The sequence below is a fragment of the Odontesthes bonariensis genome, chromosome 1 (genome assembly GCF_027942865.1).
Source record: "Odontesthes bonariensis isolate fOdoBon6 chromosome 1, fOdoBon6.hap1, whole genome shotgun sequence".
Lineage (NCBI taxonomy): Eukaryota > Metazoa > Chordata > Actinopteri > Atheriniformes > Atherinopsidae > Odontesthes > Odontesthes bonariensis.
Genome location: NC_134506.1, coordinates 28,415,674 through 28,485,987, shown reverse-complemented (window position 1 = coordinate 28,485,987; position 70,314 = coordinate 28,415,674). Strand labels below are relative to the sequence as shown.

The 70,314-nt window shown below is 40.9% G+C and overlaps 1 protein-coding gene across 1 annotated transcript; it reads left to right on the top strand.

Annotated features, from left to right (window-relative positions):
- Positions 1-49,681: 49,681 nt before the first annotated feature.
- greb1 (growth regulating estrogen receptor binding 1) lies at positions 49,682-65,278 on the top strand. The gene is made up of 33 exons (XM_075471591.1): positions 49,682-49,835; positions 49,996-50,103; positions 50,222-50,398; positions 50,492-50,674; positions 51,741-51,854; positions 52,152-52,274; positions 53,546-53,707; positions 53,858-53,980; positions 54,373-54,558; positions 54,784-54,920; positions 55,113-55,389; positions 55,503-55,631; positions 55,726-55,938; positions 56,085-56,282; positions 56,426-56,609; positions 56,738-56,921; positions 57,010-57,146; positions 57,267-57,618; positions 57,808-57,923; positions 58,072-58,277; positions 58,372-58,942; positions 59,145-59,301; positions 59,784-59,886; positions 60,130-60,285; positions 60,419-60,555; positions 60,661-60,822; positions 61,298-61,502; positions 61,604-61,757; positions 61,867-61,985; positions 62,340-62,572; positions 62,864-63,064; positions 63,219-63,357; positions 64,303-65,278. Exons 1-33 carry the CDS (start codon positions 49,682-49,684, stop codon positions 64,464-64,466), a joined length of 5,964 nt encoding a protein of 1,987 aa, XP_075327706.1. The 3' UTR covers positions 64,467-65,278.
- The last annotated feature ends 5,036 nt before the right edge of the window (positions 65,279-70,314 follow it).

Here is a 70,314-nt window from a genome sequence, read left to right as displayed (position 1 = left end):
ATGTGGACACACATACTTAGTGCCAAATAAAGAGTGATCAGAGGCTGTGGAAGGTGCTGCGTTGTAGCCCCCAGGATAGACGCCTTGTGGACACACACACACACACCTAAGCGAGAAGCCCACAGCGCTCCAGGATGGATGTGGCATCATTAGGCAGAGGAGTGTGGCCGTTCTCAGTAGAAATGGCCACGCTGGCGGTACACATCAATCTAGCGCTGCATGCCCCCTCAGATACTGTCTCCATAACACACACACACACAGAGGAAGGAACAGCACAGCAAATGCAGCTTTTTCTTGAAGTACGAACATATACGGCACCCTTGTACACCTTGGGCCTTGTTTCTGCTGCTATCTGCCTCGCTCTGGGTTTCAATCTGCTTCTCTCTGTGTCACACACACACACACACATGCTGAAACACACACACACACTTGCTTTGTCTAATTTATTTACTGTTGGAAAGTGTCACCGAGGAGAAAAGGGCAGAAAAGAAGAAAAATAATGTCTTCCTTTTCATCCTTACAGGCTCTTGTCAATTCCCATCAGCTTCTCTTTTCTTAATGTTGCTTTAAAACAACTTTTTTCCGTGGGCACAGAGTGTAAGCATGTGTGCACGTCATTAAAAAGAACCTTTGGTAAATATTCACTTTAAACTATTAGTGACTAAAACATTTTCACAGAGAGGGAATTCATTTTGCATTAAAGCAGCTTGAAACCTCCAAGAATAATAATGAAAAGGTGCTGAACACAAACTCCGCTTGTTTGAACAGATTTGTGGTCTAGACATTAACTGTTGACACATCCGTGCAGATATAAAGATAAATCATATTATCGGCTCTTAAAAACACATAAAAAAATGTTAAATCCTATTTTATAACAAAGACACTAAATACTTTTGATGGCTCCAACTCCATTCAGAACTCAAGGCTCACAGTAGTTTTTATTTAAGAAGTCTTGTGTTTAACTATAAGTGGATATCATGACACATTTTATATATCTACTTATTTTACTCATATACATTATGCTTTCATTTTCTTGCCAGTTTTGAAAAGTTGTCTCTCGCTGAACATTATGTTTTTCAAGGGAAACATTCGGGGCGTACTTAATCTTTTTGATTTTCTTATTAGACAGATTGATACATTTTTGAGTTTTGAGCAACAGTTTCTTGCTACTCTCTATTTTAGATTTTATATCTGTTGTTGTGTGCTGCAGCCTCAACATTCAGTGATTTAACAACAATATGTTAAAGAGAAAGAATCCCACACTTGGCTGCTTTAATATGGTGATCTCTAAAGTTTTATCTCGTGTGTACGCTTCAGGTGGTTCAACGTGTTTTCCTTGTGCTAATGATCTCCATATCAGAGTTGTTGAGAATAACAAGCTTCTAATGCAGATACCATCTGCCTGTGGGCTACACACAGCCTGATGCGTGTGTGTTTGTGTATGGTGTCTCCTTGGCTCCCATTGATCTGTGGGTATCTTACTGTATCAAATAGCAGAATGCATTGGGACAGGGGCAATATTCAAATGAAAGTGGATGTGTGTTCACATGCATATTTGGAAGAATCCATCTGTGTTTGAGTGCATGTGCATCTGTGTGTGTGTGTGTTGAAATGGTGGGACGGGTGCAGAGCAGAGTTTCTCTCTGTTCCTCCAGCCGACAGATGAATAGACGGCCCTATTGGGAATCAATGGTAAAACTCAAGCCATTGAGCAACTGTCCGCCTTTTCAATTGTGTCCCGTTTGAGAAACAATTTGACAATAACATCAGCTTGAGAAAAAAGACACACAGTCAATATACAGGGAGAGCTGTGTGAAGGACAATTTACAGAGCGTCATCATCTATATGTGAGTGCGTGTGTGTTCTTTGTCCTACAGTGTGCTTTTTGGACACTACTGACAACAGAGCATTGTATACCCTTCACTGATAAACAGCTTCCAGAGTCATTAAAACAGATTTAGTGTGTGCACACACACATGCAGACGTGCTGAGGTGTGGAGAGGTGAAACTGCATGAGACCAAAGACAAATGTTGAAAATACAAAATTAATTATGGCTTAATGTGCAGCCCAGATTGAATTTCCCATGTCAAGTTAGGGATGGATTTATGATGGAGGTATTAAGTGTGTATTACTGAAGGCTTTAGGTTTATGAATGAGTATAAAAATCCTGCACACTTTAAGTTACACAGAATCTTTGTCTTAAGTGAATTGTGCTCATGTTGTAAAATAACATGATGTGCCAGCACTATTTGGATACAAACTGAAAAAATTAACATGCAATTTAAAATCAGTTTTGAAAATAATAAAATCTTCATCTTCTAATGTAAAATATTAAAATAATTAGATAATCTATCAATACAACCAATGAATGAAAAATATGCCACAGTGCAAAATCTGCCACACAACTAACGTTTCTATTCATGAGAAAACATGTCTGCCTATGTGTGTGTGCACAGTCTTTTTTAGTACCAGCATGACTTCATGGGTATACAGTATGTCAACATTGTTCGCATGCATTCTTACTTTAGAATATAAAGAAATACTGTGTGCCCATGATCATTGCCATGGTTTTGGTTCCAAAAAAACAAAGTCATTGACCTGGCATTGTAATATCTTGAGTTGTTAATGCTCAAATCGTTGATGCGTGCGTAGTAAGTGTGTGGTTGATTAAGGCAGGGGCCACGAGAGATCTGCGCCCCTCCCATCCATCAGTTTGATGAGTCCCTGAACAGGTAACATATTGTCTGGGACACAACGAAACGGCCAGGGATATCAATTTTCACCTGTCTCACACAACCCCAAGACTACTGTCAGTTGCATGTTGTGTACAACTAGACAGGGTGCAACTCATACTGTAACAATGTTATTTTATCACACATGCGTGGAGAGCCGGGGTAAAGGAGGAAGCGCAGTTTGAGTGCACACACGGCTAAGCATTTGTTCATTCGTCCAGCTGTTTTCTAACGTATTATCTTTGATGGAACTTCCCTGCGTTACTTTCAGCCAAATGAGACCTAAAATTTGAAAAGAAGATTCATTAAGAACCAGGGTCTTTATTTGATCGGATTTATAATATTTTCTTTGGTTTCATCTTTTCTCCTCTGTCCAAACTTTGCACAACCATTTATCAAGCCTTTCCTTATGTAGGCGTAAATCTTGCACTTTAAAATCAAAATCTCTTTTTTTTTTTCAAGCTGTGACCAAAAATGTTATAGATTCAATCTTGTGGTTCCCTCAGGCATTGTAAGTTTATTTATAGGTCCTCACACTGTAACACATCAAGACCTACACTGCCCACGTCTGTCTCATTAGCTATGAACACAGTGGCCAGGCCTCTGTCTGTGTGTAAGTGCGAGTGCATGTGGATCAATAACCATCCTCGAGGTGTGGATGGAGAGGAACAAGGTGAGGGTCAGGGTTAGCCATGGGGGGTTAGGGAAATAAGTGGATAACTATATGAGAAAAAAAGGAGCAAAGAAGTGATTGAAATAGATATATTATAGAGAAGAAACCGGGAGAAATGCATTGGCATTAGAAGGAAAAGTTCAAGTGTATAGTTGTCTTTAATTTGTTTGTTCATTTTGATAGAAGAAGAGATGAATGATCCTTATTATTTGAAATATTTTAACAAATTTCTCCATTTAATCCTAATCAAAACCAAATGCTTTAAATATTTAAGAAAACAGTTTCTCATAAGAATGCAGGACTATACAAAAATCCCATAATTGTTTGAATAATTTTTCAGTTTGTAAAACGAAAGCAAGTAAAAGTAATATTACCAAAATCAATATCAAACTGACATCTGACAGATAAATATACAGAGATCTTTATGTATCACAGAGCCACAGTGTTAATTTATGAAGGAAAAGGTCATTTGCTCTAAAGTCAGCATTCAGGTTGTGTGTCATCACAGTGGAGAAACTTCACACACGGACACACACACACACTCTACAGCACATACACCGAGTACCAGGCTTTGCTTTCTACATAATTGAATCAAATTCTCCAGCACCCTAAAAAAAAAAAAAAAACTGCGTCAGCATTTTCTCTTCCGTTTTGCATGGCCATTGATTGTCCTTCGTGCTCCTCTCTGTAAACTAACTATAATAGTACAAATTACTCCGCAGCTCAGAGTGAACTGATCAAACCCTCAGTGATCAAACAGACAACATGAAGTTGTCCACCTCTCTCTTTTTTCACACTCCTCTTTTTTATCTTTTCCTAACCTGCGCATAACCAAGTCACAGTCACACGCGCGCACACCTATACGTGTGCACATAGTCTTATTGTCATGATAATGGATTCCATGTTGTTGGCTTTAGGGTCAGGAGGTCAACATAAGCTTCTTAATGGACTGTGAAATAACCCTAACTGCATTAACCTCCCAGATCTCACATCTCTCTCTCACACATGCACACACTCACACATCCACCTAGTCTCATACATATAAGTGTATACATGCAGACCCACACTGTGCTCCCCCACACAAACGCACAGAAGCTGCAATTGGATTGGTCTTTAATTGGCAGGACGATAGCACCTTGAGGATGGAGGGAAGATCCTTCAATCAGATGGAGTGATGCAGCAAGAGATGGACAGGAGAGAGGAAGGAAGTAATGCATGGATGAAGTAAAATGAATAAGTCGAAAAAGACAGAAGGACAACGGCATGTCACATAGGGCTGCAGAGCTTGTCCTGTGCCTGGACCAGGGCACACACACCCCCATCATGAGGCTTACATTAAGATAATATGCTGTGCAAATGCTGCTTTGCCTTTTAGAGTGTATTAGAAAGTGGATGATGTTCAAGTGCACGCTCAGCTGGTAAACAGGGAGCCAGTTAAAGACTGCTGCTGGCTGCATTTGACCTCGGCCCAGTGTCATTCTACTCATGCTTACCTTGAATGCAAGTATTCCGCTCTATCTATCTATTTATCTGTCTATCTATCTATCTATATAAGAGTTTCAAAGCATTCAATATTCTGTTGTGATAAAATGTAATGTACTATCAACAAGCTTTCAAGCCTAAATGAGTTCCCGCTTCTTCTTTTTTTCTTTTCTTTTCCCCCCTCTCTCCTCTCCTGCGCCAAATGGGTGTCTCCCTGAGTGGGGATAACAGCGGATTTTGGGGGGATTTAGCTGCATCTCTTAAATCAGTCTTAATTTTTGCTCTCTGCTATTAAAGCACTGCCATTAAGCTCTTCTCTTCTCGCCTCATTTCCCTCTTCCTCTTGTTTCACTTTTTCAATTTGTGTGAGAGGGGGAGTTCACTCCTCATAAAATTTCACTTTGGCCAGCCTATCATTTGCATCTGAGCCAATAAATAGCAATTAGCATTAACAATTAAACCAGCCAGTGGAACTGCGGGCAGCTCCCTGAGATGGCCTGATGGATGGGAAGGTGGATAGGGAGGAAGAGACAGAGGAAAGGTTTAGTGTGTTCTTGTGTGTGTGGGTGGGTGAGTGTGTATGTAAGTGTGGTTGTGAGTGTGTTTATGTGGCTACTTACTCCATGAACTCTCACAGGGCAATCCAGTATATCTTTCACTTTCATTTTCTTTCCAAAGCTAATTTATCTACTCTCTCCATGGTCCAATCACAACACACACATATGCAGTGTGGGCAGAAATGCCAAGCTGGCTCACCATTTGGTACTTAGATACAGCACAAATTTTACTTGTTAATTACACTCATTAAATTAAAAAATGTTTAGGGTGCTCAATCTTATTTTGTATTTTTTTTACTACATCATAGTTTTGTTTTTGTTTTTTTTCAGATTCATTTATAAAGATATAATACACATATGTTGAGGCCAAAACTAGCATGATGATTTCTGCTCATTTGATCCCTTTGTGTAAAAATGAGGTCTTAGTAACAAATGGGACTCAAGCAGCAGCATAATGGTTTTGCTGCTGATGTCCAAAGCAGAACTTTGTTATGTTAAAATTTATTGGAAATATATAGATTTTAATCAGGTGCATCACCTCATCTTGGAAAATGGTTACCAAATGCAAACAAGTCAGAAGAAGTTTCTGAGTATCAAAACCATCCGTGCAACTCAGAGCCAAAGTTTCACTGGAGACAAGTCATCAGGAAGCCAAGTACAATTCTGAATAAGACTTTAGCATTCAAATATTTCACCAACATATCTTTGAACATTTATGTTAACATCCATATCTTTAGGTACTGTGACTGAACGTCTCATAATTAAAGAATGGATGGGTTTGTCTTTGAAATAAAAAAAGGTTAATAAAAAAATATTCCAAATCAACCAGTTAACTAATCCAAAGTGTTATACTTATAGAAAAACATAAAAGCATATTTTTTTAAAACCCAGAAATTCCTTTTTTCTTTGTTTGAAACATAACGTGTTGAGTCAGATGGCGACGTATTTTTTATCAGCTTTCAAAGGTGCATCAAATAACTTCAGTAGTCCTGGATTTCTTTTTTTGGGCTCTGACTCTGATCAGCCTTGGTGTGAACACACAAGCTAATTTTTTATTTATAGTGCTGCAAGCTGAGCTGCATGAGCAGGCGCAGCTCACTTTTTCTTTACAAAAACACGGTTAAAGACATCTCACATGGAGGCCGCTAAACTGACAGCAACAACTCATAGACAAAGAGAGATGACAATGATCGATTTTAACCGTCTGCAAGGCAGCTGGCAGCTCACTCCCAGTCACACTGTGTGGACTCCCTTCCGTGCTCCAGTCTAAAATAATAAACAAGCCTAATTATCACAAATATATGATTATCATAAGTTGTTGTTGAACACAGTAAGAAGGATGTGTTGTAATGCTATTTTTTTATGACCAAGCATACAGGCCATGCTAACTTGAGAGGCACATCTATGAGTACAGTGCAGCCCTTAGCACACCGAGGGTGAACTCCTTACAGTTGGCAATGGGAAAGGTTGTTTTAGCGAGTGCGCCCACATTTAAGAAACCTGTTTAAGCATGCTACTTTTGGTTTAAAACTTTGTAACATTTGTTTCCAACATGTTTGCCAGCTACCTAAATGTAAAATCAAAATCAAAAAGTAAAGCCATTTTTCAACACAGCAGGCAATCCTCCAGAGTATTTACGATGAGTAGTTTACATCTATTTGCTTCACGATCATTTCTGTTCGCCCAATTGTTGTTTTCCACTCGCTAGTGGATATTATGTCGAAATAATTTTTTAATTGAAATCAACACAAAACCAATCGCCCCTACAGATAATTGGAGACTTTCTTAATGCGCAAAAGAAAAACCATTTGATCTTTACCAGCAAAAGGTAAAGCATCTTGCCTTGCCTTCTGTGCACTCCACTCAGACACTACTCTGTTTCTGTTGATGCTTTGCAAAGCCATCAGAGAAACTGCGGCTGTATAGAATTGTGTGAACAGCACCTACAGAAAAAGTCCAGACCTCATTCTCTGGACAGTTTTCAGTGATTCTCCAGTGATTTTTGAATGCTTACTTGACAAACGAATAATTTGCTATTCATTTTCTTTGCTTTGTCTTTAATACATATTATTCTTAATAATTGCTGTCTGATTGTTTTTCCCCCTGTAATATGATACACATTTACAGTTTTTTTTTTACATTTCGTTTTTGCTTTTTTGCTAGGTATGAAAGTCAAATTTATTTTTCTGAGGCAGGTGAATGCAGTTTGCCTCCATATACATCTGTATGTCCAAATATAATGAGCATTTATGATTTCATCTTACTGACACCTATGTACAAGCCATTTTTAAATCCCCTGCCTCCTGTGTGTACCTCCCAGTGCCGGTGGTGAGATTATTGTTGGTGGCTGGTGACGATCAGTCCATCTCCATACATTAATCACCACCAATAGAAAGCCCTGACACAGCAGCTACAGCGGTGCCACTGCCCTGCCTAACAAAGCAGAGAGCAAGGACACACAGTGCCAACAGCGGAAATACAGAGAAGATGAAAAGAGAGAGTGTGCTGCTGTGTTGGATGGTGAAGGGTACTAGAAAAGATGGAGAGAGAGGGAGCTACAGAAAATGGGGAAAAAGGGAAATATAGAAAGAAAACAATCGTACTTTATGTTTCCCTCTGTCCTAACCTCTGTTTTCTTCTCTTGCTTCCTCTGTCTCTCTTTTTTCTTGTTCTCATGGTTTTTATTGTTATTACCATGGCAGCGCCATTAGAGAGCTCTACGTTCTTCTCCACTGGAGCAATAAATGAAGAGGGCCTCACTCCTTTTTCCTCCTTATCCTTTCCTTTCTCATCTGTTCATCACGTCTCTTTTTTTCTCACCTCCCACCACTTCCTTCCCTCATTCTCTTTTTCCTCACTTGAGTCCTCCTTCCTTACTTCTTCTTACTTTTTCCCATTTTGAAGTTAATATTGTAGAAAAAACTATTATGACCATTCCTGTTTTATAAATGACACAAAAACACATAATATAAGTTCTGTACTACCTATAAGCGACACGTTGCAGCCATGAAAAATCAAACCCTGTAGGCTAATTACCTCCGCCAAGGAGGTTATGTGATCGCCCGAGTTTGTCTGTTGGTTTGTCTGGATGTCTGGATGTTCGTCTGTTCGCTGCAATCTTGCGACCTGCCACAAGGTGGCTTGGCTTGGTTGTTTCGTTGTCGTTGAGGGAGGGGTAGGAGGGGGTGCCCAGGTGGAAAGCTGACTGCGCAGGGGGGAAGGTAAACACAAATGGAAGCCGTCTTTAGGCTGAGTTATACTTCTTTTAACTGCCCTTGCGCTTGGGTCTTGCGCTTGTGTTAATGGCTCGAGACGTTTATGCTTTATTTAGCTTTGCGGGAGGTGTTGTGCCGAGAAGTGTATGCCTGCCGAGAAATGCATCCCCTGCTGGTCCCCTGCTTTAAAGAGAGTCTGGAATGGAATGATATAACTAGGCCTACATTACGCTTGCGTGTGCTGCGTGGCGATTCACCGCCAGGACAGTAGGTGGAGTAGCGGCTTTTTTCAATGACAAGCCTACTATGATGAAAGGAAATTCACCACCAGGACCTCTTCGAGTGGATCCATCATAGACATATATGTCATAATATATTATGTCTATGGGATTCATGCTTCTACTTCTTGTAAATAGCCGGTATTTTGTCAGATTTTCAACACCTTGGGGGTCTAAACGACTACTTTCTCGCCTGAAAATGTTTCAAATGTTGCTAAAGTTATATATTTACAGAGTTTATAGCTTAAGGGAAATCAGCTTTTCAGGCTGGCTGATTTCGGCTCGGACAGGAGTGAAGTGCACTGTGTGTAAACGTTCTGCATACTGTCTGATTGATGAGTATGCCGTTTTCAAGTAGTAGGCTTGCGTCTCTTGCGTGAAGTTTAGAAAATTGAGGTGACATACGCAACCGCGCAAGGGCTTGCGTTTCTTCTTGCGTCTTGCTTTGCGTCTTGCGTTACCGACCATAAACCAGGCTTTTAAGAAGTCGCATCTGAAAGATAGCATCTTAACTTTGTAAACCTTTTCAATCGGAACACGAGCCAGCTGAATCTATGCACAAGTTTAAGCAGACGCTTCGCTTTCTTACGGACGTGGTGGATTACGACGTCGTTTCAGACCATTCACTACAATATATGGGTGGATGAAAAAAAAATGCGCTTATAAAACAAAGCTTCATTGGCGGAGGTCTGCACTCTCTGAGTGCATTTCTAGTTGAATGTTGTTTTGCTCTCAGCAGAAAAGAATAATTAATCGGTTACACAAACACAACAGTCAAGACAGTGTTTTAAACCACCAAAAGTGGATGTGCACAGATTATTGTATGTGTGTGCGTGTTTTTTTTTTTTTTTACCTTTCAGACATAAATCAATGTTGTGTTATTCATAATCTTCAAGAACAAACAAATATATATTTTTCTCTTAATACAGATGGACATGAGGGCAAAGTCATTAAAAAAAACTAAAGCTATAACCTCACAAATGCCCTACTTTCATAATGCTATTATAAATTGACATGTAAAGGTTTTTGTGGACACTGACAGTTTTTTCCATTGTATTTTAGAAAGCCCTCTAGTTTTATGAAGAAGCCTTCCAATAATTCTTATATTCTAGAATGCTCTTTTAAAGGGTGCCACATGTCTGATTGAGACAAAGAGGATTAAGACTGATTTTTCAGATTTACATCGAATCAAAAATGGAGTTGTTTTTACTGCCACGGGTCCACTGGGAAAGCTATTTGTCATATCTTTATCTCACTTTATTATTAATAAGGATCGAATTAGGAACAATAATGAAATTTTCATATTTTTTTTTATGTAAAATATATTTTTTTAGATATCAGGCCACAGTAGGCAAGGCAAGGCAAGGCAATTTTATTTATAGAGCACAATTCATACACAGGGCAATTCAAAGTGCTTTGCAGCTACATAAAATCACAAGAAGGCAATAAAACCATTAAAAAGGAATAAAAAAAATAAAAGAAAGAAATTAAAAAAGAAAGAAATTTAAAACCCATTAAAATAATCATTAATTAATTAAAAAGTGAAGAGTGCAGATAAAATACTTTCAGGTGTCATATGCACAGCTAAATAGAACTGTTTTCAGCCTGGATTTAAACATTGTCAGAGTTGAGGCCTGTCTCACATCTTCTGGAAGACTGTTCCAGATTTTAGGAGCATAAAACTGAAACGCAGCCTCACCTTGTTTAGTCCTGACTCTGGGCACCAGCAGGAGACCCCTCCCTGAGGTTCTCAGAGCCCGAGTTGGTTCATCTGGCTCTAACATGTCAGAGATGTACTTTGGCGCTTGACCGTGAAGAGACTTGTACACAAGCAGAGCTGTTTTAAAGTCTATCCTCTGAGCGACAGGAAGCCAGTGCAGAGACCTGAGCACTGGACTAATATGGTCGTATTTCCTGGTTCTAGTCAGGACTCGAGCAGCAGCGTTCTAGATGTACTGCAGCTGTCTTACAGCCCGTTTAGAGAGCCCAGTGAGCAGGCCGTTACAGTCGTCTAACCTGCTGGAGACAAACGCATGGATCAGTCTCTCTAAGTCTGGTTTAGACACTATTCCTTTGATTCTGGCAATGTTTTTTAGATGGTAAAAAGCTGATGTTACAGATTTAATGTGGCTGTGAAAGTTCAGGTCTGAGTCCAATATTACCCCAAGATTTCTAACTTGACAGTTAGGTTTTAGAGAGAGAGTCTCAAGGTGACTGATAACACTTTCTCTTTGTTTCTGTGGGCCACAGACAATGATTTCAGTTTTGTCTGAGTTTAGCTGGAGGAAATTGTTTTGCATCCACACACTGATCTGTTCGATGGAGCGACACAGTATATCTACAGGCCCGTGTTCTCCTGCCGTCAGTGACACGTAGATCTGAGTGTCATCTGCATAATTGTGGTAGGACACATTATAGCTGCGTATTAGCTGGCCTAATGGAAGCATGTACAGATTGAACAATACGGGTCAATATTATTAATAAGGAAATACCTTCAAAACTACAAGGAGCCCCAGCACTGAAAGTCAACATGGATTGCAAGCAAGACTTAACAAAGTTGAAAAAAGAGGGTTACTGCCAGAGAATGAGCCCATGCTGAGAGAAGACACTGTTACAGGGGTCCTCAACATCAAAAGTCCCTGCCGACGACACAGAGACACTTATAAGGACTGTGGAGTGACCTGCCCTATCAAATACACCACATGGTATGAGACGAGACACAGACGCAGCATGTAGACAGAAAATAAAAAGAGGAGAAGGACACAGATGTAAGCTGAGTAACGGGATATATGGAGTTGTAATGGATGGAACAAGGTAGAAAGACATGAGGGAGGTGGTTCAGGGAGCAGGTGCCAAGACTGTATGACAGTGAGTGTCAAACAAGGAGACAGCAAAGGTGGATGGAGCAGTGGGTGACTGGAAGGAGAGGTGAGAAAGAGAAGACTGTGGGTAATGAAATAAGCTGCATGCTTTAATTGTATTGCATAGTAGGTTCTATTCTGACTATAATGGATCATCAAAACTTTTGATATGCATTGAAAAATTTTTTTGTTTTAAGCACACAAACTCTGGCTTTTGTCCACCTTCATTTTCTTATACTATATGTGTCTCACATCAAAACATATACACATTTCTGAGCTGAAACAGCTTACATTGATACCCATATGACAGAATTTTCAACTAGTGACTTTAAGGCCTGGAACAAAGAAACTATGGAGTTGAATGCATTGCCATGTGACATAAGAGAATGAGATTTTAAACATTATGCAAGTGCAATGTTAGATAGTTGGACCCCTTTTAATAAACAATAGCGCATCATAATATATTCAAGCAGCTCGTTTTGCTTCTGTAACTTGTGATGTAAATCTTTACAATATTAACCAGCTTTAAAATATAAAAGACCTTGAATTGTGGGAGATGCAAGGGAGAAGGTGATGGCAGGCTGAAGAGGTGATGAGGAGAAAAATATGTAGCTAATATTGGAGAGTCCAAAACAAGTTTTAAAAGTCCCTCCAGTAAAAGTAACAGTTTTTAGAGACTGTGGAGGAATGTTCTGTATGTGTTGGCAAATGCCTTATGAAAATACATAGGCCTTCCAGTCAAAATCTAAATAGCAGATAGCAGTAGAGGAGTGGGGGCAGGATTAACAAGTCTGTACCTGCTCGTGAAGACAACGACAATGTGCTAACATTTTACTGACACATCAAGCAGACAGATTCATGGGAAGGAGAGAGGAAAAGTGTGGGGATGCCAAGGTTAAGGTCACTCTATCAGTTAGAAAATCAGGAAAACCCTGTGAACAATAGTACACAAAGATATTTCCAGTCATGCACATGTCTCTGGGGCAACAGTGTTTTTGACTTGTCATTCCCCTATAGATGGCTGAGGATATGCTCACTTATCCACAGAAGACCCTACAGGTACACATGATCTCTGAATGTCTCTCTTTTCGTCTGTCTGTCTGCTCTCTCATCCAAAAACTGCACCACTTGGTTATTTTGAGTTCTTGCTAGGAAGTGCTGCTTCTCACCTGACGTTCCTGAGACATGGATTCATTACTGAGCCCGACGCCTCTGGGATGCTCTGTGTGTGTGTGTGTGTGTGTGTGTCATGTAACTCATATCAAGGCAATCAGTTGTATGGAAAATTGCTGAGAGAAGAGTAATATACTCCCTTGCTAATTATAATTTTCACTCTTTTCCTCTACTTAATCCAACTTTCTTTGTCTTTTTTAAATGTTTCATGTTAGTTTTGTTTCTTTGTCACATCTCATTCTCTTACACAAATAGGAAACAATAAAGTAAATAAATACAAATCTAAAATGCAGCTTTATTCATCCAGCAAAGACTTTTGACTATATGGGTTTTTGTTTTTTTATCGGGGCATTTAGTGAAGCAGATGCAGGAATGACTTTGTCCTTATTCGATTTTGCAGAAAAAGAGCCATAAACGTAAAGCTACCAGGTTATCTCCACCAAAAAGTTTTCTTTAGGAATGTTCTTGTGTTAGCTTTACAATGCAACAGATATTTGAACAGAAAACTTAGTTGAATGGGCGTTGTCACAAGATGCTTGAGCAAACCTTATTTTAAGTTAAGCTGTTCCTCTCCCCGTGTTGTTCCTCTGGACACTGTTAAGCATGTGTTTTTTTTTTCTGTTTTCTTTTTCTTCATCAAGTTTCTCTTGCATTTTTTTCAAAACTCACCTGCCTTCTTCCTTCTAATCCTTTCTATCTAACCTTTGTATCTCACGTCTAGCTCCCCTCTCTGTCTCCATTTCCCCTCCCTCGCAGTCTCCAGCCTTTTCCTCAGTGCCCCCAGTGAGAGCAGCTAAAATTAAGTGGTGCCACTTCTCAATGACACTTTAATGATAGCACCGCTGCTCCGCACACAGAGAGACAGGAGAGGTATGAGCATCTGCTAAAGATAGGCCCCACAGACACAATACACACGATACGCACACACACACGCACGCACGAAAGCTCACATGTCCAAACGAGTGAGCCTCCCTTTGTCTCGCTTGCCACAGGGACCATGGGGGACGGGTAGAGTCTAATTAAGAGCGTCCGTGGGGAGACGTTTGTGTATGCTTGTGTATGTGTATGTGCGTGTCATTCTGGTTTGGCATCACCGTCACCTGCCTGGCACTGCCATGATGGCTGGCATCTGAGAAAAAGAAAGATGCAGACAGGGAGGCAACTGATAGTTTAGCATGATATGATGCTTAAAGGTGTGTTAACGTTTCAGAGAGGTGTGAACAGAAAGAAAGGGAAGTTTGCTTTTCTTCTCATAAATGTTGTAGGAGGTCTATACCCAAGATAGGGCCTTAAAGTTAGTTTTTACTTTCAAAAATTGACTAAATTTACCAATTGAGGGTGATTAGATAATGTTGAAGACATGTTTGTATCGTGTTGAGGTAATATCTACGGAAGTTACAATGTATTTCGTCTTGTACTTGTACTTGTTCTCTTGCACTGGAGGTCATAGTGAGTTTACAGTATCCAGTCCGGTCTGAAGTGATAAGAATGGAAACAAAAGTGTTAACATTGGCTTTGCTCTCCTTTGCTATAGAGAGCTCACGAGATGTAAAGGAATAAAGTTTACTGCTCATATGGTTTCATCTTGCCTGGGTAGTTTTAATCCTAACACTGGCTATGTGGCCTATACAGGTTTTTGTTAGCATAACCTTGCTTACATTGTTCATCCGTGTGCTTGTTTTTAGTTTATATCTGCAGCAGAGTCTATAGGATGTAGTGAGAAAGAAATTCGGTCCTGGACAGGCAGGGACGAAAAGTTGTGGAGGTTTTTTGAAGGTCCACTGGCCCACCGGTGAGAATGCTTGTTGAGAGCTGTCCTTGTATGCCAAATGGCCAGTCAATCACTGTACACCGCAAGACTATTTAAAAAAATTTATGTAGTCACCCACTGCCCGATGTGAAACTGGCGCTAAACTTACTTAAAGTGCAACACCCCTAATGGCCAGTAAGTGCTGGGTCCAAAGTATCTTAATCACCACGAGACTCCCATTCAACTAAACACCAGCTTCTTTCATGGAATACTCAGTCCATGCATTTTTTTCCACAACATTGAGGTTTCATTAGCAAGATTAACTTCTTATGATTCATGTGGTGGAGGTTTTCCTCAAAAAATACTTCGATAGTTCATTGCTTGGTGAGATTCTATAGCTTTTTAATCTATTTATTCAGCGGTATTGCACTTATACGATCTGATAAAATGTTAGGAGCTCATTAAGTAGAGATACATTCAGTGCCAAATTTTGCTACTTTTAAAATGGATTTCAATTAAAAAAATGTACTGAACATAAAATTTTGATAATTGTATCAAGTGCAACAAGTTAAACCTTTTTTCATTTCTATTTATCTAACTTAAAGGTGGAAGTTGTTTTTGTGAGAGTGTGTGTGTGTGTGTGTGTGTGTGTGTGTGAATGTGTGGGTTTCTTTGCTGACAGGCTGTTTGAAGCCACCTGGCCATGGAGTTCCAACATGTTCTTAATGTTGTCAGCATTAAGCAAGAGGGTGATCAATTAGGCCACGACTACCCTTACAACATCAATAATCTGACTTTCTAACCTGTGTCGATAGTGTAACATTAGTTTGCCAAAATGCTCCTAATTACACAACAGTCGCAGTTAACAGCAGAGTCTTACTGTAAGATTTCAGGGGGAAAGAAATCCTAGATTCAGCTGTGGGTAAGACTGTGTGCTGTTTACTGTATTTGTTCTGAAAAAAAAGGGAAGGCAAGAAAAACACAAGTATTTGTGTGTTTTTCTGTGTGTGTGCTGAGGTTACCATCAGGTCAAAGATGCAGCTGCTGGGAAAAGTGCCAAGTGACATTTAACGACTCCCTCTTTAACACACCCACAGAAAGACACACTCATGAATGTCGGACTGGACTAGACATGTTATCAGCAGTGTGATGAAGGCCCTCATCCTAAATGACACATACACACATATACAGATCAACGCATGTCACTTTTGTGGTAGGTGAGATCAGAGCTGTTCTCTTCTCAGCACACGTCAAATAAACTGCATCAGCCTACCCCAACACACACATGCAAAATGCCATATTTCCCAGACAAAGCTATTCTAATTCCTTCTGTCACATCTACAGTCAACAACCGAGCACTGAATGTTTGTCATATTTAATTACTTTTGTTAGTTGCTGGTTCAGCACACATGCTCTCTCTGCATGGGGAATGGCTAATCATAAACACTGTCAGATGATTAGTGCACTGACAAAAGGGGAGAAAAAAGATGAAATAATAACTTTGTCTACGATGGGTTTTCCAATGTTTTTGCTTATGTTATCATGAAAGGCTTGAACATCAAAATGACAAATGAGTGAAAATCCTTGCAGTTACCAGCTATATTTACTCATTGCCTCATTTTTTTTGAATGGGGAACTAACAGAGTTACTATAACTGTACCAAAATTCAGGTTAATCCGAGTTATCCTGTTAAATTCTCTCCCCCTAGAAAATGCTTTGAAAAGGGAGACTGTTCGTAGCACGGTACAGTAGTGGAGGTGAGGAAGGAGACTCGGAGAAGAGGCAGAAATTATTTGAAAACTATTTATTTGAACACAAAGCACAGCAAGAACTACAAAAAACAACCAGGGAAAATCAAACCACAATGCAAAGAAAACTTAAGACTGACTAGACATAAGGAAGGGTGCAAGGGGTTAGAAACGGTGAGAATCTGACAAATGCTGGGGAAAAACCGGGAGACTAAATACTGTGGGGAGACTGATTAGTTAATGACTGCAGCCGAGGATAAATGAACAGGTGAAGGGAGTGGAGCTGATGACTAGACCGGAGGGAACTGAGGAAAGAGGTGAGGAAATGTCAAAACTGAAAGCAGACAGAAAAAAACACAAAATAAACAGATCGTGACAGTCGGTGTGTGAAAATGACTTAAAAGATACAACACGGCTGATAGGAAGGGCAGACAGATGTAAATCTCCGTTAGTACTTGGCCACTATCCTAAAACAAAGTCATATCTGGAAAAAACGATAAGAAAAAGCACCTGTGTGAGTGTGTGTTCAGCCTGCCGTCCAATAAACGTGTTCTACAGAGGAGAGTCTGAAGTATGCTTTTGTTCTCCTGTGTTACACCAGTACTTTCCCCAGAATAAAGATCATGAGTTGTTCAGAGACCATGGGAGTTCGAAACTTTCCCAGTAAATACAAAATGCTGGCCTGACTGGAACGATATCAGAAGTCATTGACACAACAGGTGCAGGCCTTTCTCACAGCTGATATTCTGCTCCCGATAGCGTAATTAGCGTTATTCGTTAATACAGGAGTTATATATTGAAACTTATGGAAAGTAAACTAAAATGTCGGTGGCACATAACAGAGATTTCGGCAGGTGGTAATTCCTGAAAATGAGCCCTCTGCCCATCAAATTCAGACTTATTGGGTTATGAACCACCAAATGAAGAAAGCATCTGCTACCATGATTCAGAATAAACGTTGACACAATGTAAGGAAGCAGCCACCTGCGCCTAGGTGTGTGTGGTGACCTGGTAATGAGTGATCTATTGTCAGTGCTGTTTCCCCATGAACTAAGCTCCATTACACCTTTGCTCCAGAAGGATACACTGTAGGCACCCGTGTGTTCCTGGTTTTCAGTGTTTGTGGGGTTCAAAAATTGGGAGCTCAGTATACTTGTGGGGTCCAACTGTTTTTATTGGGCTAAAATGGGTGGATCCACATGTTTAGAAGTATTTCTTAGGGTCAATTCATGGTTTTAAGGTCAGGGTTTGAATTGGGTTAAGGTTAGGTTGAGGGATTTAAATGTGATGGTCAGAGTTGGGGCAAGGATCAAGGGAATGCATTATGTCAATGGTTAAAACGATTAAGATGGGGGGAAAAAATGTGTGTGTGTGTGTCCATGTGGATGTGCAAGAAAATAAGGCATCAAGGTTGAAGCACATCAATACCTGAGCGAGACAGGACCTTCATTCTCTAGACACAGATACACATACATGCTCAAATGGTACATTAAATAAATAATTCATTACACATCAGACTGAAATATTGGCAGCCTGCTGCAGAAATAGACATTTGATTTTTAACAGAAGAAAATTCTCTGGAGGATGGAGTTTACACGCGCACACAGACATGAAGCCAACCACACATTACCTTTGGCTTGTGGAGGTAATTAACACCTCAACAGCTCAAAAAGACATGTCTATGTATACCAAATTATGAAAAGGATCCTCAGCATCACAAACTCAAAAAATGCGTGTGTGTGTTGGTGCTGGAACACAAACACACAAAAGATGCACACATACACACACTTTTGATTGGGAGTGGTGATTTAGTAAGAATAGTTGCAGTTACTGAAGTCATTAAAGAATCTCCTAATTTGATTGTTGTGTATGAGATCAGATTGTTGTTCTGTTTCTCTCGTCTCCTCTTAATCTTACTAAACTTTCACTGAACTTCACACAGGAGAAACATGCACTCAGGCAGCAGCAAAGCGATGTGCAATATCATAAGCTCCACTTGCGGCCTTTGTTGGCATCTGTTGTCACAGGCAGGCTGAAAAGAGAATCAAATCACATTTGTCTGTCCCATCATATTCTCATCAGAGAGATTGGTGTGACTGCGTGTGCACAAACTGTAAATACGTGTATGTGGCTTTGTTCGAACAGGTTGTGTGTTTGCCATCAAGTATCCAAATAAATTAGTTGTGCGTCAAGGCATGAACCTACAACACTACAGACAAAGATTGACTAAGCAATGATGACGGGCTGTTGAGACAAATTCTAGAAGCTTTTGACCGCTAACAAAGAGTTACGGCAAAGAGATGATTTTTATGTAGATTTCTAAGTATTGCAAATAGGCTTTCCGAACCAATGTTAATCCTAATGAGGCAATTACTGTTGCTTTTTAAGGACAATTTGGCTTCACGGTTGGCACATTTACATGAAACTAGAAAAGAAACAAACAATTCTGTATGTCTAACCAAAAACCAAAATTTTATGTGAAAATGTCGGTCCGACCAAATTCTAAGGAAACAGAGCATCTCAAAACCATACTAGCACACTAAGATAATGCGGGTGGGATTTGAATGCTCAATTAAATTCAAAACAGGTCTCGGCACTCTGTGGATCTGTCACGCCCATGGACTTATGTTTTTAGTATCATGTTTTAAGTTACGTTTTTGTGTTCAGTTCATGTCTTGGTTTTGAGTTTTTAGTTTTGCCATTGTTTTTCCCCTCACTTCCCTCACTCAGGTAATTAGTTCATTCCCCTCACCTGTCTGTCATTGTCACCAGCTGCACTCCCTCTCCAATCACTCCCAGCCCTCTATTTAGTCTCCTGTCTCCCCTGTCTCTTTTGTTTGTTCTTTGTTTGTCACTCCTGACCTGTTTGATGCTCCAACCTGGCCCGCCCACCTTGTTACCCGTTTTGCCCATGTACCTCGTCTTTACTAAGCTAAGTATTTATTTATTTTAACCCATGCCAAGTCTTTTTGTTTGTTTATCCACAGTTTTTGATATCCGGCTCAGCCGCGCTTTCTGTTGGTACTTTGTTTTTGGTATAATAAATCCAGTTTTCTTTTCAAAAGTCTGCATCCGTGTCCTTCCCTACACCCAACACTGACAGGATCAAAGTTCTATCTTTTTGTATATTTTTGTAAAAACTGTAAACGTATATTGAAATAGCCAGGTTACCAGTAAAGCTGCTCTCTTAGACATATTTTTCTATTTCTTTTTTCAGATGGCTAAACGCGTCATATTGAAATTGGATATCACCACAGGAAGTCCATGTGTTGCTTCATGGTTGCTTAAAGTATTTCCAGGCTGTAGCAGTTCCAGACTCACTGTTGTACTAGAAGCTAAGGGAATGCCATTCAGCAAGTCATCCAGCTGTCTTTACAAAATGCTTGTAGTCTGACCAACTGATTGGTTTCATAGTTAAGCATAGGTGAGTATCATCAGCATAGAAATATAAATTAATGCCATGCTGTGTAATAAGATAACCTAATGGAAGCCTGTATAAAGTTCAAAGAGCACAGAAACACAGAACTGCCATACTCTGTGTGTGGAAGATTCTTCGTTTAAAAGAAAAAACTGGAATCTTTCAGATATGACTCAAACCAACCAAATGCAGTTCCTTTAATCCCTATAACATGTTGAAGCCTTTATAATAGAAATGTGTGATTGATCGTATCAAATGCAGCACTGAGATCCAACAGGACATGTACAGACACAAATCTGCTATCAGAGGCCAAGAGGAGATCATTGGTAACTTTCACCAGTGCTGTTTCTGTGCTATGATGTCCTCTAAATCCTAACTGAAACTCTTCAAACTGATTACTTCAGTGTAAATGATCACAAAGTTAAGCTGCAACAATATTCTCAATATTTTTAGACATAAAAGTGAGATTGGATATAGGTCGATAATTAGCTAATACTTCTGGATCAAGAGAAGTTTTTTTTTTAAGTAAAAGTTTAATTACAGAAACCATAAAACTCTGTGGTAAGTTGATGGAAAAATGTATATAAATTTTTAATTTTGAGTAAACAACATTTTATAGTCAGACATGTAGTGTGTGAACTCTGCTTAGTGTGATACAAAGTAATTAAAGGGAACTGTGAGAAACAGGGTGCTCTGGTCTTCCCATGTAGGAGACTGTGCAACCACTCAACACGTGAGGAACTAGATGTCCCAGTGAAACATTTGTTGCATCTTGCTCACAAGATTGTTTTAAGTATGCTGATTGTAACTAAGCTGTGTAATAAAAAGAACTACACGGGGAAAGTCGTTTTGAGCACGAATGAAGGAGTAAGTTCTGTCACTCCGTCAGGCTCCCCTTGCATGTAAAAATACAATCTTGTGCACTGTGTATTTTGTTGATCACTGGGGTTGTCTTGAATGAACTGTGTTCCAGCTGGGTTGACTTTTAGACCCAACATACGTGGCCTGTAAACAAAGACCGATTGATAAACTGCAATATGGAAGCATTAATTCAGGGGGAAATCACCTTAACTAGTCTGGTTGGGATTGGGTGTTAAATACAGGTTGATGGTTTAGGAGAGACTATTGCTGTTGTTAGCTCAGAGAAATCGACTGGACAGAAGCCGTCTAAATACAAATCAAGTTCTAAAGATACTTCTAAAGCTGCTGTACTTGATCAGTAATGGTGGGAAGGCTCACTTCTGAGAGTTAAAGGAATACGTGGCTCAACAGAACTCGGAATCTTCGACTACAGTGCTGAAAAGAAACCTGGGATTATTCTTATTCTCTTCTATCAATGACGCAACATATTACACCATATGCTGCAGGCTGTGTTGGACCACAATGTCCGATGATAATAATGAAATAATTGAACTAATTCATTACTTTTCATTGGACCACAGAAATTGGATGACACAGTGGGATTAAGGGATTTGTTTTGCAGTGAAGTAAAATTGATCAGGCTTGTTCCAGGCAAAAAGAGACACTGAGAGCTTCCACGTGGCTTGTTACCGTCGAAAAGCATGTTTTTCTAAAAATAAAAAATGAGCAGTACCCCCTCTTCTTGCCTTGAGCCCAGCACCCTCAATGAAAATGAACACCCGTATGTTATGTTTCACATCAATTCCAATATCGGAGCCAGCCATGACTACAGCAGAGTCATTTGATGCTGGACTGAATTCCAATTAAACAGTTTCCCATTGCACTCAATAGCCAGATGTTTTTTATGTATTTTCTTTTTGCATTTTTTTTTCTTTTACTGGTGTGAAGAACCTTAAGTGAAAACAAAGTGGTTTCACGCAAGACCTGAATTGAGGGGATGGAGTCAAACTGAAGGTTTAATGTGATCTCTGTCGTCTTTGGGCAAATCTTTTTCATTTTTATTCAATCTTTTTATGAATTGGCATTATATGAGTATAGCTATATTTGAATTGATTTCAATTATGATAAATATGATTGAATCTAACTCTAATTGGATTACATGAATTGCATTATAAATGGATTTCAGTGGACTCGTATCGAACTTGTTTATTCTCTTTTTAAAGTGCTTTTAGATGACATATAGTTATATTGTGCAGTGGCTCCATATAGCTATATAAATAAACAAAATTTAACAGAATTTTTGTTCCTCTGAAATGCTGTATTCAATTAAATAAAATATAAGTCGATATAAAAGTAGATATAAAGTTATCTCACTTAAAAACACAACAAAGAAAACTGAAGTCAAATAATTGGATTGTATTATCATATATATTAGTATAGTATGGTGCAATATTATAGTATAATAGTACAAATTTAAACTGAGTAGAATGAAAAAAATATTTAAAAAGCAATTCTTTCTTTCTTTCTTTCTTTCTTTCCCTGCAGATACAGTGGAAACCACATGTTTTCAAGGACAGGTCAAAGTTGTGCACGTGCATATGCACATATGCACACAAACCCATGCGCAAACACAGGCACATATGCAGAGGATGTAGAGGAGGTAGTGCGGTATGTATTGTGGCAGCTCTGTGGGAAAAGCCTTTGGGTCTGGCCACAGAAAAAAAGCAAAAATAGAATGGAGCCGTCGAGTATCTGTGACTCCACCGGGTCAGTTCAGATCTGTCTCGCTTTCTCTTGCGAAAAGACCCTCCAACCTTCCACACACACACGTACACTGTTTCCCTCAATAACTCTTTTTCACTGTATCTTTATTTTGATTTTATTTTACTGTAACCTTTGTTTGAACCAAGGGACATGCGGGAAGAGACGCAGGATATCAGTGAACAGCCTGGGTGGAAGATGGGCTTACCATATGGCACAAATCCAAGGAGAAGAAGAAATCTAGTTATCAAACGCTCACCATCCAATTTACGGCTGTTCCCTTTTATCAGGTCTGCTCTCCTCTCACGCACAGACCTTACCTATTTGTGTGTGTGCATGTGTGTTTGTATGTGTAAATCTGTTTGATAGGGAATGAAAATGAAAGTTCTGCAGGCAGATTTCACAACGCTAAGCTTGCCAATCTTCAAACAAACTCGGGTGATCTAAACCAAAGCTTTATGTCTGGAAAGTTGTGACATTGAGCGGTCTGAAACATTTCATGCCTCCAGTGATTCCATTTCCAACGATATTTTGATTGTTCAACTTGAAGATTCTTTGCAACTGAAGTGAGATCGAACTATTTAGAGAAGAACATGAGCAAAGTTTTGGCACAGAATTAGACTTCATTGACGGGAAGATGAAGGCTGGAGAAGACTGGAGTCAGGGGTCTACATCTGCCCTAGCAAGGAGTTCTGAGTCCTCCGGTGGAAGGTGGAGTTGGGGTAACAGTGGGTGTCAGGAAAATGAGCAAGATGGACAATGAGGGAAAGTCTCACCATTTCTAACTCTTATGCAGACAAGTGTGTTTCTTATTATATACATTAAAATATAATACAAGCTGATGGTGATTCATTCTGTTTGGTTCACAGATTGTTTGTCTCCATAGCATCTATTTTTCAAATGTATCAAAGAGGCATGGGTGTCCTCACTTATGTTTGTTCAGTCTCCTGAGCAGACTATATGTTTTTAAACATGTTATCTGGATTTTCTGGGTGGCAACACCCATTCCGACAGAAAACCGGGTTTTCTGGGTTTCTCTCTGTCTTGTCCACTGAACCTGTCTCTTGCACACTTAGTTGTAGCTCCTTGTTGGTGGCCCACTCAACAACTTCTTCCCTGGCAACTTTTGAAACATCAAACCTTCAGTCATGGACTCGGACATCCTCTAAATTATGCCTGTGGAGGGTTCACATATAGCGATGGGTGACCACAGATAGAACTGCCAAACTGCCTCAGATCTGCCTAGGTCTTTTGTCTGAAACCCCCAAAATTCGTCGGTGATGTGAACAAAGCGCTTTAGATGTATTTCTCCTCAACTCCATTCACACTAACACTTTTGCAATCTATACACAGTATGCTGTACTTTTTCTTTACAATTACAAACAAATGACCGCAGCGAGGGCAATGTGGGGTTCAGTGTAACTTGCTAAAGGACACTTCGATACACTGGGGTTCAAAGCCCTAACGTTCGGTTTGGTAGACAGCTTCTGAATACCCAGGATATGCATACGAATTTTAAATATTAGAATCTATAGATTTATGCGTACGTGCTTATTCCGACAATTTTTTCCAAGGATTGACCTTCACATTGTGTGAGTGCCCGGTACAGAGATTGGGTCTCACAGACAGTAAATTATAGGCTGACCCAAGAAATGTGCATGTGCGTGTTTGTGTGCTTAACTGATATGTTGTCAGGGCCACATTTGGCAACATTTGTGGAAGAAGGGCTAAGTAGCACTTGCAGTAGAGAGTGTATGATTGCACATGTGTGGGACATAAGCAGGGGAGTTCTTTGTGAAACAGGTCGTTTGTTCTGAAAGCAGTGCGCGTATGCACGTATGCGTGTTTGCGCTTGTGTGTGTGCTGTACCCATGCGCTCTACTTCTTCTGAGAACACAGGGCGGAGGGAGTGAAGCAGAGCGAGGCGTAATTAGGCCACGATTTGAACTCTCTTAGTTCCTCCCTGAGAGGGTGCACAGGGTCATGCCAACTATTATAAATTGACCAGAGTTGTATACGTGTTCATGTGTATGTGTAAGTGTAGGAATGTGTGTATGTAGGTGCCTGCGTGTGTGACTGCATCTGAGAGATATAGGAGGAAAAGGTTGGGCCGTTTCTGATTGGTTTAAAGTTTACGTTTAAATATAGCTTCTTCAGGGCAGCCTAATGTATCAGAGGTTTAAGGTGTACACACACTTTTTAGATATATTGATATAGGTATGCTCTCTCATAACAGGTCTGTGACATCACACCGTACTGTCTTCATATACTACGATATTAGCTTCTATTTATTGACTGCTGTAAATCAAATACTGATGTCACAATTAATCAGGGCTCCGCGTCGACAAACTGCCTTTCTCAGTATAACAAAAGTGTTGCATGACATTACAGCTTTTAAGTATCCAGCATGCTAAAGAAGAAATAGTCTGATGAGGGATTGTACATCCAAGTCTAAAAATAAAACATTTTATACTGACTGTACTGATGTCCACACACTGTTCATCCTAACAGGGAACGATCATTCTTCACATGAGAATGTTCTTGATGTTACTCTGCTATGTTTTTAAGTTTTTCTTTTAGTTTTTTTTTTTTCCTTTTGCTAGCTCCTTGACTGTAGCTCTTACCCTCTGTCGGACTGATCTTTTGTCGATGACCTTCCGTCCTTGTGAAACGTCAGGACGGACCTTACTGTTTTTTTTAACGCCATTGTGAGACCTGTGAGTTTGAATTTGAGTCCTCATTGTTTCCAGAAATGCGACAAAATGTTTGGACTTTTTTTTTCAGGTTTCCAATTTTCAGGTCCCCTGAGGTTTTTTAGGAAAAGTTCCTGTAATGTAAACTTTGCAGCTATTATGGCATATGAGGGTGATGTCAGTACATCGGTTGGACCACAAATGATCCTTTTTGGGAGATTTTTATGGTCCCCTAAAGGTTCCAGTAATGTCATTAAAAGACTCTGAAAATAAAATTACTTTTCTAACCACAATGTCCATAATTTTTCATGAATATGTAGATGCCTCTAAGTGCATGTCCCTTCGTTCAACCCTCAGTTTTACTTAAACTATTATTCAGATTGTAAAGCATTCTCACTATAGTAACTTGCAGCATGATTATGTTTCATTCCATCTATGTTCAAAGGATTGGATGAGGCCTTGATTAGGAAAAAATACACTCTTTAGTCTTTGTAATTAGACGGTATGAAAATAACACAGACATTGTTTTATAAATTACATTTGTTCTGTCCCTAACTTGATGATAGACCACTCTGGGGCCACCGATCAATTAAAGTCCTTTTGTAACCTCCCCTGCGCCCACACGCACAAACACACTCAACCCATTAATGAATGGACGGCTAATTAAGACTCTAAAAAGCGGGGGAGTCACTTCTTTTTGATTGATAGCACCCACCGTCTTATCTTCCTGCTATTTTGCATTTTAATGTTCATTAATAAACTTTTATTGTTTTGTTAATTATAAGACCACCCTCCCCCGTTGAGATAATAACTGAACAAAGCAATTTGTACAGACTTTTGCCAATTTTCTGCAACATGAAGAAAGGCGACAGATGAGTTGGCCGGACAAAGAGAGAAACAAGAGGAGAAACGGGAAAGAAAAGAGACTAAATATGAATGAATAAAGACAGCAGGAAGTGGAGACTGATAATCATGATGTAATAGTTGCAATGTAGCAAAATTCATGATTAATGTGTGAGCTTTTTGTTGCAGATCCTTTGCAAGGAGCAAGTGTGTAGGATGGTTGATTAAAATCTATAAATATCTTAATGTTTGCCCCTCTGCTTAAATAGACAGTTTTTGTGATGGCTTTTTGTGGGGCACTGCAAGCCATCGTACCTACAAACTTTTCAAAAGCACTCTTAAAACACTTTCTCCCAACTTTCTCTCTTATTTAACAGCTGCGACTGAGAGCTTGTGTGTTGGTATTTTTCACTGTGTGCGCTTCTGTTTTTCTGCTCGGTAAACGAGAAACCACTGATTGGTTTGTCAAATGTTTTCATGCTTAAGTACGTCTGCCCGTGTGGGTGTGCATTTATGTGTGTGTGACCGCGTGTGTGTATGGGCTCATTTAAATGTGACTGTGTGCATGTGGGCTGTGGCCCTAAAGGTGCAGGGCCAGGGACGCGCATGATGGATCGTGGAGGCCAGTTGATAGCGCCATTACTCACTGACACATACACACACACACATGCAGTGCACACCTGCCTGACACCTGTTCCCCAAAGGGGTCTACTTGCCCCTGAGGCCACTGCCCTGGAGACAAGCAAAGCCCAAAATTATTCTGCACACCAGCAAATGCAAGTAAAGTTTAAAAGGAAAGAACTTCAGAACTTTGTAGGACATTGTCTGCCTCCTATATTCTCAGTTTTTCTTGCTGCTTATCCTTTGCTCTTCCAAAGATACTTCAATATTGTGATGGTGACATAGCAAAAAAAGCATTCATATATATTGCTGTGCAAAAATTGTGAGCCACCACTCATTTCTTTATATCTGGTTCCAAGGAGCCAGATTTTCTTGTAATCTTTTAAAATGGCCGTGAGCAATTACTTATTTTGCTTTTTGAAGTCAAAAAGCTTTTTTTTTTATTTTTAATGTGCGTCATTTTTAAGTTTTAATTTGGATATTGGCTACAAATTATTCACCTTATGTACACCACTTCATCACTTTTTTTGTGAAGCAACTTTACAATGACCTATGAATAATTCAGGCATAAAATGGCACCCAACTCAAAGGATAAACCAGTATCGTGTCAACACATAACAGACAATTTATCAAAGAACCAATTTTAAATTGTATCTTTTGGCCCTTTGTTACAAGCAGCCTGTAACAGAGACTAATCATTTGTTCCAGTTTCTTTAATTGTGAAAAAGGTACACTATAACTCAGTTTGATGGGCATACAGTAGTTTCTTTGCACCAACATGGAGATTCCAAAAGAGCTTAAGATTAGCTTAAAACTTGGTATATCTGAGCATGGTGCCCCATGTGTACTTAGAAATTGAGAAGACTGGACAAGCGGAGGACAAAAGAAGAAACGGTAAGCCTTGACATAACTACAGCAGATAAACAGTATCTGAAAATGATGTCCGTAAGAACTAAATCAAGCAAGACCTGACACAAAGATGCATCTGGACAATTCAGTTGATCCACCTCCTCTTCAGTGTAGCTTCATCAGTATGTTCTCCATGAAAGGGTGGCTGTTAAAGAAGCCATTCTTAAGGAAGGGATACGGGGAGAACAGAACTGGACGGATACTGAACTGAAAATCTGTCAACAGGTGTTATTGAGTGATGAATCCTCCCCAGAGCCTGGACCTCAACATTATTGAAGCGGTGTGGGATCATCTTGACAAAGAATGGAACAAAAGGAGGCCGACATCAAAAGAAAAGAATAGTTTAAAAGAAAATAGTTTTCCCGAAGAGAGTTCAGGCTTTGCTCAAGAGAAAAGTGGTTATTATTCACCTTCAGGCTTGTTAGAATTGTAGGAACTCTGTTTTTAATTTATGTCTGCCATGTTTCAATAAATCATCGCTCCTATTTCCTGTTTTACTGAAAAGAAATAAAAACATTTGGGATGGCTCAAGACTTCTGCACTGTATTGCATTAAGACAATGGATCAGAGTGAATTCACAAGGTGAAGGGTTAGAGTCAGGAAACCGCTCAGAAATGTTACAAAATCATTTTCATGTTACAGTAGAATAGGAAAATATCAGGGGCAGTCCAGCCATTACTGACAGAGAGATGTGAATCTGTTACTAATTACATTTTTGGTGCATGGTCCACGAGATTACAGTCTCACATGTCTAAAATATAACCATTATGAAACACCAAAGCAAATTTCCAACAATTCCTCCAACCAAAATTGTCATATAAGTAATTTTTCATAACTCTCTATACAGATCATAGTAATGTAAAGTACCACCCTACAAGCAACCAAAGGAAAATACAGCTTTTCTATATCAGGCTAGACATCATTCCAAAGTCTTTCCCTTAAGATGCCACAACTCTGGCATGAAGGAGGGGTGGTAAAATTAAGCAGCTTAGTGCAATGCTTTCAACCACGGGTCTTTGTGTGATGTGAGCTCGAGACCAATGTTAATATTGCTTTCAGTATGCATTAGTCAATGACACAGCAACTTTTTACAATGTGACCGTCACCCTCATGGACACCATTTTCTTGGTTGCCTTGGTTATATGTAGAGACAACATGTTACAATGAACTGTTGTTCCTGTCTTGCTGCTTTTAGAAAACAATCGTCAGAGTTAGAAATCAAAACCATTTGGGTAGGGTTAGAAATGAATCAGGCTTAGAGCTAAGTAACATTATTTTTACAATGCAACTGTATCATAGAATAGAATAGAATAGAAATAATAGAAAAATACTTTATTCATCCCCCAATGGGGGAAATTCAAATTAGTCAAGTGGCTCAAAAAAATTATAAATATTTATAATTATAAATTATTATAAATATCATTGTACCATCATGGATGCCATTTGTACCCACTCACATGATTACATAGAGATTGTATATTCTTTGTAATTGCAGGCTAAAGACTTTGGTGGGGGGGGGGTCATTTCATGCTACCTATTAAATAAACTTTTCAGCATTAGCTCATTTAAGCTATGAAAGTTAGTTATCCAGTTGGTGCCAACTATAAGCATGAATTTGGGTGTTAACAAGTTTTTACAGCGTAAAAAAATGTAAAGCTTACTTATAAACTTTTTAAAATATTCATGCACTGAAACGCTATCTGCATGATGCCAAAAAAAGTCCATTAAGTTGGGACAAGTGCAATGTTGGGTGATAATTCTTTAAGGGTCTTGAGGCTGTCACATTACATGCAGTGTGGATGCAGCTTAAAGGGATAGTTCTCCTCTTTTGACATTAAGCTGTATGACATCCCATACTAGCAATATCATTTATGAACATCTTCTTACCCCCTGCTGCATACTGTGAGCCGAGTTCCGACCTCGTTTTGGCGTTGATGAAAATAGTCCTGCTAGTTGGCTGGGGTTTAAAAAATAAAATGTTTTGCTTCTCAAAACAATATGCGTTCAAAAGAGTAATACATTTGCATCACAAAATCGCTCTCCAGGAAAAAGACAGACCTCACAATCGCTTGGCGCTATTTTCTCTCTCTTCGTATTACTGCGTGCTGTGTAAACTGTGCAGACCGAAGTGCAGACCGAGCAGTCCCCTGCTTCCGAGCAGCAAACACCGTAACAGGCGCGGCTGCCGGCAGGTGGCAGCACGCAGTGATACGAAGGGAGAGAAAATAGCGCCAAGCGATTGTGAGGTCTGACTTGTATGGGATGTCATATAGCTTCATGTCAAAAGAGGCGAACTATCCCTTTAAGAGCATCTTCTTAAATACATGTGCTTTGTTGGCCCTTTCCTTCTGAATTTTGTGTATTTAGGTCTGCATTAATCTACAGTTAATATCATCGTTGATTGATGGGAAAAAAAAACAGGTCTTCTAGTGTTGACTTATATTATGAGAAGAAATAAAACTCAAAAGAATAAAAAACATGACACAAACTGAGGTTCAGTGGCTAATTATTCTGAAATGGGGCACTTAATTGGCATTAAGCACGGTGAGAAAACACTCATATCTCACTTCATCTTCATTAGCAGGAAAAACTGATGTTATTTGCTCTTGCGTGTGTGTGTGCGTGTGTGTGCCTAACCAATAACCAGCAGGCAATAATAAAAATGTTATCACACAACCCAGTAATTGTAAATGTTTTCATCAAGGTCCATCCTTGCTTATGCATTTTTTTTACTATTTATTGAGCACATATGAGTAAACAACGGATTCTATTTGTTCAACAATTTAACAGCTTGAGTCAGATCAACATAATAAACACAATATTTAGCCAGAATATTCTCATAGAAGTTCACAAGTCAAGGTATCCTGAGAGTAACAAAATCTCAAGTTTAGGGTTATTCACAGAAAACTAACAAATTGGTGTGAATAGAAATTTCTATTCTTATGACGCACGATTTAAGAAATAAATAGGAGGTCAAACAAAAACCAAGTGCTTCATCCGGTCAGTGGTTTTAAATGTGTGCCATGTTGTGCACTAATCTGTGCAAATGACTATTTTACAGAGCTCACTGTATATGAGGGAACCAACAGAGCAAGTCAAGCCAAGAGGGTGTGTACCATATGTCCATTTTACATTGTCTTATTGCCATTACACAGTAAAGCATTGTCAGCCACATAATAAAAGTTAGAAATCCATTGTTGCTGATATCAGTCATTACACCCTACTTGTGAAGAAACAGGCCTTTATCTTTGCATATTTGAATTTCTGGTCCAGTTCTTCTTATATCCAATAATAAACACCTGTTATAAATCTCCAAAAGATATTGAGTCAGAACTGTGTGGACAGACCAATACAGGAGCAGACTGACAAACAGAAAGAGGTCTAACCTGGGACAGGTAGCTAATGTTATATATAATGACTCCAAGGAACTTGCTACAGCACACAGCAGAGCACCTGGGGACACTCCAGCCATATGTTTAAGCTTAGTCTCGTCCTACAAAACTCAGTCTGCCCTTCACGTGATTTGTCAAAGGGGTGTGCACAGTGACAGGTACAGGGTACAGGAGGACCTGAGATATGGAAACACACAAACTTAAAGAGAGAGGGGGATGGAGGGAACATGGCCAGAGGAGGGGAGGTTGGAGCTTGGTTGGGGAGAGTGGGGGGGGGGGGGGGGGGTGAAAAGAAAGGAGGAATGAGGGTAAAATTCAGAAGGGCCACAAGACGCAAAGACGGAAAAAAGCACCACAGAGGGACTGGCCACAGAGACTGTTGTGAAGTGGGCAGCGAAAAGGATGTGGTGGTGTCTAGGGGGTATGTCCTAAAGAATTTAGGAAAGAAGCTAGAACAGAGGAGGAAAGAGGGGAAAAGGAAGGAGGCGAGCAGGTGGAACATAGAGGGACTAGAGACGCAAGAGATGAGATGAGGGGGGGAAAGGTATAGGTTAAGAAGCAGAGAGCCTCAGGGCTCCTTTTCTTCTCTTTCTCTCCGCTCTGCTCCCTCCATCCTCCCACCCGCTCTTCTCTTGTCCCCTCCACACTACCTCCCACTAACCTGTACCTCCGTCCCCCACCTCCCCCACCCTCTCTCTGTCCTTCCGAGCAGGGGGTTGAGGCGCTGAACAGATTATGGCGTAATTAAGGCGCTAAAGCAGCACATTATCCACCTGGTGGCTTATCCAGGGCGGATAGCACAACGGCTAGGCTAATCAGCCTATGTGTGCATTTGCAGGTGTGTGTGTGTGTGTATGTGAAATTAGTCAGTTGAATATTTGCACTCTTTGCATGGTTGCGAATGTGAATTTGCCGTAATGTGTGTGTGTATGTCTCTGTGTGTGTTTATGTGCGTACAGCCAGCATTGGGGCCCATCTCACCTGATTAAGGCCTCTTATGGGGATGTGTTAAAAGCATTAGGTGAGAACAGCAATGTAATTCGTCATGTTTAAAGGCTGGAAATTGAATCAGCGATTAAGCGACGGCAAATGAGCACACACACACTCAGCTAACTGTATCTTGATCTTTTTGCCCGTCTCTCGCTTTCGTCACCTCTCTTCATCAATCCCGTGTCGTCTGTTATTCTTCATTTCTGTCTGTTTTGTATTTGAGGTTACCCATGCACTACATACGAGCTTTCTGCCTTTCCTCTGCTTCCTCTGTTCTTAGTGATAAAATGAAACAGTTGTGCAGAGAGACATCCAGAATGGGAGCAAAGACCATGCCAAAGTACTTGAAAGAGAAGCCGCTATTATCAGGTTGGAGAGAGTACTGAGTGTAAAGGGAAACACTTCAGAGAGTCATTTTATACCTTCTGACTTTATTAAAGCTAATAGGTTTATATATACCTCCCAGAGTTGTTAGTTGTGATCGTTAGGAACTCTTACGTACTCAACAAAGTCCGAGTATTAAGAGTGAGAGCAGAAAAATGAAGAGCTCCTGTATCTGTGCACCTTGACTCGTGTCTTCCTGAGACATGTCAGACACAAGAAAGCAGAATAAATCCACAAAGTACTGTAACAAGAAAAGGAAATTAAATCAAAATTTTATAAATATTGCTTATTCATAACAGGAATCAAAACTATTTAAACAGCACATTCGGTATCAAAAGTTGTATGTAGCATAAAAGTACATTCAAATCTTATTATCATGCTTTATTTGCCTGTCCTCCTTCCAGTCTTAATTTGCTTTGTCCTCAGGCAGAAAAATAACAATCATAAGTAAGAATACAATTACAAGAATTATATATACAATATAATATCCTTATTTCAGATATAGATGTAGGCTTGTAAAATTGTACTGAAATGTGACAAGATTTTGACTGAGGAGAGGACTAAGATGTGATTTCTGGTTTTCAAGACAGATTTGTCATCATGTAATGACACAGACGCCAATCAGAACTCTTGAGGCGAAAAGAAAAAAGAAAACGGACTCTTAACATTAGGGTGTCTTTGTCAAGGACGCTCTCTTTATTTTCATACTGTTCTGAGATGGACATGCAGAACAGTGAAAGGGTGAGTGCTAAAGAGCCGGCAGTGTGTGTGTGTGTGTGTGTGTGTTTGTGTGTGTGCATGTGCGTCTCGATGTGCGAGACTCCTTGAGGGTGTATGGAGGTGATGATGGTTCAGTCAAAGCCTGTCTTAAATGAACTGAAAATGATAGGAATTATAACGTAATTGTTGTTGGCATGTGCGTAAATTTAATTATTTGTTAGGAGATTATTTAAAAATGATAATCTGGTGTTTTTTTCATTGACTGACCTGAACCTGACTTTTTCAGCTCGCTACCACAAAGCTTTGTTATCTGGCATTCAAAAAGATTGACATAGTCAGTACATATACATATATATAAAGTATATATAGAGAGAGAGAAAGAGAGAGAGAGTATATCTTCTACAGGATAGCACTGTTTAGGATATATTTTGTTAAGCACAAACAATAATAAATACAGTATTATAGCTTAGTTTTTTTGTCTTTATTAATATTAAAATGTGGAGAAACGAGGGGGGTCATATATGAACATTTTAGAATTTTCCCTGCTGTAATGTCCTTGAGCAAGACACTGTGTGCTGAGCGGCTCCCATTAGTCCCATTTTATAGTTTACCTCTCCCTCTGACCTCTTTGGAGGCAGCGAATATAAAATGATTTGGTCTGCAAGAATGAAAGATTCAAATACGTAGTTAACCTGAAAACTTTTAATAGTAAACCATGTGTTTGTTGAGTTGGCATAACAGGGTTGAAAGCAGCTGTGAGTGAGATTATCAGTGTTATAAGTATGCACAGGAAAAAAAGAAATGTTAGTAAGAGAAACTTCAATGCAGTTAGAATTGTCTCTGTAAAATCATGTGAAGAGATATTAAAAATCCCTCTACTTTTATTTAAAAACATTAGAAGATGCAAGAAAATGAAAGACTTACAGAATGTTGGTTAATTCTTTGAATCCATTGTAGAAAGAAAAATGTAAAAAGTAACATTTGAAAATGATACAGAGCATGAATACAGAGAGGCTGAGTCATTGTCAAGGACATCCTTTTTCAATTCAAGCAGAGTACAACAAGTGTGGTCGTGCATCTGCAGCTCCTATTAAATTATGACTGTACTGTCTGCAGTGAGAGAGCATATGGTCCAAAAGTGCTCTGCAATTTTAATCATTGACTAAATGCTTAAAAGATTGAATATCTGACATCTATCATTTCCGCATATGTATATTTTCTTAAAAAAAAAAATGTTGAAGCCTTGAAAAAAGTCAGTTTGATTGCGACTGCTTTTGAATGTTTTTTTTCTTGGGATCAGTGCCTGGATAACGAGCCAGATATCTGATCCTCTGAGACTCACTGAAGAGAAATGTCAGCTAAAAAAACAAACCTATACACTAGATGAACTTATATAAAATGCACTTGAACGAACGTAATCACCGTGATTAACATAATTTACTTCATTAAATGTGCACACTACTTTTAGCAGTTCAAGCGTGGCTACGTACAAAAATCTGCTCACACTCTTGTGAACCTTTGTTTTACGCTGTGTGTGGGTTTTTGATTCACTTTAGACGCAGTCAAGACAGAAGCAGTGAGAGCGTTACTTGGTCACATCTGCATTTCTATTTTTAAACTGGAACCCCAGTCAGATGAATGTCATTGCCACAGTTAGTGGCAATGACATTCATTTCCTTCAAAATGTTGAAAACAAACAAACACAAAAGAAAGCATCGTGACATTTGTGGATCACAGACATCAATAAAATCATTGACATGCTCAATTTATTTATTTTTTGTTTGTTTTGGTGAAGCAGAATGTGATCATGGAAAATTAAACGTTTATTGGTACGACATAACATACTGTTCATGTCTCAGAGTAACAAAAGAATTCATCAAGCGCATTGTGGATGCCTTTTATCTTCTCTAATTACAGTCTAATTACAATGAAACAAAATGTGACACAGCTGCGTGCCACCACCTTATCAACAATATTGACACTGAACGCATTCACTAACCACACTCCTCGATGCTATTGAAAATAAAGAAAATGATCTGCATTTTTTCATGATGGCTCATTTCCGTAATCTGACGTATATTTGCCAATTTATACTTTATCACTTTCTAATGACATCATAATTACCAATAGGAGGAAACAGCATCGTGATACAGCTTTGATAAGTCATTTCAACAGCTGTAAAATGACCAGCATTATTACATGTGTATGTTTTAAAAACGTATCGCAGCTGTTTAATGCTGAACTTAAAGTTTACTGGTAAAGTGTTTGCATGCATGTACATTTTGTTAAAACATTATTTGGACATGCAAGCCTGTTTCGTAGGAATAAAGGTATCGCAGCGTTGCATATTGAGCATTTTTCATTAACTTAATAGAAGTTTAGGTGCACAGAGACAATAGCCTTCAAGAATAAGCGAACCCACAGGAGCTTCCACTCCAAGTATTTGTGTGAGTTTGTGAATTATGTGAGAGGTTGCATTTATCAGAAGGAAAATGTGATGCTGGCCCCGTCTCTCTCGGTGATCTAGTGTGCTCTTTTTTGTTTATAACTTCACTTTATGCGTGGTTGTTCTGTATCTATTCTGGTGCTGAATGTGCTGGATGACTCTGTCTGCCAGCTCAAAGACAAAGAAGGACGGTCATTAGACTATTCTGTAACATCAGGTACTGTACACCTCTCTCGCACACGCACACACTTTCCATCTTTCTTGTTCTATTTTTCTATTTCTTTCCCTTTCAAACACATGCTCATACATACACTCTCACACACACGTGCACTGTTCTGCGCTCCAGTCCACATTCCAGCACAGTTTGGTACCATTTCCTGGTATAGAGCTCCATCTACAGGTCCCATATGGAACAAATTAGCTGCTGTTCAAGACTCTGTCCCCCGTTTGCTCTTTTCCACAGAGGACAGATGGTTTTCATGCACAGTAACATGCTCACTGGGGTTAACTGAATAATACCTTGCTTGATTGCTGTCAACACACATGCAATACAATTATTTGCAAGGCAAACATTTAAAACAGCAATCCACACTGAAGGCCTGATTAATTTCAATAAGGCAGTTTTGTAGTGAATGGGTCTCCGACTGGGTTGGGTGGAAGGACAATACGAGTACTTTTAGTGCATTGCAGTTATTTGGTGCATTGCTACTGCATACCTAAGGGGATATCGGATCAGTCTGAGTGAGATGAATTTACAAAATTTACCATAGAATTTGTTTCACAAACCAAATTTTGATTAAAAAAAAAAATTCTTATGAGTAGCTACAATTCTTTCTTTGTTGAACTGCATGTTGAGGTATTCCTGTTGTATTCAAGGATTTGTTCTCGCTGTCTGTTCCCAAAACCAGTCATGTGGTTTCATGATTTATTAGGCCATTCTCATTTTGGTTTTATTTTGTTTTTTATTTGAAGTAACTTAAATACATTCTTATGCATTCCTTCAAATGTCTTCATGTGTTGTGTGTTTGGACTGTGCTAATGCTGCTGTCATTGCTGGAATGCTTCAACAGAAGAGATCTTTGATCCCAATGATAATTAATCCGTGTTAATTAACAGTTATAATCAGGATAATAATAATGTGTGTGTGCAGATGGGAATACTGCATAGAAAAGATACAAACGTTGCAAGCAGCTGTTGGCCTAAGTAGACCTGTTTTAACTTTTGTCTTCTGTTCATACAGTAGCCTGTTATATTTGCTAAAGTGATGAATGAGTCGGCCCATTCCATTCTTCTTTTTGTTTTTGTGCGTGTGTGTGGGTGTGTGCATGTGTGTTCCAGCATGTTCAAAGTCATTGTTTCCCTAGAGAGGGGTCAGTGTGCTGGTCAAAGCTTTCTGCTGCCCTGCTCACCTCACACTACTGACCAAAGATGGAGGGAGGGAAACTTGCTCACTTCTGCTGTTCGCATAGGGAAATTAGAATAGCGCTTTTATTGCTTCTGCTCTAACCTCTGGTTTTATTTAAATTACTGAGAACACAAGGTTAAGGAAAAGTACAGGTACTCCTGCATTAGACTGTTAAATAGAACTATAAGAACACATCAGCAGCATATGTTTTTTTATTTTTATTTTTTATTCCATTGTCCAAAAACTATTTTTGATGATTATTTTTTATTTTTTTTATTTGAAAACATCATAAATAAATGTCTAAATAAGGAAAAACTTTCCAATTTTAGTGATAAAATCCAGATTTCTGGGACTAGTGCAAGTGTAGAATGTAGTGTAAAATTCACACAAGACCTGCCAGCTTGGTCATAAGCTTACCTTACACGCACACACACACGTGCACACGCACACACACACACACACACACACACACAGTACAGTACAGTACAGCCGTTATTAAACAGTCTATCTTGGGGGTTGAGTGTGTCGCCTCTTTCCCTCATTCGCTCGCTGCCCCTAGAACAATTTCAATTTTAATAGCTTTTACTATGTATCTAAAACACTGGAGACACAGAGAGAAAGGGCAACACACACACACATGTGCACACACATATTGTAAGGGAGAGAACTAGTCCCCCTTGTTGAAAATAGAGCCATCAAAAATGAAGGCCAGCCCAGCACAGCCGACAGACACACAGACAGACCCCAGGAGCATCTTGTAATTATCCCTTTGGACCAGTTGCCTCTAGCTGGGCTCAGCTACCCATCCCAACCACCCCACCTCCCTTTCTATCATCCTTCCATCCTGCCGCTAACCCCTCCACTGCTAATTTCATCCCAGGGATTAGCCCCTGCTTGCTTGTCTATCTTGTAATATTTCTGGAGGGTGAAATAGTGAAATATGGCCTTCTTCTGCTTATAATAGGACTTACTGGGCTGGGCTGGGGCATTCTTATAGCCTCCCTCCCTATTTTTCTTCCTCCCTCCCTTCCCTCCCTTTCTCCACGGAAATGGAGAAAGAGTTTTAAAAAAGAAAGGGGGGGTGGTTAAAGGCAGCGAAAGAGACTACCCTTGCAAGCACCACTGCTGCGCAGCAAACTCTGCCGGGAAGTGACCTGGGACAAGGAGTGAAGGTGAAAGTGAAAGCAGTGCGAGGCGGCACGGTGCTCTGGTATTACCTGCAGGGCAATGCAAGCTGTTTTCTTTATGCATAAGAGAGAAGGAGGGGAGAAGAGAGGGAGGAGAGGAGGAGAGACAGAGACAGGAGTGCCAAGCTCTGCACATCCAGCAACCTGTCTGTTTAAGTATATATTTCTAAAGTTCCGTAACATCTTGCTCAGTCTGACTTTTGTCACAGCCAGTGTGTGTGCCACTTTAACTGGCAAGGTTGAGAGAGCTTGGTTGTCAGAAATTGGTACAAATTATGCCTATGCATAACAGTTTAAACTGATGCCTTGTTGTCAATCATAATACTGAATTACAAAAATGTGAGCAAGAGCAGCTTACCTTTGCAGTGAATTCATCTTCAGAATATAGACTGCGGGTTACATAAATAATAATATCGAACAAAAAGCACAACTTTTTTAGAAGTGGAGGACTCAGATTGAAATGCTGAAGCAACTCTTTGAATCAAATAGTCTCTTTTCGATAGTCTAAACACATTAGGGGTAAAACTCAACCAGCAGAATAGTTATAATCAATCTAATCCTTCAAAGTAATACAGAACAGAGGAGCAATTGCAAGCTGAATGTACACAAATAGCTGGCTGCCTATCGAAAAGTAATAAATTCATAAGTAACTTTTAGAACTTAAAAATGTGATAATAAGTCAAGTATGTGTGTTTGACCATGGGGATGTCTGTTCACTTATTTGTGTGTAGATCCGTGTGCAGCTATGTGTGTGTTCGTACTCTTACAATATCATTCTACACGTGTGTATGTATGTCCATCTGCGAGCGTCTGCATGTATGTTTTGCCTGCTCATACACTAAATGACCTATAGCCCTCTGTCTCTCACACACTCCTCTTCATCACTCCAGCCTCTCATTACAGTTGCCGAAGCCCAGCCTGTCACATAATTAAAGGCAAAGTTATAAATGACCAGCAGGCCAAAAGCCATATTTCACAGGTGGCCACATATTTATTTATAATTTTTCACCTTTAAATGTGTTTCTTATGCAAATGAGAACCAGGACACTTTTCAATTAACTTTGGGGGCCAGTCCCTCTAAGTACCACAGAAGCTTGTTATTGAAAAGCGAGTGTTTTTTTTGTTATCAGCCATAAATTATTCCGGTGTGTCAAAAAAAATTGCGAGATGTAATGTATGAACCAGTATTTGCTGGTACCAGAGGTTGTGGGTGTATTTTCCCTCCCTTAAAAACTTGGTGATTGCTTTTCTGAAAATCCACTATTCTAAATTTCTCCTGTATGATGCACCTCCTCCCTTTTTTCCTTCCTTTTGTGCCCTCTCACTGTCACATGCACACACAGCTATACTTGCTCTTACTTTGCAGGGTAATTTAAAGGTATATTATATGAGCAACTGGCAAGCAGGTAGTTAGGTAGGGCTCTTTCATGGTGGCAGACTGTGAGTGTCCCCCTCTGCCTCATTTTCTCCTTAATTGACCCAGTGAGGGAAAGCAGCGGAGCGACCAGCTATACTATCAAATCAGGGAGAAAGATTCAGGGAACAGCAGGTTCAACAGAACTGACTCACTACCAACAGATTGAAGACGGACAAAGTTAAAACTTTAAGGCAAGACGACGACTGCTCACTGAGGAAAGAACATGTGTTTCTCCTGATCTCCTGTCCCACGAGCAGCCCCTCACTGTGTGATGTGTGTAGGATGTGCTTTAAGGTATCTATGTGTTACATTTGTTACAAAGTGTGTGCATCATGCATTAATATGTGTGTGTGTGTGTGTGTGTGTGTGTGTGTAGTGGTGCCCTCTCCCTGGTGCGTAAAAAACGTCCATTAATTGAATTCCCCCTAATTTGCCGTCAGCCTCGCCTTACAGAGCGAGACGCCTGCCTGCCAGCCGCACAACGCCACACTTCAGGTATGGTGGATAATGGAGGATGACATTTCTGTCCCACCATGCCTAGGGGCAGCATGTGATACATGGCTTCCTCTATGAAGGTTAAACTCAGCTAACCTGCCTTTGGCGTTTCATTACCCACTTGTTAAATACTCTTTTGGTAATAAAATGATTAAAAATTTTATTGCTTCTCTCAAATGGGGCCTCTTTTCAGAGGGCTTTAATGACTTTGGAGATGGAGATGGGTATGTGTGTGTGGGCGCACTATATGGGTGCAAGCATGCAAGTTTGTGTATGTATATGTGTGTGTGTGTGTGTGTGTGTGTGTGTGTGTGTAAGCAGACAAGTGCATCTCCAGTTAAGCACGACCAGTGTGTAAAAACCTAATGAGAGTGATATGCTTTACAGTGAAACCACCATTATTCTCAGCCAAACGACCTGGGCCGTCATTATGTGTAAAGTAGCAATACCTTTTCCCTCTGCCAGGGCACATTCAAACAGACATGCTTTACATACAGCTCTGTCTGTGTCTTGAAGCGAAGTGAAGTATTTATACTAAAATGAATGGGCCGGCCTATTTTTACTTCACAAGTTAAGCACTGTGGCTATAGCAACGGGACATAAAATATTATATTCAACCCATTAACAGGAACTACAAGCCTTGCCTAGACCAATATGGCTCCAATGGCGACTTAGCAAATCATCATACCTAGTGTCATTTTGGCTGTAAAATTAGCAGTAAAGAGGCTGTAGAAACTGAGCTCAAACATCCTATAAACCAGTTTCTTGAGGTCTGAGTCAGGAAACAGGGATGGATGATAGGGAGTTAACTTATTGCAAATTTAGTAAAAAAAGAATACCTGTGTTTCCGTGCTTTTTTAAATGGTCTTAGGCTTTGATTTAAAGAGCAGATTTATTCTTATCTGATTAAAATTATGAAAAGGTTTTCACAAAAAAAAAAAACCTGTAGTCTTTTAATCTCTATGTATGAATTGAATAACGTCTAAACTGGATGTTTTGTTTTTGTTGTCTCTTCTGATGCTTCAAGCAAGCATATGTAGTTTTTGCCCAGGGATTTCCCAGATTAGCCTGGCTCCCCGTTGAGTGTTTGGGTTACAATCAGTGTTGTGGGGGTTCATCATTACACTGCCGCCGCCCTTTCAGAACCTACACACACACACACACACACTCTACAAAAACCCCCTTAATAAATGGCCGACCCCCCCTCCCCCGGGCCAGAGTAGTCGGTGCTGGCCGGTTCATCTGATATATCATGGCAGCCCGCTTCTCTCTGCTCCACTGGACCCTGTCCAACACCTGTTCTCCCATCAGGGGATGTTGTGTTGGCGTGGCATGGTTGTGCCACTGTACAGATTGGCACTGCCCAGTTGGGGCAGAGGTAAGCTTGAAGTATGAGATTTCCAACGACAAAATATAAGCTCTAACTAAAAGGGAAGCCAACAGTAGAAAATGGTTCTGCCTTTTTTTAAACAAGCATGGCATTTTATGATTGCCTCATTGTAAATAATTTTTTTCTTATTTATTTTCCAACTGGATGAACCATGCTGTGGGTTTTGATTTGGAGGTGGGTATCCTATATAGCTCTCAGTTCTGCTCAACTGTTGCAAGACTAGATTATTATTGTATTTTTCTAATTTTTCCGTTTACCTTTGTTTTCATCTGCTAATTGTCATTCATGAAAAATACTCTTGACTACTTTTGTTGCTGCCATTTCAGTCTGTATTCTGTGTTTAATCTTGCGAGTTTACTTTAAATTTGTCACATTCACTCTTAGTTCCTCACACCAAAAACATTATAGTAGAAGAATTGTGTGATGTGTGCATAGTTTCACAAACGTAAAAAAAAGCAAATGCAATACACCGCAGCGTTAGCCATCGTGCACATATCAGTCTGCAGTAATTTAAAGGGAAAATAAAACTAGCTATCTTCCATATGTTTCTACCACCATGACACAAGGAACACAACCCCCCTGATGAACTCTTGTGTCTGTCTATTGGTCTGCTGTAGCCACAGGGACATTTTACACAGGGAGGACGGAGGGGAGTCTCTTTGTCCCATCAGCATGACAGATTGCCTTTGAGAGGGGGAGGTGCTGAATGAGAAATTTGCGCTGCTGTGGAGTTGGGTGCTCTCATCCGGGTGTGATGTACTATTGTCACATATTCATAATTCTGCCCATGTTGTTGGGAACAAAGGAAGGTTTGTGTGTCGGTTGGGTTTTTAGTTTTTTTTACATCATCAGGTTTTCTATATAGACATGAAAGTACTTCTTAAAAGTTCTGGACAATGTGTAAAATGCAAGAATATAAAGCAATGCATTGATTTATAGATAATTGAATCCCGTGGTGAATTAAGATAGTAAACGAGACGAATGAAAAACATGAAAAAAATTGATTTATTTGGTTTTTGTTTTTGTATAATATGAATGGAATATATATATTGAAATTCATGATTGCAACATCAGAAAAATGTTGTAATACGTGCAATTGAAGACTTTATAGGTTGGATAATGTAAAACTTCAGAAAACTTCAGGAGGACATTTTACACACGAGATTATCAGATTTACAACTTTATTTCAAACTTTTTCAGCAAAAAAAATCCCTATCAATGAATTACACTGTTGCACGTCCCATCCCATAAACACTGACAGACATTCTAAAGCAGACCGTCTGAGAGCAATAAGCTGCACTGACCGGAGTCAGTCATGGACAGCTGGGGTCACATTGGTCTCAGTAATTGTGCACAAAAACGTAGTGCTTTCTTTTTCTCATTAGTTACCTGCTATTTACTAAACAGTTGCCAACAGGATTTGGAGCAACACACACTCTTTTCTTGACAGTGCATTTTCATGGCTTTTGTCTGCTATCAACAGAAATATTTTTTTTTAATACATTTAAAATAATAATAATGAATATTTAAAAAAAGAAAGAAATGTTTTTTTATTCAAAACAGCTTGATCCCCACAGCTCCAAACTGCCTACAGGGTTGTTGAAATAATTTGTTGATTTTACACTACTTTTAACTGACTGTAGGGCTAAAACGAGTCACGGATGATTCGACTCTATGACAATTTACATTTCACACAACGTACCACATTAAACTTTTCAATATCACAACCAGCCTGTTGTGAGCTCAGTGGTTGCATTTCATCGGGCAGGGCTTGCATAGATCTTATAGCTTTGTGAGGAGCGAAATTGGGAAAAAAAAAAAATAAAAGCACATTTGAAAAAAAAAAGTCAGCTGCTCAGAATAACGAGCAGTATTTTTGACGTGAGAATCTTGTCCTTCCCTTCACTTTTACACTGTTTGTCAGTTCTGTGTCCAGCAGAGGGCGAAAGAAATCTACGACTGGCCTGTTTGTCAGTGATGGGACATCACCGTCAGTTTGAATTGCTACGATTGAGCTCTTCAGGTGGTACACTTTTTCATTTGAACTGGTAATGCTTTTTATGATATATATAAATATTGTCCTCTTATACTGAATGGTTAATTCAATTTAATAGTGGATTTTTGAAAAGTGGATTTAAAAAAAAAAAAAAAAGTTTTATCCAAACCTTACGTTCTTAAGAGGAGACTTTTTTATTTATTTATTTATTTTAGACTGTGGATGAGAATGACAGTGGTTAGAATAGCTGTTTGATACAAAATTAAAGTCCATTCAACTTGGACATTAAAAACGGTTGGATCTTTTATTCTCATTTACCAATTTATCTATGTTCTTTTATATGATATGTACAGCTCAGTCGGAGATACAAGAGATGCGTTTTTGCCTGTCTTTGGTGTTTTGATTGTTCACGGTAAAATGGCCGGTTTCAGTCCCACAGACGTGCTTGACATCAGAACTTGCATAAAGGAGGACAAATGCTAAATTTGACGGGCCTCTCTCTCTCTGGGCCTGAAAGACTGCAACAAAAGGTTATTTTCGTGATCAATTCATCCACCAAATGGCCACTCAGTTTATCTGAGAAATGACTGCAGAAAAGATAAATATGGCATTGCATTACCCTACATCTCAAAGTAAAACGTTTACGCAAATAAAACATCTAAACACCCCAATATTTAAGATGAATGGCAAAGAACAACATCTTATCCTCTCTTCTAAAAAGCAGAAAAAGATAAGAGTAATTGGTTGCTAATCAGGCAGATTTTCAATGGACTCACTAATTAATTCATTAATGTTTCCAGCTCTAGCTCTTTGACGTCATATATCTGTCATGACTGTCCAGGGCAAATAGATGTGAAGACAAGAAAACCGTTAAAATGTCAAAAACACCTTTGACCACTGAGAAATAAACTAACTCATTTCGAAGTTTTCTTTTCTTTTCTTTTCTTTTCTTCAGAGGTGGTGTCTGAAGTATGAATACATGATACGGCTGACATCAACATTTATTTCCACAGTTGTGCTGTTACATTGTCTTCATAATTAATCAGCGGCAAAACACTTTTCCCCCTTTTTTTTTTCAACAAAAGCGAGCACAAAGTGGTAAAACGAAGTGAGCCGCCCGGACCGTACCATTGTTGCGGTGGAATGGGGGAGGGACCTCGCGGCGGATCAGAGGTGATGACACGCGCGACACCCAACACTGTCCCACTGTAGGTCTCGCGCCGGTGATATGGTGTCAGCACGCTTGCTAGCCTTCCGTGAAAACTAGTTGTTCGGCTTCTCCGACTGCATTGCAGAGGTAAGTCCGTCCAGCGCTTGCCTTTGCCTGTTTGGTTTCACAGTGTGCAGGAGCGCATTACCTGCCCTCACTTCTGGTTGATGGAAAGGTGACCCTCACACTTCCAGATCAGTTGTTGCTGATGCTGTTAACACAAAGGAAATAATCGCTGCCAACGTTGTTTTGAATGGGAAATGACCTGAGGAGCTGTGCCGTTTGGCGTACAAATCACTCTGTTTTGCTGTAAAACTTTTGGTATTGTATCGTGTCCGCACTTTGTTCTGGTTTTCTTTGAGTGCCTCTACCCTGTAATGTGGAGATTGAGGATGTACCTTCAAACTCAGCTATCCACAAAATGTCCCCCTCAAAATAACCTTTTAGCCGAGAAAAAAAGCGCTCCCTAAAACCCTTGTTAGCTTGTAAACACGTAATAAGCTATGCTTGGCTTTTATTGAACGTGATCTGCTAAGACTGCTGTTTCCATGAGTTAAGATTTCGACTGCAGTTTCTAAGTAGAGTGAACCAAATATACTAAACTGCTGTCATCCTTCTTTCTTTCTTTCTTTCTTTCTTTTGAAACAAACAAAAACAGGTGTCTTGGAAAGTTTTTTTTTTCATATTTGTTTAAATTTCCGTTTTTGCTGGAAACCAAATAAGTTTAATTTGTATTCTGTCATTTATTTATTATTTATATTTATTTATTCATTTTTTTGTTGTTGCTGTTATTAGTTAAAATGTGTGTGTACACAGTGTGTAGATGCTGCTTCTTGCAAACTTTGACACAGAGTTGTGTGCGTTAACATTTCACATCTGAACTCAGTAAAACTTGTGCTTGGTCCATTATATAAATCTCTCAAACGAAGCTGAATGTTAGTCATCGTGATGGGGGGACTGTGTTTTTGCTCCGGTTCCTGTTGAGGTTTGTATGACATCTTGCAGCTGAAATGATTTAAAACACACCAAGGTAAACGTCAAGCCAGATATTCATGCCTGTAGACAATACAAGTGTCCCAGGAGTTATGCAAGCGAGAGAGAGCAGAAGACACAAAAACTGTTCAAGGACATTCGTTGAGATAGCAAAGTTACAGGCAGAGGCAGACGCTGAACATGCAGTGAGGTGGAAATATATCGTGTTCGGTATGTGAGCCGCAGAAGGCACACGGTGTTGCTGGTATTGTCTCACTATAGCTGACCGTTTTTTTTTTATGTTATAAATAGACTGAATATAAAAGGCTTGGACTATAATATGCCTTGCAAACTGAATTGATATAGATGGTACACCTTTGATGAAAAGATCATGGAAAACAATCGTCTGTAGGCTTTCAGTGATTGGAGATTGATGGCTGGAGGTGATGGTAAGCTGAGTGGATGAGTGTGTGTGGATGTGTCGCTGAAAGGTTGCCTGACCAGTTGACTGCTTGGCCATAGATCCAGTGTCTGTTGAGCAAACGGTGAATGAAAGCATTTGCTGCGGGTCACTGGTCAGTGACGCTCCCATCTCAGGGTCCACTGCCGTGTTTAAAACACTTTGCGTGTGCTTTTAGCTGTGGCTCGCAGGAACATCTGCACGACTGGAAGTTTGAATCTGCTTTTTCAGAGCTGAAATAGATGCTGCAGTGGCCAGCTGACACTGCTCGACATTCCTTTGCCTCATTATCTTATCTCTTTCTCACACACGCACACAGGCACACACACGCACACACATGCTCACGCGCACACGAGCAGATGTCCACAGACAGTCATGAAGTCCGAGACTTTTGAGAACATTGTTTTGCCTTCCTTAACGAACAGGTAAACGCAGATTCAGGATCTCCATTCAGCAGTTTCTTTCTGCTGATAGCCCCATCGCACGCATCTTCCTGGACATATTTGTGTGCATGCGTTTATTTCTCAATCACGGCTGCGCGTGTTGAGTACATGTTTATGTGGAGACAACGCGTGTCAGGCTGAACATAAAGGAAGAGAATAGCAGGGATGCTGCATGGTTTTGTGTGGGACTGGTATGTGGGTACCAGTCCCACACAAAACAGAGAAAAAGCCTGGGGTTCTTATCTGACCTCTCCCAGGCTGACCTCTCACCTCCATCCCTTCTCAAGACAAGCCTTTTGTGTCGCCTGAGCTGGAGACCATGGGAGAGCGTGTGTGAGTGCCTACGTATATGTGCTTGTGTGAGACTGTGGAAGTATAGGCCACATCAAAGTCCTACTTAAACATTGTTATCTGGACTCACCTTTGACCTTGCAGTCATGAGATATCCCTCAAACTAATTTATCCATTCCCTCAAAACAGAGATTATATGCGTGTTTGCATAGGTTAGCAGGCGGTTGAGCCGGGCATAATAGGACTGAACGGAGCTGCAGTGGCCAGAACTCAGTGTTGAGATAAATGTTTTGTCGCACACCAGGAAATACAATTATTGTTTAACTGCAGCGTGTGTAGCGGTCAACTGATTTTATCGGATTTAAGAAGAGATCTCGCTTTGTTTGTTATGTGATGTCGACTACATCCAATTTTACATGTTCAATGAGTAATACCCCCCCCCCAAAAGAAAAGAAGGTCTAAATCCTGTTAAAATACCTAGCAGGCAAGTATTAGATTGTAGTATAGTGTGTGGATTGCATGTTGCTCATACTTTCAAGGGATTCGAACAGCAGGGTTGTGTGTGTTTGACGGTGGTTGGAATGGGGTTCAAGAGGTCATAAAACACCACAATAGTGTCTCTCTCCCTAGGGTGAAAGAGAGGTAGAAAGACAAGAAGAAGTGAGGGGGGATGAAAGGATCTCCCACTTCCATGTCAAGGAGAGGGAAGGAGGGGGGTGGGAGGAGAAAAGATCAACAAAGCTCCCTTAAAAGTTTTACTTACGGCTTATTTCTGTCATCTCTGCAGAATGTCCTCCTTTTGTGTGTTGCGGGTCTCTTGGGTTTAGTCAGGAATGCAGAATCTGTCACACAGTAAAAGTAAATGTGCACCCGGAGATTAAAGAGATAAAGATGGGTATTTGGACTGAATATTACCAATCCATGCAAGGTTTTGTTTTTTTTCTCTGTGTGCGTTTCGAACTCTCAGATTTTGAAACACGGTGGCTGACACGCACGTAGTTGCATCTGTCTGTGATGCATGACATTTTAGTTGATGTTCTACCGTAACAGCTCATTTGGAGATTTAGAGAACTCCTTGCTAAAGACAGGTCACTTTCATGTGTTTATTTGCTCAGAGCTGTAGGACTTCTTGGTTAAAAAAGTGGAATATACTGTTCTGCTTCATCTCGTTTCTATTTCTATTTCCCTCCCTGTCTCCTCTCTCCATTGGTTGTAAAAAGATCAGTGTGCTCTCTTGGCAGAAGGTGTGATTGCTTCCTCTCAGCGCCGGCTGTGTTATGACAGGGCTTTGTGTCTCTCTACAAGGTGCAAGGCCCTAAAAGTCGGCGCTCCTTCTTTACATATGAAAGTGTGGAGTCAGAAGGTGGCTGGCAAGGTGTGTTTTCATCTCCAGCCTGAGTTTGTAAAGGAGAATGTAAAGCTGAAAGAAATCGTGGCCCATTGACATCCCCATCAGAGCTCCATTTAGCCACAGAGAGACGAGCATCTGAACCAGTGCAACTGCTGGCTATGTTGTGGTACGGTTTTAACCAGTTGCAGAATAAATTAAAAAAGCTTGTAAATGATACGGGAAGAAATACATTTGGTCTTTTCAGGGCTTCTGCAGTTATTTTTAATGAAAGAAACAAGCTTTTTTTTATATTTAATGCTGTTCTTCTAATATCTAAGGTCTGATTTAATAATAATCCATTTGATCAAAAAGAAGCCATTCTAATCGTCCATTGCACAGCTGGATGTGCAACATAACCTTGGTGTAGCACAACTGATAAGATTCACTGTTGTTGTTAAAAGACTCCAAGTAAGGATTTCCAATGCTCGATCGGCTTCTGGTCAGATGCTGTTTGCTTAAGGATGGTGAGCCAGGCCACAAAAGGTTTTCTTTGGTTTTTTTCCACCTTCTGAGTGAAATGGCAAGTGTAAATGCTTTTGCTGCCACAAAATGGAGAGCTGGATTTGTAAATTAAAGCATCAATATCGGACATTCATCAACATACCTTCATATTTACATTAAGCTGAGCCTCAGCTTGCTGACCGACCAGTAAGTCTCATGTTGCCGGGTTTGTAAGTCAGTCACGTGTAGCCTCTGCCAGCATATGGGCAGTCAAAGGTTCGGAGAAAGAGCATTAAGCTGGTGTTTACAATCCAACCTCATTGTTGGATTCCCTCCACTCTGAACCAGTTTGTTCCCCTCTGCGACACATTTGGTTGTCTTCCTCTTTGACAGTGTTTCAGTTCTTGTGAAACTTTGTATTACTGTTTTTGGTGTGCGTTTTAAAAAAACACGAATAAAATCTGATCTTTTAAACGGGGGCTGAGAAGCGAGTGAGGGAGAGAAACAGAGTGATGCACTTGGAGAGAGAGTTGGAAAAACAGAGAGAGGGAGTTGTGTCTAGGTCAGGGTGTCCTGACACTGTCAGTGCAGCTGATTTTAGATGACATTGTTTGGACGGATGCCATCTCCTAGTAACCACAGTTTAAGCCTTTGCAGATCGGAGCGTGTGTGCGTCTGTCTGAGTAGAGGTGCCTCTGAGTTTGATTTTTTTATTTTAATTTTTACTTTTTGATTTATTTTTTGTCTATTGAATGCAAGACATTTTACCACCAGAGAGTTTCGACACAAAGCATGTTTTGTTTTGTTTTGTTTTTTCTTCTTCTTCTGTCCGCCCTTTCCTCTTCCTTCTTGGTCTTTTTTTTTTGTAGAAGTCACCACAGGAGAGTTTTTTTTTTTGTCATTTCTTTCCAAAGAACTAAACCGAAAGTTCTACTAAAACTTATAGTGGGTAATGGAAAGACCTCTAAATCGGTATTTGCTGTATCAGAAAAGACCAAAGCATGACTTTCAGTTTTTGTAAATGGTCATTGTGAAAAAGCCCAATTTGTGGCTGCTTCGTTTTTGCAGGGCGTCAAATGGGGAACTCTTACGCGGGCCAGCTGCGGACCACGCGCTTCGAGGAGGTCCTCCATAACTCCATCGAGGCATCACTGAGATCGAACACCATCGTGCCTCGACCCGTCTTCTCACAGCTATATCTTGAGACAGAGCAGACATTGGCACAAGATGGTGAGTTGCATGAATGCGGATTGCTTTATGATCCACATTGTAATTTCGTCCTTTCATCATCCTCCCCTCGCTTTGCCTTGAACATAAATATCCCTTTAAAGCTTTTCTTAACATTATTTTCACCCCTCGGAACGGGATGTTTTGTCTGTGCCTCCAACAGGCCGCACAGAGAACGATGATGAAGAAGATGAAGAAGGCTCAGAGTCCAACAGCCCGCCGACGCCCTACCAGATGAAACTGCCACCCGAGGGGTGCTGCACCACAGATGGCATGTAGACGTACATACATACATGTGATCGTAACAAATCTGAAAACAGGCAAAATAATTCAAATGTTTCAAGGATACTTTGTGAAAATATCCTGTCCACGTCTTGTCTTCCTAACAGGCTTTTGTCAGGCCGGTAAAGACCTGCGTTTGTCCTCACTTGCATCGGATCCCTTGGATGTTCCACCCGGGCTCATGCTAGTTGGGGTAAAGTCCCCCTCCCTCCCTGACAACCTGCTGGTCTGTGCCGTGGACCGTCGCTTCCTGCCAGACGAACGGGGTCTCAACGCCCTGCTCGGTGAGGCAGGAGACTTAAAAAAAGAAGATGTTTTTTGCTCACACAGTTAGTTGTGGGATGGACAGAACTGTTTTTTTCTCTGTGTTCTTCCAGGCTTCTCGGGAAACTGTATGGGCTGTGGAGAAAAAGGTTTCCGCTATTTCACAGAGTTCTCCAACCACATTAACCTGAAGCTCAGCACCCAGCCCAAGAAACAGAAGTACTTGAAGTACCATCTGTGCAGAAACAACCAGGGCATCCTGGTCAAAGGGGCTCCCATCTGCTGGAGGGGAAATGGTAAGACACAGAGTTGCTGCCTCTGTGAGAAGGTGGAGAATTTCAGAGCAATATGCCTGGTTTGTCTGTGATCAGATTCCAATTTGTCACGCGCACACATTCAGCTCACTTATGAATCTTTGATCCGTTTCTGCCGTTAAGTGCTTGGCATGATATATAGTTTGGTTATTTATAAGGATAATACTGTACTGGCAAAAAAAGAGAAGAACTGATGAATTGTGGGTGTAGATGTGAAGGCAAAAAGATCAGCTGTCATTATTTTTACAAAGCAGCCAGTCTGTTGTGTGTGTGTAAATAGGTGCGCGGCGTTACTTCTTTCGACGACGATACTGACAGCTGCGCCACGTGAAAGAAACAACATTTTTTGGAGAGTCAGGTGTTAGTCAAACTCTGCTCCCCCTGCATTTTTTACACAGCTTTGACTGAAAACAATCAACATTTTAGTTTCTTTGCTGTCTAAAAGTCTGACTTGTGTTGATTGCAAAGCTATGAGTGTATGGGAGGGACCTGATGGACCGGCTGCACAGCCTCATGCAGGGGTGAAAGGTGAGACTACAGAGTGTACACAGAGGCCACAGGCAGGAGGTGACACATTAAGCTGTAGTGGTATGAAAGGTTATCACCATCGTGTCTTCTAAATGTGTTATATTTTCCCTCCTTTATCTCTGCTTACTTCTTAATCTGTTAAAACTGTAGTTTGGGAGGGAAAGACTGAGGCTCAGGAGTTCAGTGCAAAACAGATAAAAAAAAAGACATTCCTGGTGATATCTAAATCCTCTTTTAAAAGCGAGCCAACATGTTGATATTGAGCAACTGGAATATATACAAAAAACATGCCAGCTGATTGAGCTTTTTTCCTGAGCACTGACTGATCTAAGCTGAATCCTGTGCATGAGGGTCATGTTAGTGGCAAATCGGTGGACTTATCTTACCTACTGCCTAAGCAAAAGTATTTTCCCAGGCCTTTCCTTTCAGGAAAATTCTTTCCATTCCAGTCGTTTACCTTCGCTTGTTTCCTTCCTCTGCTGTCGGGGTTTATGACTTACTTCTTCTTGCATTGTTTCAGATGGTAGGATGAGACAGATAAGGTCCAGTCTCCCAGAGGGCCACCTGACATCTGATGAACAGCCACCAAACCTGGCATTGACTCACCCATCACACATCCCTGGCTGCCACACAGGTTACAGAAAACACACACACACACACATTCAGCCACACTTTAAGAGTTCTTGCTGAAAACACAAATCGGCTGGTGTTACATCTGTGGTGTCAGACAGACACAAGGTGTAGTTTGAGCACAAAGCCGAATAGCATTATTGTCAGTTCAGACATTTGTATTGAGTCAGAATGCATTTAATTTAAACAAGCACTGGTGGAGAGAGACTATGAATTGTTAATCACAGAAGTAGTTCACTTAATTGTTCACATTTTTTTATGTTAATAATTCATCTTTGTCTTTTCTGTGCGTAAACGGCAGGGTCACATGCAGAGCCACAGGCTGCTGATGTTCCCCACACGCTGATAAATGGGAGCCATGCTGTTCCTTCAACAGCTCAGCCCCCTTTAAATCAGGCAGGGCCTTGGAGACCCTCAGCTACAGGTACAAAGTTTGCACACTGGTGAACACAGCCCTTTATTCCGTCTTGTTATCATAAGCTTATCATATGACATGTGACAGACAGACATACATTTGTGAGTTATAAGCTAATGCAAATTAGCAACATTTTGAACCACACGTGGCACAACCAATAAACGGCACGCCGATGCATGTGCAGGGAAATAATTCCTGACTCTGTGGAGAATTAGTTTGTGTGGTACCATCATTTGGGATAGGTGAGAAATTGGATAAGAAACCTGTACCCCTCTCAAAGAAGGCAAATAGCTCTATAAATGTTCAAACGTTGTGTTAATGGTGGAAATGAAGCATCTTATTTAAGCACACTGACATGACTTTGTTATCCTTTAATCTTCTTGCAAGGACATAATTTGTTCTCTTGACTATAACTTTCTTTAGTATGCCACCACTGTTCAAAAATGCGGTCTTAGTTTGCACGGAAATCTGATTACTTATGCAATATATTACAAAAGCGTCTGTTATTTGGTCCCTTGTATGCATGTAAACATGATCAATTTGTGTCTGTTGTCATTAAAGCCCTCCGCTTGATGTCTTCACACTTCTGCGTGTGTGTGTGTGTGTGTGTGTGTGTGTGTGTGTAGGTGTAGGTGTATAACACTCCCGCTACACAGGAGCTAGCCAGCTACATTGTGTGTTGGGGGGTTGCCCTTTGTTTTCCCGGCTTTCATTTGGCAACACGTGGGGCCCTAAACTTCTACTCCTCTTTTCTCTTCTGTCTCTGTCTGTCTTTCTCCCTCCCTCTCCCTCAGTCTGTCTCCTCTATAAACCGGGGTTGTAAAAATCCCTCTCTGTCTCATCTTTTTTTTCCCCTTCTTTCGCTCTGAATGAAAAGCTTCCTTCCTGTCAGTGTTGCTTTTTCATTGCCCTTTTAACAAGTGGACCCTTTATATGTCTCCATTATTGCTGCATTTCAACAGATACTTGAGAGGGAAAGACAAATAACTGCATGACTAAAATACAGCTCTTTTGCAATACTGTATCCACAGAGGTCCTTCCTAAAACATTCTGTGGCGTATGTGTTAATTTGTGATGTATTAGAATGAGAAAAGCGACTCACGTGCTTTAAAGCAAGAGCAGCAACCTCAGAGCAGTTCGAAAAAAAAAGCAGAAAAAAAGAAAGAAAAAACAAGAAACCAAAAATAGTTAGTGCCGTATTGTTAAAATATAATCTACACTGAGGCCTTGTTTATTTTTTCCTGATTTTTTTTATCCGTTCATTTTCTTTTATCCCGCAGGACCACATCCAAATGCCGGCCCCCCTAAAAAGAGGCACAAGGGCTGGTCGCCTGAATCGTCTGCCAACAGTGTGCCAGAGAGCACTGTGAAGTCGCCACCATCGTCATTAGCCTCATCAACGCTATCAGTGTCTTCTGTCATCACCAATGGAGCCAGATCAGGTACAAAGAAGGGAAAAGAAATGCTAAATAGAGGTATACTAAAAACTATTTGATTATTCAAAATATGACAAGATATTTTTTGTGCACTTGTGATTCATTGCGTAAATTCATGTAAATCTCATTCTCTGCTTGTTTACGTTGTGTATCTAGAGACTGCATCTGTGCAGAGTTCATCCCAGGGGTCCTCAACCCCACTCCCCCCCCCAGAGCTGTCTGTCACGGTGCCTGATCAGCTGCTAAACCATTGCAGACTGCAGCCTGTCATATTTAAAGGTTAGAATTGTATTTATATTGTCAGTGGACTCTCAGGAAACCCCACAGACACACAAGTGTGGCCCACAGCTGAAGTCAATCGGATCAGTGTGACTAACTCTAGTTTGGTAATTGTTTTGCACCCATCTGTCAGTACTGACAGTTCTCAGGCATGTAACAGGTGAGTTTTTTAGTCACAACTCAACAGATGGCAGTTTCAGGCAGATTTTTTCACACAGGCCAGAGGTCACACTACACCCGCGGGGGTTCCTTAGTCTCTCAATCCCCTCCGCTCCCCCTTTCCCAATCCTACGTGTCAGCTGTCAACTCTTCTTTCTTTATTAATCCCCTATCTGCCTTTCACAGCACCACGCAAAAATCTTTTCTATTTCCTGTGCCTTTCATTTACGCAGGTCACGGACCTCTTCCTCATCTGACGGGCAATGTGACTGAAGTGCTCGTCAGTTCTCTGCTCCAGAGTTGTTACCTGAGCTCACAAACCCTCCCCAGAGTGTACCAGCACTATGGACCATCACCTATTCAGCCACTCTCCACAGAGATGCAGATTCTGCTCACCGTTTACTACCTCGTTCAGCTAGGTCAGCATAAAGTCTTCCTCCAAAATTCCGTAATCCTCCAGGAGTACAATGTGGTGGCTTTTATGTAAATCTAAGACAAAAAATAACGGCTTCATACTCGACCTGGTAGTAAAGTATATGTGGAAAAAAATATATTGCAAAACTTATTCAATAAAACTCTAAACATAGAATAACATATTCACCACATGGCAAGTTTTTACGTCATTGTTTTACCTTTTATTCCAGGGTCTGAGCAGGTTCCTCTGATTCAGGACCTCGAACAGATATTCATGAGATCATGGAGGGAGTCCCACCTGAGTGAGATCAGACAGTTCCAGCAGGCTCAAACAGCAGGGACCCAAGGGAGGCACTATGGCATTGAGGTCAGACATGATTTATGTTTAATCTTTTAGCACTTAAGACAAAAAAAAAAGCATTTCACTTGAGCTCAAGCTATTTTGCACGGTGAGACATTCATTGATATCCTCTTCATTCAACTTATTATACAAAAAAAAAGACACTGGTGATAAGAGCCTAACTGAAATGACCAAATTCTTACATTTTATTGTCTCCAGACCCCCTCTACCCTGCCTGGGCTCCCCCAGCATCTCTCTTTACCGCCGCAGAGCCAACAACCCCTCACCCCCAGCCAGCTTCCCTGGCTCGCTCAGCTGGCTGCATCGTCCTGTGGAGAGGGGGTTGTAGTGTTCGGGGAAGAAGTCCGATCTTTGTCTCAGGGCCTCCAGAAAACCTTTAGCAGGTTGATGGACGGGCGGCTTAAAAACACCAACTATGTGGTCATCATTGTGACTTCACCGGGTCAGGAGACACAGTCCTGTGTGGTAGTTACAGGTGGGAGCTTTATTTTCCTAAAGTGCAAAGTGAGGCTGTGATGACGTTGCCAAGGAGACTTGATTGTAATAGAACTGATTGTAACCCATCGTATCTGTTTGCCTGTTTTGCAGGTAAACACCAGTGTCGTGCCTTAGCAGAGAGTATGTTTTCCCCTAGTGAAGGACTGAAAGAAATCAACCTCCAGCTCTCCGCAGGTGTTGCCCAGGAACTGATTCACTACTGCAATTCCCTCGGGCAAGGTGAGTCTCACTGTCTTTGGTATGTTTATCTAGCATGCTGAATTTAGTTTTAGTTATCATTCACTGACATGTTGAGTGGCTTTCTTTTTCTCAGATGGTGATATGGATTCCCTTCTGGACAGTGCCAGTGTTGACACAAACGAGGCATCTCCCCTATCCAGCAGCCAGGAATCCGCTGATGAGAGGAGTTGTAAAAATTCACAAAGCCCCAAAGAAACACAGAGTCCAAAAGATTTGCATATACAAGGTTCAAAAGATGCACCCAGTCCCAAAGAAACAGCTCCAAGTCCCAAAGACAAGTGCTCAGGTAAGTTCGGTTCCAGAGTGAACTTTCGAAGAAGAATCCTCTTTTGGTTTTAATCTCAATTTTATTGTATTTTTCTTCATTTTGCCTTTTCAGCAGTTTGTATTTGGAAGACTTTTAAAGGACTTTGTGATTGTGTATGTTCGTAGAGTATTCTGTTGAATGGCACGAGGTTCGTCCTATCCAGCTAGCCGTGGCTAGAAAGCTGCTCTCCCACGTCTGCGCTATCGCTGACTCCAGTACACAGAACCTGGACCTTGGCTCCTTTGACAGGATCAGCTTCCTCATCCTTGTCCCGCCCTCGGAGGTCGCTTACCAACAGACTGTCCTCCAACTCTGGAGCTCTGGTTAGTCATCTGAAGATTTTTTTCAGCAAACATAATTACGATTTACCTTTAAGTGCAGTAATAGTGTTTGAATGTTTGTGCTGTGTGGTACATGAGGCGTTATAAAGTTGACCTGCACCTTTCCGGTGCGTTGTGTGTCTCAGGTGTTCTTCGGGAGCTTGGTGGTTTAGAGCAGGAGTGTGTGTCTCAACAAGACGCTGAACGTTATGTGGTCAAGATGGACCAGAGTGCTAAGGCTCGAATTGACAACCTCCTTCAGGAAGCACACAGGAAATCCTACACTCTCTACATCCTGGTTCATGACCACGCCCACTGGGACATTTGCAGGTTTGCACAAAATATATGAAAATTTCAACTACTAACGTGTTCGCATTCCTTCAGCCCCGTCAGCATGATGATCTGATACAACAAAAGCAGAGCAATCAGTTGTGTTTCTCTGTCCTTCCCTGACTCAGCTCCTCCTGCAGCCGCTCAGACAGTGGTTTGGGTCTGGTGGATCAGCTGTTAAACTCACGACAGGTGAAAGATGCTGCTAACATCCTGATTCTCCATGTCACCTCGTTCCCCTTTGCTCTCCAGACACAGTGCACTCGTATTAGCCCCTACAACGAGATACACTGGCCTTCTGCATTCAGTAATGTATGTCGAAACTCTACAGTATTTATGACAGATGCTGTCTTTTTGATGCAACCCGTAGAAATAGCTCTGTGGATGCATGTGTGTGCAGGATGTGGATCTCTATCATGAGAGGATGCGATATTTTGGCGTGTCAGAGCTTTTAGAGTCCACTCGCTCAGGAAGCAGCCTGCCTCTGATGCGTTCTGATTCCTCCTTTGAAAGCATGGCATCTACCCTGGAAGAAAGGTACCACACCCTCGTACAGTATGCTCAATCACTGAAACATTCAACTCGTAAAAATGAGCTATGAATTATGCAAAAAATGCAGCAGGAAGACCATGCAATAATCCTTTTTCTTGTTTCCAGGTTTCCAAAGCTGCACAGTGCTGTGATCCGAACTATAGTTTTGATCCAGCACTACTGTGTAGCTCTGATGGCGGCATCTGGCAGAATCAGCAGCTCCCATAATCTCCACAAGCACACCTCTGTGGAGACCATGGAAATTGTTCAATCCCTGCTTACAGCTGCTCAGCAGTGTCCCGCCCATCATGGCCACATGGTCCTGCTGCGGATCCCCTCTTTGGCTCTGGCATCGTGGGCCCACCGACGGCTGTCCACAGTGAGGAAGCAGCTGGGCCTGGAGGAGAATTTTGAAATCATACTGGGGAATCCCAGTCAAGCTCTGACGATTGGACGGACTTTCACTGATCAGATCAAGGTGGGATGGTAGCTGGGTTTGTAGCCGTTGAAGGGCGAAACACGTCACTGCGTTTTCAGTGAATCAGGATTTACATTAAACTTGCCGAAACGAAATAAATGATTTTATGGATAGGTTATCTTACATGTGTGTACCTTTTTTTTTTCTTGTGTGTGTGTGTGTGTGTGTGTGGGTGCGTATGTTCTTCAGACTTGGTTGAAGATCCAGGATGCTGAGTGGGTCCCTCATACCTACTTAGAGCTGGAGGCCCTTCCCTGCATCCTGATCCTGTCAGGGGCAGAGCCACTGGGGGAATCACTGCCCAGGTGCACACACTGAGTTTGAACATCATTTCCTGACTTTTGAACAAAAAGACAGACTGCTTAATCAAACAGTGCAACCACATTGTTTCTTACAAAAGAAGGTGAAATAACGTCACTTGGAGTTTAAACGCTGAAATGACTTTGCTTGCAGGTCGCTGAAGTATTGCGACCTTCGGGTGATAAGCTGCTCCTACCTGCACCGCACCACTCTTGAACAAGAGCTGGGACTGGCGGCTTACCTAGTGAAGGCAGAGTCACGACCACCACACAACCCTGGACCAGGAAGCGACGTGATTGAAAGTGATGCTGAAAAACTCAGCAGCACTGACAACGAAGAAGAGGAGGGACAAGAGAACAGTGAGATTAGACCTGGAAGAAGCTGATCAATTAACCTCAGCCGATTTAGTCATTTATTTAAAAAATGTTTTTTGTCTTTCCTCTTCATTTCCAGGAGACTCCCCTCTGCCATCGAGCCAGCCGCTCCCATCGGGCCCAGAAAGTGGGGGTGTCGAGCCCCCCTCGGCTCGAAGCGCCATTTCTCCAAATGTCCCGAAAGGAACCTTGGACACAATACAGTCTCCCTCAAAATCACAGACTCAGCTTCAGCCCCTGCCCTCACCTCAGCCTTATCCATATGCTCGAACGTCCCCTCTTCCCCAACACCAACCTGTGCTTCAAAGTTATCCTCAGGCCCAGGCGACCTCGCAGCTGCAGTCTCAGCCTCAAAGTCAAATTCAGTCATTATCCCAACCTAATTCTCAACCTCACACTCAAACCCCCACCCAGCTCCATCCTCTTTCCCAGTCGCAAATTCCCTCCAAATCCGCCTCATCTAGCTCCTCATCTCCGAGAGCCCCCTCTCCTCATCTGAGCTGCTCGTGGGTGCGAGGAGTGAGTCGCCCGCCTTGTGTGCTCCTTCCTCGTGCCCTCTATGACATCATCACAGCCAGTGACAGCAGCGGACTTCCACGATTTTCCTCATTCTTGCCACACATATCAGTTGCGTGGGCCAGCAGCTTCAGGTAAATGAACTTTTAAAGTAAAGTAAAGTAACTTTTTTGTATATTATTAGAGACTGTCCATCTGTAATAATATATAAACTAATACTGTCTATTTCACCCTTTGTTCACAACCGTGCACAGGTGTCCTTGAGGTGTAACCAAACCCTGAAATCAAAACCATTACGGTAAACGTTAATATGAACCAATGCCTTTGTTTGTACAGGCCTTTGCTGAGTAAAATGATGACATGCACAGAGCAGTCACTGTATTACCGTCAGTGGACGGTCCCTCGATCGTATCACATGGACAGCAGCAATCGCACCGAAGGACGAAGCGACAACTTTCACCCCCGCAGGCTGCTGCTCAGTGGACCCCCGCAGGTATTGTCAGTCTGTCTTTTAATCAGACTGAAGCACACGTTCTGGCTTTAAAACGTTATTTATTCATTCACCTTTTGTATTTTGCCTGTAAACATTTCTTTGCCATGTTTAAGCCTTGTTTCTTCCCGAGAAGCTATAAAAAGTGTGTTTGGCTCTCGGCTAGGAAATTACCATTCTCTGTTTGTGTGTGTAGAGCAGCTGTATCTTTGTCATTTGTAGCTTGTACAAAATGGTTTGATTTGAATTCTATTTGATTGTATCACTTGTGTTTAAGAATGCAAATAGGCTGAGATTTCGGTAAATCTTGCGAGGCCATATGAATCAGAGCAGTTGGGTTGACAAACTGGATGATTAGCGATGATTATACCTTCGCAGTGGCTCCCCCTGAAATTCAGAGGAGCTTCTATTCACACGCTGACAGTGAAGTTGTAAATGAATTCAACACTGTCACATCTTCCCCTTGTTTTTCTTTCCATGGTCAGGTGGGTAAAACAGGAGCATACTTGCACTTCCTGGGAATCCTGTCTCGCATGCTGATCAGGCTTATGGAGGTTGATATCTACGATGAGGAAGACATCAACTGCAGTCAGTAAATTTGTTGCAGTTCTTAGCTGCTTCGTGTTAATTATGGTGAACTTTTTTGTAAAAGCAAGACTCAGATTATTTTTCTGAATTTTCATTGTCAGTGGCAGTTTGTAAGATCATGTGATTGCATCAGTAGCATTTGACAGAATGTGTCCTGATAAGGTGTTCTCATCATCTTCTGTATCTTCTTAACACTGTCAGCTCATATCGAATGCATACACTTAAATAAAGTTGTATATTTAGACGTGCAGGCAGAAGGGGTGCAGTACCACCCACCCAATGCTCCCTGGCCCACCACAGATATCATGAAGACCATGCCCTTTGACTACATCATCCATGATGCCAAGTATGACGACATCAGCATTGTATACTGCCCTGGATTTATACCAAGTGTTGAGGGTAAGCACACTGAGAAAAACAGACACAATATACCAACACCAGAGCTGTTTTTTACTTGCCAGAGCAAATAAGGACATTTCCCTGGAAGCTCTTTAGCTGTAATCTGGTCTCGTCTTTCTTTTGTGTCATCAAGGAAACCCTGTGCGACAGGAGGATGTGTACCTACGCAGGCGGACAGCTAGGATTAAGTTGTCCAAGTATGCAGCTTACAACACCTATCATCACTGTGAGCAGTGCCATCAGTATTTGGGTTTCAACCCCAGATACCAGGTGAGCGCAGTACATACAAACAAACAATGTTTGCAAGCAGTGTGAGAAATGACACTCAATCTGCTTCTGAAATGTAAATGTGAGACATCTCCAACTATAATTCAGATATACGAGTCAACGCTGCATGCCTTCACCTTCACCCATCTACTTCTTGGAGAAGACATCCAGCTCTACTTCATCATCCCAAAGTCCAAAGAGCACTACTTCAGCTTCAGCCAACCAGGTGGCCAGTTGGAGAGTATGCGGCTCCCTCTCACCTCTGAATGGGTATGTCCTTCATCACTGAAACCCGACTCACCCAATCTTGAGCATGTCCACCTTTTCTACAGCATTTCCCCAGAGTTGTCACTCTATGCAGCGTGACGAATCCAGCTCCCAAATAATCTTATATTTCCTTACATCAGCACCACCACAGCTAATGAGGACACAGATGAATTATAAAATTTAGTCCGACATCGCTGGTGTTTTTAAATTTAAAAAGTCTGCCTTGAAGTGATGATTGGCACTGTTTGCCACAGCGCAACACCCTGGTTACTCCACCAGGTGGTGCAATTAGTAAAGCTATATAGCTCCTGTTTTTTATACCTCAGCAGTTCCTCGCTGATTCTCAGCTGTAGGTGAAGCTTCTGATAGCAACCATCTTTCTATGCCACGTTTTCAAACTGTTTTGAAAAATTATTTCTCTATTATTTTCATATCCGTGAAATTCACATACAAGATGTTTTTTGTGTTTTTTTTATAGAGCCCAGACTCCATCAAGAGTCCTATCTTCACCCCGACCACAGGTCACCACGAGCATGGACTGTTTAATCTGTACCATGCGATGGATGGTGCCTCGCATCTACATATCCTGGTGGTTAAAGAGTATGAGATGGCTGTCTACAAGAAATACTGGCCCAACCACATCATGCTGGTGCTGCCCACTGTCTTCAATGGAGCTGGAATAGGTTTGTTGCTACTACAGTAATCAGAATTTAGGGATGCGTATCAGTAAAAGTGACACGTGAAGATCTGAAATCTTCATTTCCAACTCCAAATGTTCATGCAGGCGCAGCTCACTTCCTGATCAAAGAGCTTTCGTATCACAACTTGGAGCTGGAGCGCAGCAGACGTTTGGAGGGCGGAGGTGATGTCTGGCCCTTCATCATCCTGGCTGATGACTCCTGCGTTATGTGGAACGCAGTGGAGCTCGATGGGCGGAGGTGAAGGATACGATAGCTGTTGCATCATTCAAAAGGAAGAAGAATGTTTTGTGGGATCTCTTTAGGAGCCGGGTTTCACAAAAGTCCATCTTTTAATTGTTGTTTTTAGTGGTCCCGTGGAGCAGGCAGTGTCACTGAAACACGTCCTACAGCACATGGAGGCGTGTCCGGATCTAGCCCAATACGGTCTATGTGGCATCAGGAAGTGGAGCAGCCGAGGACACACAGGTCAGGAGCCGCAGTATCAGAGTACAATATAACATCCTTCCATCGTCCTTTCTGATTAAGAAAACCTAACAGAAAACAGAGTTTAACCCCAAAACAAGACAGTTTCTGAACTTTTGGTAATTGTCTTAGATTTCAGCTTGTATGTCCTCACGACCCTCAGTTTTACCTTCAAGTTACCTGTAGGAATTGTGCTGAGTCAGATAGAATATTAAAAGACTTTTATTTTGCTTTTTTAATCAGTATGACTTACAGAAATTAAGAATCCTGCTTCATAAAATCACAGCAAGCAAACATCTCTGACACATAAACTGATGTAATGTTGTAACCATTTCTTTTTTTTCCCTCCTGAACCAGGTAATAAACAGTGGGAGCCCTTCTCCAGAGGTCACCTCCATGACTTCCTCCTCCTCAATGTCGACCGGAGTCAGAATGTGCAGTACGACCAGAACCGCTTCACCTGTCAGGATGTGGACTTCACCCTGAGACTGCACAGTGCCGGCCTGCTTATCTGCAGGTTCAACAGCTTCAGCGTCATGAAGAAGCAGATTGCCATAGGAGGATACAGAACGTTTATCATCAAGACCAAGGTAGGGCCTGAAAAAGCATTTCAAATAGCACAGAAGTTGCATTTGAAAAAAAAAAACTGCTGAGGAGAAACACAAAAATGTGGAAGCTACGCACGGCTTTTACTTTTTTTTGTCATAACAGTTTTTCTCTATCCAGAATCACCTGTCTGAACAGTTGATTTACAGGCACACAGCTTGGTGACAAATTCATTTTCACGGGCATTTGAGTTTTGATATCAATTTAAAAAATAAATAAATCTGTGATTGATATGAGCCCCGTTCTCAAATTCTCACAACACGTAATTTCTCCAGATGACAGATGTTCCCACCTCAGTGGGGCCCTCACAATACATCTGTGCCCCAGACAGCAAGCACCTTTTCTTGGCCACCCCTGCTCAACTCCTCCTGGAAAAATACCTCCAGCACACCAGCCAGAAACTGTTTCCGCTCAGCACTAAGAACTACTCCCACCCTGTTCTGTCCGTGGACTGTTACCTCAACCTGGGACCTGAGGTACAGACACGCTGCACAGACACATGGCCATGCAGGCAAAGAGATGATGACATATAGAATCATCGCCTCCGTGCTTGTGGCAGATAGTCAACTTTTGAACATAATTATGGTTTCATATACACCCACATTTCAGCATTCTACTTGCCTCCCGCAGGTGACGGTGTGTTTTGTGAGTTCCAGACCTCATTCTGTCAACATCAGCACCACAGGGTTGCTGTTCAGTGGCCTCCTTCTCTGTTTTGCCGACGCCTTTGTGACTTCTGGGTTCCTCAAAAAGTTCACCTTCCTTAAAGGTACAGCAGTAGACCAAAGACAGCACAGAAAAATGTTGCACAGTTACAGGTGACCCATGAAAAGGTCAAATAAGTCTTTGCGTGATATGTAGGGCATTATTCCTAATGTCTAAAAGAGTTGTATGTTACGTTCTTATCATGTGGTCATGTTGTGACTGAGTGGTTAAAAGGCATGAGCTGCAACATAACCAATTTGATTATGACTCAAGGCATTTCTGCCCTCGTAGTTTCTTAAAAGGCTCGTAAAAAATTAACATTGAATGGAAACTGGGAAATTTTTTTAAAAGAAATTCACTTATTCATCAAAAAGCTTATACGCTCACTTTGAGGTGGTTTGTGCCTGGTTTGAAGAGGATGAAGCTCTTCTGGGAAATAGAAAAAAAAAAGCTGCGCATCACACTCTTTCCTGGCAAAGATTAAACTGAAGTGGCTCACCAGCTGTTTTCAGTCTGAGCCAGTTGACTGTAGCTGACTGGTGTCTTCCCTGATTCCGACACGATATTCCCAGAGATAATCAGGGTCAGTAACTCCTAAAGAAGAGCTCTTCCGATTTTTCCTCTTGTGAATGTCCGTGTCAGTTGTTGTTTTGTTTCTCCTCACAGTTTGTTTTCAGTTAGAACAGCTACTTCTCCCACTGAATTACAACAACTAGCACCCAACACTGCCACTACACAGCCTAGCTTATTCCCTTCAAACCAATCGGTGGAGATCTGTCTGATCCGCATTTATTTTTCGCACATTTAGATCCGCTTTGTGGTTGTATGGAAACCCGGGTAATAAGACTAAAAGGCTGACCCAGCAGTAAGCTGCATCAAAACCGCCTCTAATTTTTGACCACTGAGTCATGATTAACATGTTTGGTTGTAATTGTATCTCACCGTCCTCTGGATTTCCATGTCATGGTTTAACTGTCCATCTCTCTCCCTCCTGTCTGCCTCCCTGTAGGTGCAACCCTGTGTGTCATCAGTGCAGATCGCAGCTCATTAAGGCAGACGGTGGGCAGGCTGGAGCTTGAGGAACAGTGGAGGTTCAGGCTCAGTGACGAATTCCAGACTGCAAACGCCAAAGAAGACCGACCCCTTTTCTTCCTGACCGGAAAACATATCTGACTGAAGCGTGTCTACACGATGGGACCGGAAAGTGTGAGGACTGATATGGCTTTGCTCACAAAAGAGGAGAAATGCACTAGTGTTATGTTGTTTTTTGTAGTATTACAGTTCACCCATAGACATGTAGACAGAGTATAGACCATGTTGATTACTACCTATGACTACACACACACCCGAAATAGGATTTGGAGGTGAGAAGTAAAAGAAGATGTGTTGTTTACATTTAATGAAGACTATGTACTACTCCATGAATATAACACTCATATGTTAAAAACTCCTGAATTAGAAATATCCAGTACAGTATTGTATAGCTTTGAATGACAAAAAAAAAAGCAGAGAGGAATCGTTTTGTACATTTCTCAACTTATGCAGTAAGCGCAGATGTCAACAGAGAAAAAAAATGCAACTTTTCAGTGTCTTGCCATGTGTTTACAGGTTTAAATATTTCAAGTCCTGTGCTCTGACTTCTTTGCATGCGCATTCAACGTGAGGAGCTTTTAAAAAAAGGGAAAACACCATCATTTGTGTGCAATGAACATTTTTACGGGGGAAAATTTTGTGGAAGCCTGTCTCACATTGTATGCTTTTATGGAAAAACTGATTTGAATGATATTTTTGCAAGATTTGTGTCATTTAAAGAAGTACTTACTTATTGTCGATGTGTATAAAAAAGAGAATTGTCAAGCGGCATTGGTGCAAAAACATTTTTTCCGGGTGGTGCTCCGCGGGCTGCACGGTGATATTTGTAGCAGTCAGAGAAACATAAACCCACTCCCTCCTGGCAGTCTTTCACTATGTACAGTTTTGTATGCCTCTATAAGTGTATAAATGTAAAGACATTTTGAATCTAATGTGTGTTCGTGTTTGAATGTGAAACCGAAGTAACGGTCAGGCTGTGTGACACTTCAGCTCCTAATTGAATATCACTTCATATCCACATCAGCTTTGACCTTCGGCAAGAGGCCACGCTGCTGCTCTCAGTTACTTCCATCTTTCCTCACATGGAAGTTCTGAGGTGTTTATGTGTGATGCACGCTCATCACAGGACTTATTTTTGTTTCTGGCACAGTAAGCGTGTCACAAGAAGAACGGATGAGTTGTGCAGGAGAAAAAAAAGAAAATTACAGCTTTTTATATTTTAAAAAGAGACTAAAAGTCAACTTGTAGCAACTTATAGCTCTATTATCATGTAGCGTCAGATCAGCACCTGAAGCAGCAGGAGAGTCCAGCAACCCCGGACCCTCTCGGATTTCCTCCAAGAACTCCATTCCAAGAAGACACTTGTTGATAAATTTAGTCTAAAAGACTTGCCCATGTCGCAGTAACTGCTCACTCAAAACAGATCCCACAGATTTAAGACTCTTAAGTACACAACATGTATCTTCTAGACGAGCTTTCGTGCCATGTTGAAGAGATCTAATCAAACTGAGACAATAAAGCTTTTGGAGAACGCTGATTGGGAAGCAGTCAAACGTCTTTTTGAGGCTTCAATTATCTTAGAGGACTGAACTACTCCTTTTCAAGCAGTTTTTTAATATGACCATTTCTTGTCATATTCTCAAGGATTTCTTTACATGCATTGAGATTTTTTAACCATATGCCACTGAAGTGGTTAAAGATGAGTTTGTAATTTGTAAATCATCCAAAATGGAGCCCTGACCCTCATGGAGGAGCAAGACTTCAGCAGCGACAGTGAAGACGACAGCCCTCCTGACAGCTGGTCCTGGGTAACTAAAATAACGATATATGTTCTTTGTAATTGTTTTTGAAGTACTACGAATTTGTACCGGAAGCGGTTTAAAAAAGATAACAAAATCTTAAACTACAAACAGCCAACGAGTAAGTAAGCCGAATAGTCAAGCCAAAATGTATTTCTATAGCATATTTAGTAACAACTTCAGCTGACCAAAGTGCTGTATAAGGTATACCAAAACAAATATGATCAACAGTCACTAAATTAGAAATGCAAATGAACTAAAATCAGCAATAAATCATCAAATAACAACTCAAACAGAACTAAAAGCAAGCGGGAAAAATACAACGGGGTTTTTCAGCATTGTTCTAAACTCGTGAAGAGTCTGAGCAGCTCTTATACGGAATCTGCTCCACAGATTAGGGGCCACCACCGAAAAGGCTCCATCGCCTCTGTGTTTGAGCCTTCATCTGGGAATGTTCCAGAGTAATTAGTTTGTGGAGCTCAGCGCTCTGGTCAGAGTGTAAGGCTGCAAAAGTTCAGACAGATAGGGTTGCGCCATATCATTTAGAGTCCTAAAAAACAAGTGATACAATTTTTTAACTGGATCTTGAAATAGACTATAATCTCATAAAAAGGATGTAAGTACGGGTGTAATATGGTGTAATGTGGAGGTGATGAAAGTTGGAGGGAGGTAGACCTTCACCCTAATGAGGATCCTTAGCAGTGAGTGACAATCTAAGTGCCTAGGAACAAAAACTAAAAGAAAAATGGACTCACTGCACTTGGAAGAAATATTTATATACTGTATGTACTTTACACTGTCCAGTGTGTGTTCTGTTTTTGCAGCAAAGAGTTTGTGAACCTTTGTATGTCCTTGCGGTGAAAACGTGCCTGATATATATCTCTAGCTCATATCTCCGAGTCCCCTCGGGTACATTTAAAGGCCAATTGCGCCACAGCCAACAGAGGTATTACATAACAACACCATGCTGGTGACGCGAGAGTGGCTTTGTGGACTGAGGCAGCACCTCTGTATGTTATGAATTGGTGGAGAGAAGAGGACCCACTTGCAGACAGCAAGGTGGTTTATGAAAAAAAAACTGAAACGACGTAAACACTGTGGGGAGCTGACGAGTAAGTGACCTCAGCTGAGACTGATTTACAACAGGTAAGTGTGGCGCTGAGGCCCAAGCGTGGGGGGAACTGAGGACAACTACTGTTGTGGATGTGAAACAGAGTAAACCAGAAATTAAACTGAGGACAAAAAGAATCAAACAAAACACAGAAACACCGAACAAACCCTAACATTGTGTTTTCCCCTCCTATTTCACATTATATCTGCCTGGAGTTAATGTTTAATGAACGTTGTTAAATGATTTAAAATATTGCATACACGCATAGGAGCTTGATACTCATTTACAGTGTTACTATGCCTTGGGATGTAACACACACCTAACATTAGAAAAGTAGGATATTGACACCTACTTTTCATTAACTCCATTACTCAGCGATTTCAGTGGCAGTGGCATACTAGAATGTTATTATCACAAAGTAGGATGAGATGTGTGAAGTTGATTCGGACTGATTAACAACACCAAATGATACTTTTACTCATAAATCGTCCTGCAGAACTTTGTTCCACAATGTTGTTGTTGCTGTTTTTGTTCGCAGTGGTGGTTTGAACCATCATGAACCAAACAATTTGGATCTTTCTAAAACCCTTTAATGTGTCTAGAAGGACTTAGTAGCTCAGCTTTGGTGTGTGGCTCAGGCAGCTTTGTGATTGGCTCACCCAACCCATCCCCCAAACAGACACCCACCATCTCTGTGGTGATGAAATGAAGGCATTGTTGACCTCAGAGGGACCGCCTGTGAGAGATCAGGCAACCCCCATCTCAGCAAACCATCCTGTTTCCTCCTCTCTCACATGTCTCACATGAGGTCACACTGCAGGCCCGTGTAGCAGAAGTGATGGAAAACATATCAGATAGCACAAACACAAATAGCCCATAAACATACATAGAGAGTTGCAAATGCAGTATGCATGCATACGCCGCCATAGGCAAAACAGTTAGTGCATGCACGTATTGACTCACACAAAAAGGTCATTTATATATTGAGGAAAATCACCAAGTATTTTGATGTGAGAAAAGCAAAAAAAATAGAATATTTGACACATTAAAACCCAGAACAGTTTCAACTCTGGGAAATTGATGGGTATCCATACATATACAACTCACTTCAAGTCCTTCTACAGTTGTTGTAGGTTGAGATGACTGTGGCATGACTAACGTAACTCTTCTTTCAACCATTCAGTGGTGGGAAAACTTGAATGGTTGAGTTGTTGTCTTGATGTGTGTCCCACTTTCTGTTGAGATTTAGTTCACAATTACAAGTCCTGACATTTTCTTAAAGAATTTGCAGGTATGACCCAGAATGAACTCTTTCAACAGTGTTAGCAACCTGTCCTGGACCAGATGCTAACAGTTGCAAACCATGATCCCATGATTCCTGATGGTGGACTCGTGTACAGTAACAATATTCAATGTGTGAGAGGCCTTTAGTTGCTGTTTTTTTTATTTTCTTTGTTAAGATCTCACAAACAGCTTGCTACATATTTTGCTGAGGTCCTCAGAAATCTTCTTTGGGACATGATATGCCTCAACAAACGTACGTTGTGAAGCTCAGACTTCAGACTAACTTAACTGAACATAAACACTGGAAATTGGAAGAAATCAGTCAAATGAATCTTTTTAAAAAAAAAATGTTTTAGACCATGGCAACATATCTGATGGATTTGCATTTTAGAACGAGTTTCTTCTTCAGGTAGTATTGCTTCGATATGCTGACATGTTACATTTTTTTAATTGCTCAGCTAAATTGTACATATGGTCTCGACCCCATTTCAAAGTTTGAAAGAATTAATAAATGAGAGAATGTATTTAGTTACACATGACAGACTAAACTCAAGTTATTATTATTTTATTTACTTTGTAAATAAGCCTTGGTAAGAACCTTCCCCTCACTCCCTGCCAACTGCAGTGAATTAACATGTTCTTCTCACTTGTCCCACCTCCACAAACTTCACTCTCTATCACACATCCACAAACAGCAACATTCAGTAAATTCTCTGTCTGGCCTGTTCTTCCAAATGCGTACTCTCTCCATCTCTTTTCTCCCCTCCCTCTCCCACTCCAATTAGCTGCTTGTTGCTCCCCGTTGAATGAGTCAGTTCTTAGAAAACCCAGCACATGTTTCCTTGTTCCCTCTGCTTGGCGCTGATAGTCTGTGTGTGTGTGTGTGTGCATCGCCTACAAGGCCAAAGTTAACAGTCACATGGTCCAGAGTTAGCAGTTAGTCAGTGCAAACTATGTGTGTAATGACAGCAGAGTTTGATGCATGGGGTCACTTCACTGTATCACGTGCTGGGACTTGAATTTCATGCAAACACACACACACACACATATTCTGCTGTCACTCTTTAAGGAGGTCTAGAATAACAAACGGAAGCAGGACCACCTAGATGTGAGTTCAACTCCGGTGAGCTGATTCTTAGAAACATTGAGCAACAACGAACGCCATGAACACCACGAACACCCTGCCAAGTGAGACTGTGGGGAGACAAACTTTTGTGTTTGCTTCTCTAAATGGGAACTCTGTGTTCAAACTCGACTTTGGTGCAAATTATGCTTTAGAGTGTCAGGAACTTATTACTTAAAATGTAATAAGTTGCAATCTGGCAACACTGAACTGAGAACAAAAAAAACAAAAGAAACTATTTTCAAACAAGTCTATTAAAAAAGAATGTCAGACTGTGATAGAAAGAGTGCTCTACACGTTTTACGTGTGCTATTTTGTCTCAATTCTCTGTTAGCCATTGCAGTCTTATCAAAACATGCTAAGAAAACGCACACATCATCATTGGTCTGCCTGAAGTTTGTTAGAAGGAGAGCGGATTTACAGTTTAACTAAAGACACAATTAGACTTCAAGCTGCCTGAATGTCACTGCTATTCTTGTCTCCTCTGCGGCATATACTAGACTTACATTTCTTCAGAACAGGAACATGATCCTGTTGTTCCTCCCTCAGACATCCCCAAGTAGAAATGTACAGCATGTCCAGCATGTGAGATTTTATCATTTAGCGAGCACT

Excerpts from the sequence above, each read along its gene's own strand:
- greb1 (XM_075471591.1), top strand. The coding sequence starts at position 49,682 with ATGGGGAACTCTTACGCGGGCCAGCTGCGGACCACGCGCTTCGAGGAG. Across the intron at positions 50,104-50,221 it reads GGGGTGCTGCACCACAGATG|GCTTTTGTCAGGCCGGTAAA; the intron begins GCATGTAGACGT and ends TCTTCCTAACAG. Across the intron at positions 53,981-54,372 it reads GCAGCCTGTCATATTTAAAG|GTCACGGACCTCTTCCTCAT; the intron begins GTTAGAATTGTA and ends TCATTTACGCAG.